Here is a 72,089-nt window from a genome sequence, read left to right on the forward strand (position 1 = left end):
AGAAAGTGATTGCCATGTGTTATTGTTCCTCCAGCAATCTGAAGTTTCATGGGAAGAATAAGGTTGATTACCACCCCACGGTCTCCACTGCCTTCTGTTGTTGCTTCCGCATTGACTCCGAACATTTTACAATCTTTGCCCATGTGGCCATACCAAGCTTCAATGGAGCATACCCCTTCCTCAACAACAAGATGGAAATTTTGCGAAAGATGAATCTGTCGAAGATGAGGTAAGCAGCGAAAAAGGAGAAAGTGAAGAAGACAGCGACGAAGAAATTCCATGAGCCCGGGACGGCATTGTGGCTCCAGAACAAATCCATGGGCGTGTATCTCTCATCTGCACTGTTACTTCTTCATCAAGCAGTTTCGAAAAGACACATCATACGTTGAAATTTGCACATCAGGTAAAACAAACTGAAATTCAAGCAGCAGAGATGCCCCTGACTAGCATCAGGTCAATCTTTTAGGGGAGCAGGAAAAAATCTTGTCTGATAAGGTAGCACTCCATTTAAGTGCTCTGAAGCGGTTGCCTGAGGAAGCTTCAAGACACTCCGAGAAGGAGAAATTAAGAGAGAAATGTAAGAGTTAAAAATGAAATCAAGGCAAAGAATAAACAAATAGCTTTGGTGGAGAAGAAAGTTGGAGAGTTCGTTTCACACAACAAAATGGGTCACCTGGAAGCATCCCAATTTATTGCTGAAGTGATGGAGCAATTGTATGAGAAGTCCTTCGAACTTGAGGTTAAAGCTGTTGATAATCGCATAATCCAAGAATAGCTAGAACAAAAAATCGAAGGCCACAAGGGAATGCCTAATTGGATATTTTGCCCAGTTTTATCAACGACAAAAGAACCGAAGAGGTAGACATGCCTCTTCCTTCAAAATCATTCCTGACAGCACAGGAGAGCAAACAAAGTTGCCATTTGTGATCAAGTGTTCTTCATGCTCAAATGTCTCTTATGCCTGCTATATCATCAATCTTCTGGAGAAGCTTATTGGAGTTGTAAGTTTCACAAACTTTGCTCAAATTTGTAAAACTTGGGGGCACTGTTTGCACCTAAATATACCCATTTTTACTTATTTGGGCAATTTGGGTAAAATATGGCATTTGGAGGATTAATGAGCAAGAAGACTAACTTGGAAGATATTTAGCTATCAAGTGGGATAGGTTGGCACTATAATATTGTTTCTCCCATTTGTTTTGGTGGTGGAGGTTTGCCAAGAGAGTGCATGCTTTTTCATGCAAGTGGATGAGACTGCATCATGAGAGCTTTCGGACAAGGAACATGTGAAAGAAGCCAACTTGCTTCTTTTAAATGTTAGTTTATTACATGTGATGAAAGCATGTAGTGGAGATGCAAGTTTCCCTTTTAATATTGTTTCTACATGCAAGTTGGCAAATGCAATGCAAGCTGCCCAAGCAATGAAATATAAGCTGCCCAAGCTTATTTCGGGCAAGTACAAAGATCTCAGCAAGGGGCTCTTCCAGACCTCTATATAAAGAAGCAGATGGAGAAGGATTATAGACACTCAAACAAACAAACAAATACAAGCACAAACTCTGCTCAAACTAGATTTGCCAAAAGCCTTCTTTTATCTAGTTTATTAGCTCTGCTGCTCACTTGCGGTATCAATCTCATTTGTAGGTTTTATGTACTCATTTCTAGTTATATAAATTACAAGCAATCTACAATACCAGTCATTTATGTCCCTCTGTTATTCACACTTCCAACAACCTTGTTATTTAGTTGTTGTTACATTTCTCTATATAAGTAAAGTTCTTATTTTTAAGGCAAAGAAAGAACCTTGATTTGAGCTACTCCCACTCAATGGCACAATCTCTTGGTTTGAAGTCAATCTCAGGCACAACCTCAATCATTCAAATGCCGTCTACTAGCGGAATCTAGTAGTGGCACACCCGCCCATGGCGGATTTAGGGAGCAAACAGAAGTAAAAGCTTTTGATGAGACTAAAGAAGGAGTTAAAGGCCTCGTTGATGCGAGCATAACTGAGGTTCCTAGAATTTTTCATTGACCACCAGAGTCGGATGATCACTACCACATCAACAATCCCAGCTCTGATTCAGAAGCCACCCAGTTTAGCATCCCAGTCATAGACCTTCAAGGCCTAGATCGACTTGATAGTCCAACTAAACGCAAGGAGATTGCTGCGAAAGTCGGAGAAGCGTCAGAGACTTGGGGCTTTTTTCAAATTATCAACCATGGAATACCTGTTGGTGTTCTGGAGGAGATAAAGGATGGGTTACGAGGGTTTTTCGAGCTAGACACTCAAGTGAAGAAGGAGCTTTATACTCGTGATCCCTGTAAACCTGTGATCTACAATAGCAACTTTGATCTTTACAGTGCACCGGTGACTAATTGGAGGGATACTTTTATGTGTGATGTGGCTCCTAATCCTACCAAGCCAGAAGACTTGCCACAAGTATGCAGGTATGTGACAAGATAGTTCATAATTCTCTGCAATCAGTGGTAAACTTTTAAATTATATCTTTGTCATGATTAATTGATTTGATGACTTGATCATGTATTTACTTTGGTGCTTATGGAGTTACATACTTTTACCAGTATAACATAGGCATGTGGTCCAATCTTTCGGCCAACACTGGAAATCCATTTTCTAAGGCAAAGGCCTAAATTTATTAGACATAAAGCAGGGTTGGAATTGGTTTTATTGAATACAACAAAACTTAGAATTTGAAAAGCAAAAAGATACATATATAAGCCGGTCAACTCACCATATTGGTTAAATTTCTATATTAATTTCAACTTGCAGAGACATACTAGTTGAATATTCGATGCAAGTAATGAAGTTGGGGAGGTTATTGTTCGAGTTGTTGTCGGAGGCTCTTGGCCTTAAGCCAAGTCACATGAATGACATAGATTGCAGTGAGGGGCTTGTGATTCGAGGCCATTACTATCCTCCTTGTCCACAGCCAGAGTTGACTATGAGCACAAGCAATCATGCTGACAATGACTTCCTCACAATCCTTCTGCAAGAACATATTGGAGGTCTTCAAGTTCTTCATCAGAGCAAGTGGGTTGATGTTCCCGTTGTGCCTGGTGCACTTGTGGTTGCATTGGAGATCTTCTACAGGCAAGTATAAAATAATCATATATATATATATATATATATGTATATATATATATATATTGTTATTGGATAAACAAGTCATCGTTGTATACATTTCGTAATTGAAGATGTTTATTTTCTAATCACCAATTAATAGAAAGTGCTAATGAAAATCTTAATTGTTATCAAAACCTTCGACTTGTTCACTTTGTACATAATTTACTAAATGATCTACAAAATAATCGGCACTATCACTACCATTTGGTGATATTTCTTTATATTTGTAAGTGAATGTCAAGTTTGATTCATTGTGTGGTTTAGCCCAAATACCCCAATCTCTAGAGTTGAGTAATAACACCATAACATTTCTTTTTCTATTATCATGTATGATATATTAGCGTGTCTTATTTGTTTATATTTATGCCATCTCTAAATTTTGTAATCTTTCTTGTGTCAAATTGTTCGAATTAGATTCCAATTGTGTTTTAAATTGATTTTTTTTTGGGGTTTCAGCTCATATCAAACGATAGATTCAAGAGCATACAACACAGGGTACTGGCAAACTGTGTAGGACCAAGGATATTTGTTGCGAGCTTCTTCTGCACAGGGATGTTACCGTTGACAAAACTCTATGGACCAATCAAGGAGTTATTATCGGAAGACAATCCTCCAAAATACAGGGAGACAACTGTGACGGACTACGTTGCTTACTTCAACAACAAAGGCCTTAGTAGCACCTCTGCCTTGTCTAATTTCAAGCTCTGAAGTTGGTCATAGATGATCAGAACTCATATGAACTTGAAAGTTTCTCTACTTATATTCTATAGCCTTACCACAAGGTTATTTATCTATCTTGTAAGGTGATTGTTGGAATATGCTATACTAAATGATAGAATAAAATACATATATTGTGTACATAACTCTCTAGGCTTACAGTGGAAATATCCATGATGATTGGAAAAATTATTGTTTTGACTTTATTTTAGCAGTCTCCATGTGGTGTTCCGTGCTTAATCTACTAAGTACTACGAGTGGGGTAATCAGTAATGTACTTAGTCCGTGACCTGATCTACCAATCATTTGTGCCTCCGACCTACTAGTCATTTGCCCCTATCGATAAGGTAGTGCGTGCACCAGATCATCAAGTTTTATATAGAGAAATGCTAAGGAGAGATTCTCAAGCATGACTCTCTCTGCTACTTCCAAAATTTAACGTCAATTCTTATATTAATATTATAAAATATTATGAAAAAAATCCCACTTTTGTTTTTATTTTTTTTTATTTATTTTTTTTATAGAAGAAAGCTTCATTAAAGCCTGAATGTTTTGGTGCTTGGGGCAAAAGCTCAAAAGTGTTTTTTTTTTTCTATACACGAACATATATTAAAAAGAAAGATTTAAAAATGACTATAACCTACTACTCAGTACTACGGTTTGATAGTATTCCTCTTCACTTGGAAGTGAGAGGTCTTAGGTTCGAATCTCGTGGATGGCGAATTCAATACCAAATTAGGCTTCCCACTGTGTGACCTAGCCAAACTCGCCCTCCCCTTAGTGTAAAAATATCGATGTTCTCAAAAAAAAAAAAAAAGACTATAACCCAAACGAGGGTGAAGGCTAGTGCAATGCACTTGTATGGGCCAATGCAGCCCCAATCCGAGTGCAATTTCCTTGATAAAGTTACAGTTGAGTACTCGGACTGTTTGGGTTAATATTTGAACATTGGATTTAGATGAAGGAAAGCCCTAGGATGCCAACTAAAAGGGGACTTGCCCGAAGCCCAACACCAAGCCAAAAGGCAAAGTGGAGCCTTCTAACCCAAGATGCTAGCGATGTGCTTACCACTAAAGTGACAAGTGATGAAGACTAACCTACTATCAGCCAAAGAACACTTTCCAGTGGTATTCCAAGTAAAAATCTGATGACTCACTACTCTCCAAGTGCTTTCGAGCAAGAACAAAGTTACAGTAGTCGGGCTAATTTGCCTATAAAAGGAGGAAGAGGCCACAGAGACAAAGACACTCAACCAATCAAACAAACAAACATACATACAAACTCTGCTCTCAAGCCAGATTTACATCCAAAGGCTGAAATCAACCTGGATTCAGTCCATTTGAGCGACAAGCTATCTCTTGTCCAGTTTAAAGCTCTGTTATCTCCCTTAGTGGCATAGTATCAATTCCCTTGTGTAAACTTGTTTACCATCCATCCCTTTTTAGCATATAAACCCCTATTAATTCAAAGAGAAGTGATTGCAAGAGGTTCAACCTTCATAAACAAGGTGAAATCTTGCCCGAAGCTCTTTGTTTGTTTTCTAAGCTAATAGATCTATTACTTAATGCACTCTCCAATACGTATTCAAGTTATTTCCATCGGTTTTCCTATCTTAAGAGTTCCATTTGCATTTGGATCTGGTTAGTTTAATAGATATTTTATCATTAAAAGCAATCTAGGACCAAACAAATGAGTTAAGGGGATTTGGACTCCCTTCATTGAAACATACAATGCAGGGAGTCCAAATCCACTTGCGACAAAGTCCTTGTTTGTTTCAAGGACCAAACAAAGTCCTTGTAAACAATCTAGGACCAAACAAAGTCCTTGTAAACAATCTAGGACCAAACAAAGTCCTTGTTTACAAGGCAAGAAAAAGAACTTAATGTAGACTTAACCCACCTGCGACAATCCTTTGATAACAAGAAGTCCGAGTAACTTGGGGCACAAGTAATCGACTTAAAACACTCTTGTTCTACATTTGCTATACTGAGATAGTAGTGGCACGCCTAGCACTTAGTTAATTTTGATTGCGAGCCTCAAGGCCTACACCTAAGGCCCCACAAAGGCACCTTTCAGAACTAACTTTGTCTTCTTCTTGTAGCACATCAACAAGCAAGAGCCCAACTACACATCCAAAGTGCCAATCCCTTAGGGAGCTGCGCTGAGGTCCGAGGATAATTTTCTAGAGAAATTTTCGCCGAACATAGTTTTGGCACACCTAGTGGGACCTCCATTTAGTCTTGTATGACAAGAAGGAGAAGGAAGGAGAAAACCTTCAGGTAGAACATAGAATACGGGCCACCCCAATGTCAACCAAGATCAAGCATGACAAATCATCTAGAGGATTTTCCTTCCCTACAAGGACCAACTATTCTAGAAAGCTTAACTTCATCTAAGAAGTCAGGAGGGAAGTTAACTAATAAAGATTTGCAAGCCACCATGGTGTAAGTGATGAAAAGTATGGAGAAGTTCACTCTGGAAACCAGAGGAGAAGTAAGCATACTCTGTTCTTTAACAGGGAATTTGCAAAGAAGATTAGATCTAAAGTACTCCACTCCAAAAAATGGTTATGCTAGGGAAGTGATGAGAGAGGCTAGTCCTGAGAAAGAACCAGTTATCCCTTTATTTCCTTTGCCTGAGGAAAATAGGGAAGGGATAAAGGAAAAAAACAAGGAAGGATCTGGAGCTAGTCAGCCAGTCTTGGATGAGGTCCTATAAGGGAAGTTACCCGACCCCCTATTATTTTCACTAAATAGTAGAGGGCAGAGTTGGCAAGAAAGAAAGAACTATGGGATGCCCCAACTAATAGGAGAATCCAGTGGAAAAGGCAAGCCTACCAAGGAAGACAAGCCATATCCTTATAGGCCCCCATCATTAGCCAGTAAGGGAGGGGATGCCAAGTAGAGACAGCCCAACCCAAAATAGGAAACTTTCTCAGGCAATGATCGCAGCCCAAAATTAGGAACCTCACATACCCTATACAACAATACAACTAACCAGCATCTCAGAGATGAGTTAGCTGAGTTAAGAATGATGGTAGCGCAGAATGCTCAACCCTCAGCTTGCCTGCTGTTCAAGATCACCTACTAGAAGCCTTACTTGGAGTATATTACTGAGCAAAATCCTTTTCCACTCAACTTCAAAATGCCCATGTTTCCCACTTACAGTGAGAATGATGGCAGTGTATCCTCTAGAGATCACATCTTCAAGTTCTCCAACCATTGCGTGGCATTCGAAGACAGTCCTAATTATAAGTTAAGGTTGTTTGGGAACTCATTGGTTCGCCTAGCATCTCAATGGTATTCTTTGTTGCCCCCCAATTCTGTTGCTAACTGGGGGCAAATGGAGATGGTTTTCCATAAGCAGTTCTATAGGATGTAGCCTGAGATGTCTACCAATAATTTAGTGGAGGTGAAGCAATATGAACATGAGTCTACAGAAGACTTCATGATGAGGTTCAAAAGGACAAGAATGAGCTGCCAATTCCCTATCAATCATGCCCAACTCATATCCATTGCTCAGAAGGCTTTGAGGCCACCTTTGAGGAAAAAGTTTTATGATGTACAGTTCAATGAGTTACAAGAGTTGGTAATTGTTGCCACAAAGTACGAAAAGCTATTACTGGAGGAACAACAAGTGAAGCACTCATCTAAGGTTCATTATTTTTACAAAATTAAAGCTACAATTCACCAAGTGGAGTTTGAAGGAGCTGAGCCATAATAAAATGATGGCCATGGAAGAGAAGGGATGGACATGTGTACAGCAGAGATGACTACCCCCTTCAAACCTGTAATAGTGAAGGGGTTCGTCCAAGTAGTCAAGGATCAGAAAGTGGTGATGAATGATTGTGGATTTGTCCCTATGAAACTCCCTAAATACTAGAGTTATTCTTTTGATTTAACCAAGGCCTCAGAGATCTACGAAGAGTTGGTGCAGGCAAGAGTGATCATGCCTGACAGCACCAAAAAGATGCCTAAGCTAGAAGAGCTAAGAGGAAAGAAGTATTACAAGTTGTACTATACCTTCAATCACTTCATAACCAACTGTGTCTAGTTTAGGGATTGGATACAAGACCTCATAGTGAAAAGAAAGTTGTTGTTGGGAAACCCATAAGCCAATATGATGATTAACATGGATCCCTTCCCAAAAACCCCAATAAAGATTATCAACTTAACTTGGGCAAAAAAAAGGAAAAGGAAATGGAAAGCTACTTAGGAAGTGAAAGTAAAAAGGAGGCAAGTTGACAAACCAACAGAAGGAACTTTCAAACTGCCTGAGAAACCCAAAGCAGCCATATTTAAAGGATTGATGTTGTGTAGTAAGCGCCAGGGTGAATGTGAGTTAGAAGTACCAGCATCAGGAGCCATTATTGATTAAGAATTGATCAGAAGAAAAGAGAAAGAGGAACAAGAAGCCCGCAGAAATATCATGCAAACAATTGAGAAAGAGACCTCTAGAAATATTTTCCATAGGTTGGGAGGAGATTCTTAACCAAAGGGTTTATCAGAGGTATTCAGCAATTATGAAGCCTTTGAAGAGGCGAAGGACAGAGAAGCCAAAATACCAAAATTGGTGGATGTAAGGCCTCCCTAACCAAGTTACAATAATATCAGAATGAAGGCAAGAACAAAAAGCATTACATCCCCATTCACCAAGAAAGATTCTGCTCAACTCGGGCGAAAATGGTACATAGTAGGAAAAGATGGGAAACCTATCAAAGAAATGGGAGCCTTTATGATTAGGAGAGTTCAGAGGCAACACAAAGCCCACATGAACTCATTAAAAGCCTTCACGACCTCGGAAACCTCTAAAAATGTGGAGTTTGAGAAAGTACCTCTTGGGGGAAGAAATCAACTTCATTGGAAAAGCAAAAAGGAGGTAGAAAAGGAAAATAGCAAGATTGAAGGGGGAAGGAGAATATGTACCACAGAGTCCTTATCCTGGGAAGTACAGAATCCTAAGGAGAGCTCAAGAGGACATGGTAATGATACCAACACCAAGATCGAGCCCGGAGCCAATATGTTTTGGAACTATCTCACTCACCATTGCTGGTTGACATTCTTTGTGAGAACCTAGTGCATGAACAAAACTTTGGCATAACTTGGGAAAAAAGGTTGCCTAAGCTGATGTTGCCAAAAGAAGCACAGGCTTGGTTAGATGAATTCTTGGACCACATTGGGGGCAAGAAGAAGGATTTACTTGGACCTAGCAACTTCCATTTAAACATGACAGTTGTTCTATCTGCCATGATTTATCCCAAGCATGATCAACCTGCCATAATGGAGGGTGATTACTTGGCAACAGACCTATGATAACACGTATTAGTGTTGAATGAGCAGGAAAATAGGAGTCGAGCAGAACAAGTTTGCCCGAGCTCACAAAGAAAGAGCGCGAGAGAGTATACTCAAACATAATGGTCTTCAGTTGCCCAAGTTTGGCTCTAGCTAACCATCTCAAGCTTATATATGTAACTGCTCATCTGGAGGGAGTACCCTTCAAGAGGGTTTTGATTGATGGAGAAGCTGGGACCAATGTGTTACAATATAAGCAGATGAAAAGGGTGTGTGGAAGTGAGGAAGATCTCATCCTTACAGATTTAACAGTTTCCTGTTTCTCTGGAGCCATCACTAGAACTCATGGGATATTGCCCTTGAAGGTTGACTTAGGCTCCAAGCAAATCATGCTAGCCTTCTTCGTTGTGGATAGTACTTCCATCTATGGAGCTTTACTAGGCCAAGATTGGATTCATCAAAGTCTCTCTGTGCCATCCACCCTGCATCAACAAGTAGCAATTTACCATGAGGAAGGAGCCATGAGACCAGGATTTTGGGAGATGGTTGAGGCTGAGTCACGACCATTCATCTCGCACTGCCAATGTGACAGAAGCCAACTTTTATAACCCTAGTATTGGGATTCTCCAGTGCTTAGAAGCTGATGAGAACGGTCGCCCAGCTAAGGTGACTACCCAAAAGCTTTTGGAGCCAAGATTGTTCCTCACCAGGGAAGAATGGGATAAACCCCATATTGTCCCAACTCCCCAACACCAGTAATGTTAGAACAAAGAAGAACTGACCAAGTGGTTGCAATCAGGTCCTTAATCAAGAGACCGTTGGTGTATGGGAAAGAAATAAAGCAAGAATTAAGATGAGTCAAGATAAAGAAGAAGTACATTTCATTTCATGTAAAAAGGGTTACAAGAGATCATAGCCTAACAACTTTGCATCCTCGGCCAGGGCAGCTAGTCTAGAAAAGTAAGTCTTCATAATAATAAAAATTATGCCTGGTTCTCCAAGATACTTGTTGCTATTAGCAAGTTGGCTTTTTGAGTCATCCATTTCTTAGGAGATCTTCTCCATGTCCTTTATTTTCTTGGAAAGATGATTGGTAAGGCTCATCTTCTCGGCCTTGAATGAAGAAAGTTGCTCTTCCAATCTTTGAATCTCGACGACAACCATTACGATCATATCTTCCATCATTGATTTTTCCTCCGCTAACTGTTGGAGTGTGGCTGATGTTTTCATGTGTTTTTCTTGGAAACATTTAACTCTATTAGATGTCCGCTTTGCCTTTTGATGCTGATCCCTCAAGGCCCACAGATTCTCAAAGAAACTGAGAAATGACTCGTATTGAGCCTTTGATACTAACTCAGCGCTGTAGAGTTCAGTGAGAGCCTTCTCAGTGTCATGAAGAATCTTAAGACTGAAGGAAGTAGCGAAGTCTCTCTTAATCTAATCCTTGAAGATTCGACGAGCATTTTGAAGAATAGGAAATTCGGATGAAGGTGATGGAGATGGAGATTGCAGCTTAGTCTTGATATGCCCGAACTTCTTAACCAGCTCGGGCAATGACGTTGGTGAAGAAGTAGATGGTAGAGGCATTTCTCCAACACCTTCATCAGTAGTAGAAGGGGCAACCTCAGTGCTCTGGAACATGAGCAGAAACGGAAGTGGTAATAGTAGTTTTGACCTTCTTTTTAGGCCTAGGGATTATGATCCATGTGACCCTAGAAGCTAGTGGAGGCTGAGGAAGTTCTAATTTGTGCACCAGGCATAAAGGAAATTGGCCGGAGTCCTCTCCAGGGCCCTGTTGCAAACCAAGAAAAACAAAGTTAGGAAAATGACTACAATTCAGAATAAAGGATGGTAAGATAAGGGAAGTAATATACTTGAATGGAGCCAGAGGCATTGGAAGGAGGGGTAGTGACTCCTGGTTGTTGGGGGGATCACTCCCACTGACTGGAGAATGAGGAATTGTGCCCGAGCCTTCACCAAAGGCTTATAAATATCAAAGATAAAGAGTAAATGTCAGTAACTAAGTTATGGAAAAGAAGATAGAAGTGAAGGTACTTTTATACCTGAGCAGGGACTTGAGTAAAAGGAGAAAGCTCCTTTGTAATGGTAGCTGGATGAGGAGAAGCCCGTGGGCTAATTACCTATGAGACCATGGGGATCTCAAGGACAATGGGCTCCCCAAAGGTTGTTGATGCTGGTTGGAACTCCTACGCGGGGGATGGCTAGAAGAAAAAAGACATAAAATAAGTATAAACAAAATAGGGTGGTTAAAACAGAAAAATTCAGACTATAAGTACTCACCAGATTACTGTCATTTTCCATAAAGTGCAACATCTCCCCAGTGGACGGGTCAAATTGAGAAGTAGGAGCCACCATTAAGGGAGGAAAGGTTGAAGGAATAAAAGAAGAATCGTGCCTGATCTAAGAAGCGGACTTTCCAACCTTAGCCTACAAAAGTGAAAGACAAGTGTTAAAGCTCCAAGATTGGTAAAGATACAAGTCTAAAGAATGAAAAAGAAATATACCTTTGAAGACTTAGCTCAAGAAGGAGAATTTTGTACTATTAGGGCTGGAGGTGAAAAAGCCTTAGGTGGAGAAATCCATCTTCCCTAATGGCCTATTTCAGGTGTTCAGGCAAAAAGTTAAGAAAAGGAAGAGGTTAAGGGAATAATCTTGAGAAGCAGGCCATACCTCTAGTGCTTCAAGGGTGGAATCTTGTAGATCCTTGGCTTTTTGATACATCTCAACCCCCAGTGGAGCCTTCCTTGAAACAACGGTAGGCTTCTTGGTTACTTAAGGCCCTAGATTTAAGGAGAATGAAGTTGCTAGCTCTTAAAAATAAAATGCAAGTAAAAAAGGAAGGTTGAAACAAAATTCACTTACTATAATCCTTCTGCTTGCCTTAGCTACAGAAGCAGAAGACTTGGAGGATTTTGAAACCTGTGCCCTTGTTCTTTTCTTGGTGGGGGTTACTCGAGGACTAAAGGTGGAGAGTTGAGCTCAAGATCGCTCTTCGGGCTCAAACTCAGAAGTTTCTACTACTATTGCCCGAGTCCGATGCGTTGCTTGAGGCTCTACTACAGGTTCTGCCTCGTCTTCAGAGTCTCCAAGTAACTCGGAGACGTCTTCACCTGCTCCAGCACCTTGTCTTTCTGCTTCAGTCATGGCTTTTTGAAGCACAAAGGCATCCCAGCCCTTTCATCTTACCCGACATCTATCTCGGTAGGGTTACCTTGAGCTGCAAGTGTAGGAAACCAAGAAAACTATAAGAAGAAGGCAGATTCATAAAATTACAAGTTAAAGAAGTAAAAGGTACCTATCAGAAAGAATTGGTTCTTCTGATTAATCATTTCCTTCCAACTTTCAAGCTCACTCGGCTTAGGATAAAACTTGATGGAGAAATGCTTGAAAAAGCGGTCATGTGCTTCGCATAAGTTTCCTCCATACTTTTTGGTCCACCTTGCTTTCCACCAAGAAGTAAAGCTTGAAGTGCATTCGAAATTGAAAGCCATAGGGTTTTTGGTAACCTTGCTCATGACCTCAAGGCTGCGTCTGGCAGCTTTGAAAGTGACTTCTGGAGGATAGTGAAGATGGTAGGAGGTGCCATATTGAAGAAATAGAGATAAGCGATTGTAGAGTGATTGGTTGGAGAACCTTTGACTAGAATTCGAGTAGGAGCAACACTCTCGGGGAATTCAAGGTTGGGAGCTCAAAGCTCGAGGAAATACCATTGAAGCCAAAGCTGAATCATCCAAGTAGGAGCATTAATGTTAGTTTCAAATGGTTCACCTTTAGTAATCTCATACAGAAGATGATGGAGATAAGCATGGAAGAAAAGGCCCGTTGCCATATCATCAAAATTATGCAGAGCTTCCACTAGAAGGATCCATTCGACTTTTACTCCCTTGAACTTGTTAGGGAAAACATGCTTGTTGAGCCAGTATAGTAGAAAATACATATGATCCTGATCTCTGTTGACATCGGAGGATGATGGGCCAAATTCCTTTTTCACAAACGGGATAAAACCCGTGAAAGAGGTCTCATAACTCTTGAAAGTCATAGAGTTATACTCCAATTAAATTATGGGACCAGAGCTGCCCAAGCTCTCAACAGTCAGGTAAGAAAGAGGTGCCTAGTCATGCGTCTATAACCCTGCCTGAAGGCCTAAGCCTGAAAACCTACATCATATCCAAGGGACATAGGGCCTATCCTAAAGTTGAAGGTATTGGTGCTCAAGTTCCAGAAGATGAGGGTTGTAGTGAGAAGCTCGGGCTTAAAGATCATAGCGGTCTTACAGAGCATTATCAGCTCATAGATGCTGTTGTTCATCCATTTTTGCTTGAAGTTTGGCTCGAGCCCATTTATCCATTGTGTCCATTAGTCATCCTTCATCAGAAGGAACCCACGATAATCGTTTGACCATTTGGATGAGGAGATGCCTGACTCAGCCAAAAATGGATTCAGGGTGAGTCATTTATCTTTAGGCATGTTGTTTTCAATGGTAATTGGGTTTAGAGAAGTCCATGCAGGCGCCAAGGAGTGTGCTTCTCCCTCCTTGAAGAAGAGTTCAGTGTGTAGGCCTACCTGAGGGTGATGCAGACCATTGAGTAAACAATGTATGGTGGAAATGCCCTCACCAAATTCCCAGGCAGATTGAGTTCGAGCAACTGTGGGTGCCATTAGATGATTTTGAGGAGAAGATGGGAAGAAAAGTTGGAATTAGAAGTAAAGACAGAGAAGGAATGAGAGAACATTCTAGAAAGTCTGAAGGCTCTAAGAATTCTGGGAAGTTTTAGGAATTCGAAGGTTTAAGTTGCTGAGGTATTTAGTCAAAGGGTCTAAATCAGAATTATATAGTGAGCAGTTAACTAATGATGGAATTCATAGGTTAGTGCAAAGGTTTAGTTCACAACAACTATTTTAAATGGTGCAAGTCTCGAGTGAAGGCGTGCGACGACTATTTAATCTTTATTAGCGTCTTGGGTTGTAGACTTAACAATGATTAAAGCGGGCACTGTTTTGGGTTCATATTTGAACATTGGACTTAAATGAAGGAAAGCCCAACGATGCCAACTAAAATGGGACTTGCCCGAAGCCCAGCACCAAGCCCAAAGGCAAAGTGAAGCCTTCTCAACCAAGATACAAGCCACGTGCTTACCACTGAAGTGACAAGTGATGAAGACTAACCTACTACAAGCCAAAGAACACTTTCTAGTGGCATTTCATGTAAAAAGATGATGATTCACTACCTTCCAAGTGCTTTTGGGCAAGAACAAAGTTACAATAGTCAGGCTAATTCGCCTATAACAAGAGGAAGAGACCCTAGAGATAAGAACACTCAACCAATCAAACAAACAAACATACAAACTCTTCTCTCAAGCTAGATTTGCATCCAAAAGCTAAAATCAACCTAGATTCAGTCTTTTTTAAACACAAGTTATCTATTGTCCAGTTTAAAGCTCTGCTATCTCCCTTAGTGGCGTAGTATCGATTCCTTTGTGTAAACTTGTTTACAATCCATTCATTTTAAGCATATAAACCCCTGTTAATTCAAAGAGAAGTGATTGCAAGAGGTTCAACCTTGACAGACAAGGTGAAATTTTGCCCCAAGCTCTTTGTTTGTTTTCTTAGTTAATAGATCTATTACTTAATGCACTCTCCAGTATGTATTCAAGTTATTTCCATCAGTTTTCGTATCTTAAGAGTTCCATTTGTATTTGGATCTGGTTAGTTTAATGGATATGTTATCAGTAAAAGCAATCTAGGACCAAACAAATGAGTTAAGGGGATTGAGACTCCCTTCATTCAAACATACAAGACTATAAACTAAAATTCCTTGTTTACAAGGAAAGACAAAGGAACTTTATGTAAACTTAACTCATTGATAACATAGTATTTATACATTTATATTGCCCATATTCCCTAAGTTTTATGCTATGCTTTCTTGTGAAAATGGTTGTTTGATGTGTTTAGTGCATATTTTGTAGATAATGGGCCGTAGAGAATACTTCAGAGTCTTTTGTTGATTTCAAGACTAAAAAGCATCAAAACTGAGAAGAACTGAAGTCAAGAAGCATTCCAATCATCATCAAATGTTAAATTGTTCAATCCATAATTTAATTGCTGATGTGTGAAAATTATAACTGGAGTTAAAAGGTGCTGCGCAGAACTGTCATTTTCATTGGGACATCAAAAATTCCTATGATTTTTGGAGATTTTCTAATTTAAGGTGTTTTCATTCTTTTTAATTTTCACAATATTTCCTATGATTTCAATTATGAATATGTGTAACTAATTTCTTTTGCTAGGGCGAAGCCTTGAGCCTTAGCATGAATATGTGATTTTTATTTAATTGCTTATGATTGATTGCATGCATACTTTGAATTATTAATCACCGGGAGTAAAACTATCTAATTGTCTTAATGCCTGATCACCATTAGGATCTTTAGAAAAGTAATTTGATGCAATTTTGGTCGGAAGGTTCTCTAAAATTGACGCTGGTTTCTTGTGATTAATAATTGTAATTTCACTTAGGATGAATACCACATCTTAAGGGTTGCATGGTTTTTCAAAGGGTTTTCATAAAGCATAATGAGTCTTTCATGTTCAGATTTGATCCAAACGTCTGAACAGGTTGCATGTTAAATATAAGTTCTACGTTGGAGGTTCCAAGTAGAATATGAATTAGGAAAATCTAACCTTCAAAGTGGCATGTGTAGAGCATAAGTAATTGGTAAAAGTTCTTAGGATTGCTAGGTGATGGTGGAACCCTAGTGCTTTCTTAATTTGATTTCTCCAAAACGGGTTCTTTTTCTTTCATCTTTAATATTGCAGATTAGTTTACTTTTATTAATTAAATTCGTTTTTAATTTAAGTAGATTATAAAATCAATCATCTCAATTTCTACTTTGCAATAATTAATTGGAATTTGGTTTGTTTCGAATTATTTAATAATCCATGTGGAGAACGACCTTGCAAGATCTGTTTATACTACAATAACCTTGTAATTCTTGCAAGTATTATAGGAGTTTTTAGCTCGTTCACGTGTGTAGCAAAATTCCTATCAGTAGTCATGAATAATGGATCGGCCCCTAGTGAGGTATGTGCAATATGTGGTATTTTTGGTCATGTCTCTAATGTTTGTCCGTCTAGAGAGGCTTTTCCAGAATATTTACAAGACCAAGCTAATATGATGAACACCTATAATCAGAAATCTAAATTTGATCCTTTTTCAAATACTTATAATACTGGTTGGAGGTTTCCTCCTAATCTTTCATGGATTAATAACCAAAATCAAAATCAAGCTAGCTCTTCTTTCCATCAAAGAAAGCCTTCATTAGAAGACACTTTGAATAATTTTATACAAGTATGCCAAAATAGTCAACAAAACAACGAACAAAAATTTCAACAACAAGAGGTCTCTTTAAGGAAGATGGAGGTACAAGTTGGACAGATTGCAGATGCTATGCGAAGCCATGTTCCTGAAAAATTTTCCAAGCCAAGGCGGTAACAATACTTTGAAGTGGTAAGGTAATTAATATTGAATTAAATTCTAAATCTGATAATGTTTTACTCAATGATGTAGGTGAAAAAGTTGAAGAAAAGGAGATGGAGGAGGAGCCATCAAAGAAACTCACGGGTAGCACAAAAGAAGACATGAATGGACCTATTTTCATTGTTGGGACAGCCCTTCAAGTAAATGAGTAGACACCTTTAGCTGCACCCAATCTTCACAAGGCATTCAAGCCTTATGTCCCACCTATTCCTTTTCCAAGCCGCTTAAATAAAAGCAAATGGGACAAGTCTTTTGCTGAAATTTACGATATATTATCTAAAGTTAATGTGAACTTACGTTTGCTTGATATGATTAGGAACATGCCGGCTTATGCAAAAAAATTCAAGGAACTTAATACTTATAAGAGTAAGTATGAACCACATGAAAAGGTAATGGTATCGGAAACAGTAAGTGCAGTTCTTCAAAGGAAATTGCCACCTGAATTGAAGGATCCTGGGAGTTTTAATATTAATAGTATTGTTGGTGATACAAAGCTTGAAAAAGCTATGCTAGATTTAGGGGCAAGCAAAAATTTAATGCCTTACTCAATATACATTCAATTGGGATTAGGGGAGTTGAAGCCTACAACAATGTCTTTACAACTTGCTGATAGTTCAGTTAAATATCCAAGAGGTATTACAGAGGATATTTTAGTGCAAGTTGATAAGCTAATCATTCCTGCAGATTTTGTTGTCTTAGATATGGAGGATGCACCAATTCATGATCGAGAATTGCCTATTTTGCTTGGACGTCCATTCATGGCAACCACCAAGACAATCATCGATGTTCAAAATGGCAAGCTAACCATGACAGTCCTTGATGAGACCATGGAATTTAAAGTGTTTGATTCTCTATGTTATCCTTCTAATTCGTATGATTGTTTCTCGATTGACTCTTTGGATTTGGTTGTTGCTTCTAATTTGATGCAGGATAGAATGAAAAGTAAATTGGAAGAAACTTTAACATTGGCAGAAGAAGACAGGAATTGTGATGAAGATATAGGGGAGTTCGTGGCACCGCAACCCCTTAATGTTAGGCCTACTTCCCCTCTCGAGCTTTCCGACTCAAAAGCGGTACCAAAAAAATATGGAATTGCAAGTGTCAATAATGACAATAATGAACTGGTGCCAAGGGTGACTACGGGTTGGAGGATTTGCATTGATTATAGAAAACTTAATGTTGCCACTAGAAAATAGCCTTTCCCATTACCTTTTATTGATCCAATCATATTTGAATCAGATCCTCCACCTGAGGCGCCTGAGGTGGTTGATTACCTTGACTTAATCAAGCCTTGGATCATGCATTCCGTCTTGCCTAGACGTTAACTAAAACGCTTGGTGGGAGGCAACCCACCTCGATTACATTGTTCTTTTATTTTTGTTTTTGTTTTTATATTTATGTGTGTTTCCATACTATCAAGACCTTCTCTACTCATTGCATAATTTTCTTGTCATAAACATTGAGGACAATGTTTAATTTAGGTTTGGGGGTGGAAAATGTTTGTTTTGTTGATTTTTGTTTTTGTTTTATTTTTAAGTTAGGGAACAAAGGAATATGCGTTTCAGTAGTATTGTTCCAGATGATTTTATTACCGATGAGAAGCTCACAAGATCGAAGAAAAAGAAAGAATGGTATTGCGGCCCTACTGGTTTGATGCCACATGTGTGTACTAGCTACAAAGTGATTGGAGCTATCATTCCTCCACATTGTGGAGCTACGACAGGTGTATCATTTTCCTTTGTATAATTGCTTTATTTTGTCTTCTTTTTATAGTCGTAGATGAGGAATTGCATAGGATGATGACCTAAAATTAAATTAATCATGGGTGGGGTTTAAAGAAAAGCACAAAAAAAAAATAAAAAATGAATTGGTCTAAAACATGAGAAGTTAGAGACTTTAATTTATTAATGGCAATGTATATGATGTGCTAAATCATTCTACCTTGACTAAAGGGTTGCCTAGGAGGTTTGTGCATCACACTTTTACTCATTCATTATGCCATATCTCAAGTGTTTTGGTGGATAAAGTGTCTATGTTCGGATGATGTGGAGAAATAGTGGAGACTACCCTTCTGAGATTTTGAGCCTATGCTTTTGTTGAGAGTGTTTTATTGTTTCTACTCTTAAACACTTTTTCAAATTCTTTCTTTGATTTTTATGATCTCATAGATACTAATTTGCATTGGATACCAAACAACTTTTCTCTATGTTGGGTATTTTTGCCATTGGGTTAGATGGAACTATAAAGATGAGTTAGGCTATGCATGTTTTCAACACTAAATGGCCTTATTCCCTCCCTTTTGTGTGCGTCAATATCCCATTTGAAGCCAAACACTTGGCCAATTTTTTTTTCTCATCACCCACAATATACTCTACCTATTTTGCACCATTGTAGCCATACCCTATAGCTTGGGAGATACCAAGATGACAAAAACGAAAGTAAGGGTTGAGCTCTACATCAAGGAAGTAGGGTGTACCATGTGTCGTATCATTATTTAGCAATTTCTAGCATTAAAAAAAAAACAAAAACAAAAAAACAAGAAAAAAAAGGAAAGAAGAAAGAGAAGAAAAAAAATCAAAGAAATTAGATAGACTATAAATTGTTCCTTTCTCATTACATGAGTCTTGGATGCCAATAATCATATATCAAGTTTCAATTGAGGGCTAGCCAAACTACATATGAAAAAATTTTGGTATATCTCAACTTCTAGTTTTTTCTTATCCCTTCTTTCATAGCCCTTACCCCTAGCCTTACATTACAACCATAGTAAAGACCTAATGGATTTATGGGGAAATCTTCCTTAATGGTTAAGATAAATACCTATGTTCTTAGTATTTGATTTTTTTTTCATGAGATCTATTTTCAGAAATTGCCATTCTTTTTAATATTACTCATACATGATTATATTTTGATTCCCCTTACATAACTTCATCACATGTGCTTGTTAAGAGTTAAAGCTTAGGTTCTGAGAGAAAATTGAGAGATATCCAAGTGAGAATTAGAGTCAAGGTGAATTTGTACACACACCGAGTGTGGATTCTTTAAGCTTGAGTGCTTGAGATGTCGGCTACATACTTTTCCATGTGGTGTACTGGCTTTTAAAGGCATAAATTTAGTTTTGGAAGTGTGATGGGCATTCATTGGTTTTCATTAATATATGGAAGTGATGTCTTTAACAACTTTGTTTTGTAGTAAAACATTTGTGGGTAACGTAACTAGTAAACCCTCAGGAGACACAACTCCTCCAACTTGGGACACCTAGGGGTTTAAAGGCTTGTGGCACATGCTGAGTGCCATCGTGATTCCCTATGAAAGTGGCCTAGAATAACTTTTTCTTTTTAACCTTTTTAGTTTTTAGTTGTGTCGTGTTTTAACTTTGCTTAAGGATTAGCAAAAGATAGGTTTAGGGGTATTTGATAACACAATATTTATACATTTATATTGCCTATATTTCCTAAGTTTTATGCTATGTTTTCTTGTGAAATTGGTTGTTTGATGTGTTTAGTGCATATTTTGTAGATAATGGGCTGTAGATGAGACTTTAGAGTCTTTTGGTGATTTTAAGACTAAAAAAGATCAAAACCGAGAAGAATTGAAGTCAAGAAGCATTCCAACCATCATCAAATGTTTAATTGTTCAATCCACAATTTAATGGTTGTTGTGTGAAAATTATAATTGGAGCTGGAAGGTGCTGCGCAGAACTGTCATTTTCATTGGGACGTCAAACATTCATCAGGATGAACTGGTGTTATGCATGGAAAACTCTGGATGTCTAGCTTCGGCAGAATTTTACAGATCATGATGTGGATGCTTCTAGAAGAAGCTATACTTGTGTTAGTGCGAGAAGGTCAGTTCAGGAATTCTACGTGGAAGTGGAGTCCAGTTTGGATTAGGAAACCGAAGTCTAATAATGTTGGGCTTCCTGTTTGGGCTGGGATTCAACAATTGCGGCAAAGAAAAGCCTAACCAAAACCTATCTATATATTCCTTAGATGTTTATTTAAGAGAGGAGGAACGTGAACAAAGGGCAGCAATGTGAAAAGGGGGAGGAATGCACTTCATCATACGGTTTTAGTGAATTGACCTAACGAAGACGCCAACGCCGAGGGGGTTCTCCATTGTTTTCTTTTACATCTTTTCGAACTTGGTGATCATGATTGTGATAATTATGTCTGATTATAATTTGATGGTCGTGATGAACTAATTCTTTTTTAGGTATCCGATGTAGCCTTCATGACAATTATATGTCTTACTTAACTTTATTCTTTTATCAATTCAGGGTTTCTAGTTTCATTCATTGTGCTTAAATCATTCTTTATGTTCATGTTATTGATTAGAATATGAATTTTTAGATGTATGAGACAAGGTTATAATAGACGCCATATGCTTAGCCTTGAGATAGCTCTCTTGGATGAATGAATTGTTGTTGATGTAGACGCCATGCTAAGACACTTTTTGGTTTTCTTTGTTCTTCTTCCACTTAATGGTTTTTTGATTATTGACTTAGACTAGACGCCATGGTTAAGTTGATGATTAAGAATACTTGGTTACGCCCGGACGCCTAACAGATAATCATAATAAAGAGAGAACGAACCCTAGAACTTGAATTGAATTGTTCTTACTAAGTTATCTAATGACATAGAATTGGATTGATATGGTGAAGTCGGATGCCTAGTGTGTCAACCATTGTTTTCAGAAATTATTTACATAAATTCTCTTTAATTTACTGCACTTAAGATTACTCGATCAACTTCTCTTTGGTTAATTATTTGAATTTCGTAGTTTAGTTGTTTTCGTTATTTTAATTCTAGTGGGTACTACAAAACTGGATTTAGTTAGGTGACTTTACAAATCCATGTGGGTACAACACTCGTATTTTCTTTCTATACTATCATATCGATTCATGCACTTGCGAGAAATATAATTTGTTCATCACCCATCTGCGACAATCCTTTGATAATAAGAAGTTCGAGTAACTTGGGGCGCAAGTAATCGACTTAAAACACTCTTGTTCTACATCTGCTATACTGAGATAGCAGTGGCATGCCTAGCACTCGGTTAGTTTTTATTGCGAGCCTCTGGGCCTACACCTAAGGCCCCACAAAAGCACCCTTTAGAACTAACTTTGTCCTCTTCTTGTAGCACATCAACAAGCAAGAGCCCGACTACACATCCAAATTGCCAATCCCTTGAGAAGCTGTGCTGAGGTCCAAGGATCCTTCTCCAAATAAATCTTCGCCCGAACACGGACTCCATTACTTTCCAATCCTAGGTTTAAAGATTTCTCAAGAATACTCGATCCCCCAGCAAAACACCAAACTAGCTTTTCTTATTTAACACACAATGTGAAAGTGATAATGCCGAAATGAAACAAACCCTGAATATGATATAATGTCAATTGACCTAAGTTTAAATGTGCAACAGAGTTACAAAGGTTGCATTAACTAAAAGAAGATAAATAAAAAGAGTATATAGACACCATTAAAACACGAAGAAGAAAAAACTCATCTACGCACTTATTCTTTCTAAAGGGTGTACCTATGGATCAGAAAGACTGTTTTCTACTTATATATTGATGCCAAATTTAGCACTATTTCAGATAAGATTGTTCGTCCACAGAATCGGAGGAGATGGGTGGTTTTGCACAATATGAGGAGAGGGATTTGGGCGTTTCGTCAGCGGTATTGCCGGATTGGGAGTCAAGATTCTTAAATCAGATGTGAGAAAAGGGATTTTGCAGATGCAGACTTGCAGTCAACACTAGGCGATCTGGTGTCGCGAAGAAGAAAGGCCCTTGGTTTAGAGTTTCTGCTCACATGACCGTGTCTAATATTATTTGTTTACATAAATATGTTGCATTCTTCCAACCTCAATATCTATGAAGTAATCTCTTTACAAAAATATACACCTGTCTAAAGATGAAATTAATCATATCGAATTTGGTAACCACTATACCAAGATGGTAGCCACCAGCACTCTAAAAGAAGTTCCTATTGAAAATTGATTCTTTGATAATTTGATGGTCTTTATAGACTCATACAAGAATTTCTTTTATACAAGAAAAGGGAAAACACAATCCCATATCTAAGCCTAGGAAAAAGCAAGTGTGTAGTTTACATTGCTACAAAAAGGAACTATAATGTGCACAATCAATTAAAGCATGATACAGAGAGAATAGGAGATCAAATCTTCAACTGACTTTACTCCTCTCAACAATCCCCCTCAAGTTGGAATGTATGTTAATGATTTGCAACTTGCCGAGTAAAGCCAAAAATTGAGCAGAACTCAAGGCTTTAGTAAAAGTATCAGCTAGCTGATCCAAAGTTGATACGTGTGATGTTTTGATCATGCCTTCTTGAGTCTTCTTTCAAACCAACTGACAATCAATTTCTATATGCTTTGTTTTCTCATGAAAAACTGAATATTAAGTAATGTGTAGGATACCTTGATTGTCACAATACAGTTTGATGGGATGTGTGAGCTTGATTCCGAAATTTGCCAAATGCATTTTAAGTTTTTAACCATGTAATTTCACAACATGTCATAGCCATGGACCGATATTTTGCTCCTATTGAAGATTGCAACATTATTGTTTGTTTCTTAGTGTCTCGGCACCTTGCCCAATTCCGATCACAAAAAGCATTCAACTGTAATAGGCTTGTCACCAAAAGAAATATACCTTGACCAGGAGCGTGTTTAATGTAATGCAAAATTCTTTGAGCTGTTTCCATATGTGGTATCCTTGGCTTGTCCATGAATTGGCTCAAGATATGCACAACATACGTTTGACGAATTTTCAAGCTTGACACGTGCACATCACAAATCGGGTGATGTATAGTACGCATGGCTGTTGGGCTTCACACATAGGACAACTGCTCTGATACCATGAAGAAGGTTGAGGGAGCACTTTTGCTCACCACCATAACTATGGTGTATGCTCACCATACACCTAATCATTTGCTATGTGTCCTTTCACTTAACTCTAATTCACTTTCACATTAAATAATTAGGTGTATGAAGAGCATACACCAAAGTTTAGGATGGTGAGCAAAAATGCTCCCAAAAATGAAGTTCCACTATAAAACCTATTGGCAATATAGGGAGTAGCCCAACCTCTTATAATTTTTTTCAAGGTTTCTTTTTTCTATCAATGTGAGACCTTCACATCTTCACTAGGCTTCTCCCTTGATTTAACGGTTCGGTTTTGGTTTGTTTTGGTTTTTTGAGTGGTTAGAGCAGAGCAAAATGGCTTGTGCAAGAGAAATTTGCAAGGGTAGGTAAACAATACTGAGCATCAGAAATTATGAAATGTTGTATGGCCAATTAGCTGATCCTTTTTGTAATTTTATCATACAATTGTAACTGGACATCACCTTCATATCCTTTTTATAACTGAAACGGCTTGTGCAAGAGAAATCTGCGTAGTTTTTATTATTGGCCATACTATTGCATATCCACACTATATGCATGAAGGTGATGTACCTGAACTCTGATCCTTTTAACATACAATTGCATCCTCTTAGGGTAAGGGATTATTCGGTTTGGTTCGGTTGGTTTCAGTTTTCAAACCACCGAAACCGATCCCACGCACTTCGACTTCCGTTTTGACTGCAAATTTGGTTTGGCATTAGAGATTACGAGAAAGAGTTGACCAATTTGTTTATGTGAAAGCTCAGCAAAATTTTCTATCAATTTCATCTCCAAATACATCCTAACATTTTGAACTCATAAGGATAGAGATGTTTTCAGTGATTGAAATATCTACTCGGGGTGTATCAAGTAGCATTTTGTGATTCGCTACAATGGTACCTACCACTATTTTATATAGCAAAATTTAATGGTTGGAAAGATTTACTAAAGGGTGACTTTGGATGATGTCCTTGTTTATCAACGTTCTTTCACTGAAACCTTGTTGGTTTTTAGTTTTTGATTGAAGTTTCTAAAATTAATGCAATAATGCATTTCAATGTAGGTTATTATACTTTTTAATTAAAATTTGTTGTGGCCTGTATTTAACTGACGGGTGCAGCATGGAGAGAAAGAGAGTGGAGAATGGACTTGAGGAATTCTGTGTTATTTCCTCAGTCCTTGTGCCTTTATTTATAGTAATAAGGAGGAGAGAAACTTGCTCTCCAAGTAATACAAAGTCTATTACGAAAGATCTTCTAGATCTCAAAGGATTCCTAATCTTTCTATACTTAGGATTTACACAATCACAATATGTATTAGAACATATGTCACCCTTGAGTGTGCAAATACTCAAGTAGATGGCACATCAGATCTTCAGGCAAATGTAGAAGCAGTTGATGAAGTCGTCTCATCTAGTAGGCTCAAGTAGCGAATGCGAGTCTCAAAACAAACGGAAGAATTCATGGGTGGTAAAACTCACAAAACCTTGCTATGGCAAAACCCAAAGTGAAACAAAAGCCCATAGTTAAAGGAGAAAAGTGAGAAGTTGCATTAAGTCAAAACTATACGTCTTAGGGACGCAAGTAGAATGTACACATAGGTATGACCAACCTAGGATGGGTGCCTTGTCAAAACATAGTCAGGTAGTAAAAACCCAGTAGGGAAAATGCTCCTAAGCGTAGGGAAAAAAGTACATTAAGGTCAAGTGAGTATACTTCTGGATACTCCCCTGAGTTTGACAGAACTTCCAAATGAAACTACAAGCATCGCAAATAAGAAAGTTACATATACCAATTCCTTGAATAAGCTTTTGGAACGTAGACTTCTGCAGTGACTTCGTGTAGAGGTCGGCAAGGTTGTCTAGGATCGAATAGCTTGACTTCAATCGTCTGATGCTTATGCTAATGTAGACACAATATGTATGGTGTTGGCTTGTTGGATGTATCATGATTTGGTCGACACGTACGATATTTTCTTCATGGATCGTTATTGTAACTTAATGATAGATGAAAATTGCAAGGAGTTGAATCCTTCGAACTAAGTGATCTGCCACGCTTCTGGCGTATGACAGATTGATTGGTTAGCTGCCAATGTATGAGGGTCAGCCACAATAGTGGCATTCTTGTTTTAGGGGATGAAGGTCCATCGTACATTTGGTACATTCTTCTTTGCAAGCACTTTTGTAGCTGGTATATGCAGTGTTCTAAAAATCGGCCTAAGCGCCCGACAATACCCAACTACCGCGATTTCCTCCTAATCAGTCACAAAATTGAAAATCATCTTAAACGGGACGCCTGGGCGAAGCTGCGCGGGGCTAAGCAGAACTAAGTAGGGCTAGACGAGAGCTGGGCAGGTGTATTTGAAGACGCTAGAATCTGAAGAAAAAAAAAATTGCTAAGATACCATCATTTTTTAATTGCATGCTTTTTGTAAGCTGGTCCCACCACTTCTAAACAATACGTTTTCTTTTTAGATAGTCCCACCATCTTCTTTTTACTAATTTTTCTATGTTATTTTAGTAGGAAAGAAAGCAAACATTTGACATAGCAAGCAGGAACATTGTAGCCATCTGGAATTGGATCTTCTCCGAGGCAAATCCTTGGGATCCTCTTGACCCAATAAAATGGGCCGTTGGATTTTGATCCAACGGCTACAAACAGGGGGCCCCTCTCAAGTTATAATAATTGTAGCCGTTGGATCAAAATCCAACGGTCCGTGTTTGTGGGTCAAGAGGATCTCCAGGCTTTGCCTTAAAGAGGATCCAATTTCGTAGCCAGCAGTAACACTTTAACCCATCATCATTTCTTGCTTTTTTATCTTTTTGGTAGTGCTTTATAATTCTCGTTTATTTCGACCCCAAAATGTTATAATATTATACCTATACAAAAAACGAACAAAAAAACATTTTTCAGTAACAATAAACGGACTAAAATACCCTTCAATTCCTTTGTTATCAGCCAAAGTTGCCTCCTTTATATGTCATAAAGCAGTGATGCAATTCTCACAAGGTATATTTAGAAGAAAAAAAATTATTGATTATACTAGTAATGTTAATATTTTTTTCTTGATTTTCTTATGAATTGAATTTTTGTGTTTTGACTAAAATTCTTGAATTTGTTCAGTAAATTTGTGTTTCTTTCTCGATTTTTTATGAAATTTCAATTTTAACTAATGGGGTTTATTTAAAATTTGGTATTCTCTATGAGTGATGCAAAGTGGTTGTGCTTCATGTTGTAGTAACCTTGGGTGGGTAATTGACTTGATCTTTCATTGTTCAGATATGTTATCTTTGATGTTTGAATTCTTAGGGTTCAATATTTAAGAGCCATTTATGAAATTTTTAGTTCCTGGACTGAATTAATATTCAATATTTTGCACTTCCCTACTAATTGTTGAATCTTTGGTGTTCTAATTCCAAGTGAACATTTAACATATTTATCAGGAGCAAGTCAACAAAATAATTTTGTTGAATGCCTTACATATATTGACTTTTGAAATGCTTGATATGTTGCTGGTATGGAATGCCTATAGTGAAGAGTGGCATTATACTGGGACTATAGCCAATTCAGTTGGACTGCTTTCCAGTTAGCTTCCTTGAGTATTTTCATTTCTTATACTGAAAGAGCTCTTAAGGTAATCTACCTGCATCTCTTCTTATTAAGGTACCTTTTACAACTCTATATTACTGATTATTTGTTGTTCTTTAAAATGTTTATTGCATATGAGGATGTTGACATTGTTAATTAATAGCAATTTTTGTTCTATTTGTGTCCATTGTCTTTGTCAACTTATGTTTTTTGGGCTACAATGGGAGTCAATTATTCGTTGGATACTTGAGTACTACTTCATTAATTTTCATGTATATTTACCATTGATTGTCATCATAACTTTGTGTCGAATGATCCTCATTCAGATTGTTCTTAGATGGTTGAATTTGTTCTCACTTATGCCTTTTTTTTTTCTTTTTTCTTTTTTCAAAATTTGGTGATCATAACAAAAAGGGTTGAGTTCATGTGCCTGTACACACGAAAATTATGTAATGAATGAAACGAGAACACGTGTACAAAGTAGATTTGTATTGATTTTGATTTGTAGGGTTACAATCTCTGTTTACAATTTTCCTCTAATTCAGTCTTCAAATTTGTTGTAGATGCATAGGTTTTTGATCCAAGGGTCACGATGACTTGATCTCGAACAAACGATTGAACGATTGCTTCAAGTTTTGAGCTTGAAACAATGCATGAATACTCTTCAACTCAGGTTTAGGATTTTGGCAAATGGAGTGTTGATGTAGAATTTCATTAATTCAAGGGTCTTGACGACTTGATCTTGAAACAAACGTCGTTACAAGTTTTGAGCTTGCAACAAAGTCTTGAAGGAATAACCACAAGTGCTTGTTGATTCTTCAAGGGAATGCTTCGACTTTGGTCGAAAGAAAGCTTCAACTTTGGTGTGATATAGTAGGAGAAGCCTCCATTTGATATGGTGGACATAGGTCCACATACATCTGTATGGATTAACGTCAGTATATCTTTGGCAAATTATATTTTCCTAGTGAATGGAGATTTAGACATCTTTCCTAGCAGACAAGGTTCACAAGTGCCCATGTAGTCATTACCTAATGGGCTAAGATATTCAAAGCATCTCTCGCTTATCAATTTAATATTCGTTTTGAGGGAGTAGTGTTGAGCTATATCAATTTCATTTTAATCTTATTAAAAGAACTTGAGCCTATCACAACCATTGGTCCAAGTTTATATGAATTAGTAGTATATAATACTCTCACTCCCACTATTTTGATGAAACAAGCTAGACTATATGGAACTTGCATCCTCATATGGACTATATAGTCATTTAGGTCTTAGGATGATTATGAACCGTTTGATTTGATCCAACACGAGCCTTGTGTTGGACCGTGGGTCTAAAGTAGGTAGTTTTTTTTATTTTAGTTACGTGTTTAATCTAATTAAACCATTATTTCCTATTGGGCATTGGACCCAACTATTCCAATTTGCATACAAATAAACAAAAAAGAATACATGAAATAAAGAGGAGGGCTTATGCCCTTTTAGAACACATTTGAAGGACCTATGCCCTTTTACAACACATTTGAACTAATCAAATTACATTCAAATCTAAACTACTTAACCCAAACATTCATAATGTAAAGCGGCCAATCACATAGCTCAATTATCGAGGCCTTTGGTTCATAATCACCCTTTTCTTAATCAATCACATTAACTAAGAAAACAACTTAAACAATTGGTTTTCGGATTCATAGAATTGATTTAAATGAAACTAAATGAAATGAAAATCAATTCTCATTAAAGAGACAAAACCATTTTGTTCTAATCATAATTTGGGCCAAAAAAAAAAGCAAGGACCACAACTATTGTGCCACAATGCAAGAGTTCACAACTTCATGTAATTACAACTAGAACCCAAAAATTTTCAACAATAACAAAAACTTCATTAAAGGAGCAAAACAATTTGTCCTTTAGTGATTTTGGGTCTTTACGTAAAAACGTAAACTTTTGGGTCAAAGTGCAAGTACACAAAAGTATCAAAACTTTATGTAATTGCATAAAAGCTCCAAAAGTACCCTACTTTATAGGGTGGCCGGTTTTGGAGTGATGTAAGGAATGTGTGGGTGGTTGAAGTGTAAGTTTTAAATTTGATAAAGTGATTGGTATGGTGGCGATGTATGAATAGTTTGATTGAATGGTGAAAAGTACATATCAACTTACATCACCAATCACAAACAAATTTCAGACAAATCTTTGAGAAAACTTTGAATCAAAAAATCCCAAACTTTATTCATGTTATGAACATGAAGAACATGACAAGAACATTGAAGAACATTCATGAAAAACCCATAAGAGCTCCATGAACATTTTTTCACTCAAACAAAACCCAAAAACTCTCAAATAAAAGGGAACAAAAATCTAGGATTCTTAGGGATTCCTTTTGTCACTTTAAATCCTATTTAACAAGACAACAAAGAACACATAAAACCCCTTTTGTAGTATAGGCCGAACCCACCCAAAACAATGGCACCAAATTTCTAGTTCCAATATTCATGCATATTTGAGCAACATCTACAACATTTGAGATGCTAAATTTTCAAGCAAAATTTATATTCAAAAAGCAAGAACAAGCTTGTAACATTTACAACATTTAAATCATAATTCATGATGAACAACACAAAACCAAAACAATTCACCATACACTAGACCTAGGCTGTGATACCACTTGAAGAAAAACTTTTGTCCTAGCTAAGAACATGTGATAACATTTGAACATATAAGCAAACTAGTAACACTTTAAAGTCGGCATGCATTCAAAAACAATTCTAAAACCCATGACTGTCAAAGGCTAGTGAATGGTGAACCATAAGACTCTTTAACAACATTAAGGAGAAGAAAGGATTTTTAGATTCATTACCCTTGAAGCTCATTCTTGTTTACACAAGGGATTCACCCAAGTGGAGGGCCTTCAAGTCACCTCCTAGCTCCTTAGATCTTCCTTGTGATTTTCTTCCTTTTGATACTCCTTTGCTCCTTGAGGATGTGAGGAAAGAATCTCCAAGAACACCCAAGGTTTAGTGTCTCTAAGTCTCCACACCAAGGATGTAGTGTGAAGAGAAGATGGATGACTTAGAGAGATTTTTTATGCTAGTAAATGTCTCCCTAAGTGGCAGGCCTTACGAGGTAATGGCTATAAAGTTGCCTTTATACCACCTGACAAGTGAGTGGCAAACTTGTAATAAGTTAATCAACTCACTCTCCCTAATGCGGCCGGTTTTAGCTTTGTTCTTGGGCTATTTTTCCATTTAGTTTTAGTTGTCACACAATATAAACTCAATGGGCCTTATGGACCAAAAACCCTTTTGGACCCCAAAACCTGAAACTTACTTAAAAGCCCAACACGAACCTTTCGTGCAATTAATTAACTAATTAATTAATTAATCTTGACCACTCTCAATTAAACCATTTAATCGCTTATCCATCTCTTTTATATCTTCATATTTATCCTTACTCAGTGTATGATCCATTAGGTTCCATTTAGTGAAACAGTGGGCGATTGTTACTCTTAACAATCGATTGTGAATTGAAACAACATTTCAATTCTCCCTTTGATAAAGATTAGTGTTAGCTAATCTTCAGGGCTTCCACAAACCATGAGTGACACCTAGCAGTATGTCATGGCTACCCAATCTAAGTATAAGTGGTTGGAGAACCTATCCAATTACAATTACAATGCAATATGGTCCTTCTCTAATACAATACTCTTAATCACATTGTTTGAGTGATACTTTGTTTCATGTCTACTATCTAATGTGATACTTCTCTATATGATTCATTTGAATATGATTTGGATCATTTGAATATGATTTGGAACAAACTTCCTAAGTCATATTCGTATGCTTTGGCCAAAGACTCCCGAATCATATCTCAGAGTATTCTCCCTCACACCATGGAAGGTTAGAGATCCCTTGTTGTGTATTCATATGCCTACATGACTAGATAGCTTGACCCTAACAATGTTGTGGACACTCTTAATAGAATGCCTCTGACATGATCAAAGATCAAGGACCTAACCATTAGACATCTATGATGCCTTAGGTCAAAGGACTACTTTTCATATTACAACTTACAAGTTCTTACATGACATGTATGTTCGAACTCCTTTTTTATCATTGTTCATTGTACTCAATTACCTTTCGAGCACCTTTGTGTTTGTCTCAGTGTCCAACACTAAATGATTTGAGTTAACATAACACATACTAACCTTAGCGGATTGTCAATGCCCAATTGGCAATCCTATGGCTAGGAACATTTTAGGAATGAACATAAGAGAAGGGTCTCGTTAATCTAACTTACTTAGATCACTTCTCTCTTGGATTAAATGCATTCCTTGGATTCCCTTATTGCTTAAACACATAATACAATAAATAGTGATTCACAATAAAATTTTCCCTTCATTAAACATATAATAGTTTAACACAATAAGTATTCCAAAAGCTATTACATCAAATGAGTGGCTTTATGGGCATACTTCCAACACTATTGTTATTATTCCTCAGCCCGCAAGAGGCCGCCAAGCAATTATAGAGGTACACGAAGGAATATTAGGAGCTTATCAACCCAGACACAAGATGCTTTGGCTGCTTCACAAACACGGCTATTTCTGGTTGAGTATGCTGAAAGATTCTATTGAGTACGCACGAGGATATATACAATGTCAAATTCATGGGCTATATAAAGAGTCCTGGCCGAATTACTTCATTTACTCACCAAACTATGGCCATTCAGAGGATAAGCTATGGACGTGATCGACAAAATTATGCTGTCTTTTGGGTCAATGAAGCATGCATGGATAGTCCTTGCGACAGACTACTTCACCAAGTGGGTCGAAGCAAAGTCATACGCCGAGTTAACGTCTAAAAAAGTTTTTAATTTTGTGGAAGAAAACATCGTGACCAGATTCGGCGTACTTGAAATAATCATAACAGACAACGGTACGATCTTTACATCTGATAGGTTCAAGGAATACATGGCGGGTTTGAAAATTTGGCTTGATCAATCTATGCCCTATTACCCACAAGCAAATGGACAGGTTGAAGCAAGTAATAAAGTTTTGATCTGTATTCTTGAAAAAATGATAAAAAAAAAAGCCTGTTATGTGGCATTTGAAGTTGAACGAAGCATTATGGCCATATTGGACTTCACTTCGATTAGCAACAGGGATGACCCCATATGCGTTAACCTATAGACACGATGCCATGTTACCAGTCGAGGTAAGCATAAATTCATTGTGGGTTATCGAACAAAGTAGTTTGTACAATACCGAGTATAGTCAGGCCATGAGGCAAGAGTTAAAGGACTTGGAGGAAATTCTAGTTTATGCCTATAATTTATTAGTAGCACATAAAAAGATTGCCAAACGAGCTTATAATTAACGAGTCAAACAAAAGATGTTCAACGAAGGAGAGTTAGTTTGGGAAACAGTGTTGCCAGCAGGAATTAAAGATCTTAGATTTAGAAAATGGTCGCCGAATTGGGAAAGACCATTCATCGTCCACAAGGTTCTCGGCAAGGAGGCATACCACCTCAAGGATGAAACTGGTTTAATTCATAAATTACCAATCTATGGGAAATTCTTAAAAAATATATTATCTAGTCACTTGGGAAATGCAAGAATAAAAGATGAATTTCATTAATTTTGCAAAAGGGCGTACAAGCAAATTTACAAAAAAAAAATTTAAAAAATAAAAATAAAAATCCAACAACTTACTACTAAAGACAAAGTCCTAAGGGGTCGAAGGAAGGAAGGCTTCAAGAGCGACTTTCAGCAACCACCTTACTTTGCCCATCGTGACTTCAACCTGCCTTGTTCTTTTATCAAGCTGTAGTTGCTATACCCACTTTGCGCCAGTCATGTAGTCCGTCAGTCGAGATCTATTTGACTCGAAGTTCTTCTCAAGATCCAAAGCAACGACCGACCTTTGACGTTGAAGTTCAGCGATTTGACAATCGAGGTAGGTCAGTAATTTCTTCTTTGCTTTTATTGCCTTGAGCTCTGGTTGAATAGCTTCATGAGCAACCATTGCAGCCTTAAGGTCGTCCTCTGCCTGGAGAACCCTTTCGTAAGTAGTGAAGTATTATCAGGTTCCCTCTAGGACATTAGACAAGTGAACAACACTTTCGGTGCTCAACAAGCCACTGGCTGCAAAGTCGTTCACGCATTCTCCTATGAAGTTGAGGCCTTTGCGTTAAAGAACTTGCGAGGCCAAAAAGGATAGAAGCCCTTGCAACTTGATGAAGGCATTAGACTCGGCCACAGTCGCAGAAGGCCCAATCGTGGTGGCAAAAGGCTCAGCCACTCCGGAAGTGCTGGAGAAAATGGCGTCAAGCTCGACCTCCCATGAAGGCTGCACAAAGGAGAGTTGTTAGGAAAAAGGATAAAAAAGAATGACAAATAAGGAAGTCGTGATAGACCTGCCAAAAAGAGACTTCAGCCATATCTGTTGGTTCATTGCTCGAATCTAAATAGCTTAATGGTCGAGCCCAGTGTTTAAGGCAGCCTTTTAATTCACACGGTTGATGAGGCTATATATATTTGATGGCCACTGAGGTGGCCAAGAGATGTAAATAACACCCTTCGACGCATAGAACTTTCGGTAAAATAAGCAATTGGGCACCTGGCAATTAATATTTTTCTTGGTTTAGAATTGTAATCATGGGAATTAACGAAAGCAAATGGTTGAGCTTTACAAAAGTCGAAGTGACTTCTTGAGGAGGAATGCCGAGATCTTGATCTTGCGGATGAACCGGTATGTCATCTGTTACCTCTGGTTCGACTAAAAACACAGCTTCAGGCCCAGAATCGACTTCGACCGAATGAGGTTCAACTTGACCAACTGCCTCGATTGCCGGCTGAGGATTGGAAGTTGGTATTTCAACTGGTTGAGGCCGCCTTACCAGTGAATAACCTTCACTTTCATTCTCCTAGACATAAAAGGAAATTGATCGTTAGTCAAGGAGGTCAAAATAGAAAAACTATATAAAAATTTTATACCTCTTTTTCCAAGATGACCATTGGAGCTTTCTTTGGATTAGGGGGAAGGTTCTTCTCGGCCATAGGGGCCGTCTTCTCCAAAGTGGAAATTGTTAGGACAACTTCAGCATGTGCAATGGTCGGTGGTGGAGATGCAAGCTCCTCAACAACCTGAGTGATGATCGGCTCAACCGAGATAACAACTTGTGTTGTGGGTTGGGCCATAGTTAACGGGCCTGTGGATAGGACCGCTAAGTCTCGCAGCACCGTTATTGAGACTTTGTCGGCAGAAGAAATGAGAGGGACACTAGGAGGGGTTGCTCTTGTGGTTTGGCTAGAAATAATATGAATCTCCTGTTCCCCCTTCTTCACCAATTTCTTGACACGTTGTTTGAGTCAGGGAACTTCACCAGCCGTTTCGGCATCCAGGTAAGGCTATTTGCTAGACGGGGTTAGCACAGCAACTGTAGCCTTCTTTAGAGGAGGGGCGAGTTTTTTCTTGGCCGCGACCATCGCTACTACATGGAAAAACTGAGCGCAAGTCAAACCGGAGTTTGAATTAATGAACAGAAGGAAATAATAGAAGCAGATGTATACCTTGGGTCGTTTCTTTGGATTTTGGAGTGGAAGTCTTATTGGGTCGATTGCCAAATTTTTTTGTTGAGATTTCCTCAGTAGAAGTACTAAAAAAATCCTTGGTGTAAGCATTCCACCAGTCAGCAAAGGTGCTGGCATATCAAGATTCTGGAGTACTCGGTCAAAGGCAGAATCTAGAGTATCGTTCCTTGAACTCCTTCTCGGCTACCTCGCATTCCTTTTCTGAGGACCTAGAGAGGCGCTCTTGACTCAAAAGTGAGATAGAAGTAAGGAACGGCATAGGGCATCCCTGGAGATAGCCCAGTTGACGAGCCAGGAAATTAGGATGGTAGACTTCCTAGCTTCCTCGTCGAGCTTCGCAACCATAGGGTAGGTCACAAATGATGATAAATGATCCCTAGGATTGTCGAATATCAGCTTTCTTGGCCTCTTCCGACGTCGATTGTGGAAGGATGATGGAAGATGGATATGACCAACGACCATAGATTTTGAATTCATCCTCTAACAAGTCCTCTAGGCCGAAGAAATATTTGAAAATTTCCTCGACCGAGTGAGTAAGGATGGGGCACGAAGCTAGCTCAAGACCTATTGCTTCGGATGATTTGAAGCTTGGGACTTCTGGCCATAGTGCTGAGAAATAAACTTGTAGGCTGAGCTGGAAGACCCAGAGCAAGCCGTTTTGATGGGGGTCAACTTTCCTTACGGTAGCTTTAGCCAAGCACCTGGTAAGTGGTGTCAAAATTACTTGACACACAAATTAAACCCTATTGATGACAATTGTAGCAAAGATGTAAGTAGGGATCGTTCTAAACTGGGGATTAACTAGGGTTGCTAATCTACTCAAATTAAACTCTAAAACACTGAACTAGACTTAAATACACAAGACTAGACTCTATAGACTCTAAACTGACCTAAGACACTCAAATCTGCAAAACTAAGTGAAATTGACTCAATTCTAAACCTAACAAGTGATTTGGATGAAATTAAAACTTACTTTGACTCAAAATATTAAAAGAAAACAGATTGTAACTTAACTAACTCAGAAAACACTTAAAAGACTCAAAACACTCTAAAGAACCTAATTAGGACAGATTCTGACCTAATAACATAAAACAGAAAAGGGGGTTTGATTTCTGACGAAATTGAATTAAAACTAAACAAATTGCAAATCAAAGTAAACTAAAACAAAATTAAGATGAATTCAAGGGTGAAAAGCTAGTTAGAGGATCCTTCTCCACACATGAACATATGCAACATAAGTCGATTTCCAGTATTGTTTCTTTAAACCATGAACGACAATGCCCCAAATTAATCGTGAATGCACAAATTAACTCTCAGATTTCCCTAAATTCATTGAATTGGATGAATGCATGCAACAACCCAAATTATTCTTCTCAAGTTCCCTATATGAACAGCATGATAGAGATTCATTCAAAGATCATTAAATTCCATGGAAATCATAAGCATTGACAAGGCAATTATAACTATGAACTGCATGATACTTTTGCCAAGAATCTACTTAACACGATTGTGACTAACAATCTCCACTACTTGTAATTATAAGTTCCTAACGATTAGGTGAAAGTCCCTTATAATTTAGCACCAGATTCAAGCATGCAAACTAAGTAGGCCTCCTTAATCAACACACAAGAATAAGTTATCAATCAAATAGATAAGTAAATCGCATTCATATTTTACGAAACAATAATTGAAAGGAATCAATTCATATTAACATATGTCCATGGCTTCAAATTCACCACTAACTAATAAGAGTTTAGTTCCACATGTTTATAGCAATTGAAAAGCAAATTAAAATAAACATCGAAACTGAAACGAGGGAAGAAAGAACTCTTAAAACTCCCAAGGATGCAGATGGCTTGCGCACAAGGCCCTCCTTCATCAATGGAATGCATGACAAGGCTCTCCTTCTTCTCCAAAAGGTGCGACAGAGATGTATATGGATGGAGGATGGTGTTTCGTGATGTAGAATGGTGATTAGGGTTGCGGCAAGGTGTTTCTGAATGGTGTGAAGGGTGGTGACGAATTTAGGCTTTAAAACATCTATTTATAGGCATGCCAAAGCTAGGGTTTTCACAAAATCTGATGGGACAAGGTTAGGGTTTTGGAGATAAAAGGCTTGGCCTATCCAAGGGAGAAAAGAATTAGGGTTTTATGCAGATTTTTAGGCTTCTAGAACACTAGGTGCGGCACAACCCTAGGGTAGATGGATTAGGGTTTAAACTTAGCAGAAAATAAAGGATTAGGGCCCTAGGGTGCGGCATGGGCTTAGAACAAAGCTGAAAAAGGATTATGAAACTTCCAATTCAAGAGTAGAAGCTTTCAAGAATGGAAACCTCCAAGAATAGCAACTTCCAACTTTAGAAACTTTGGTTTCCAATTCTGAACTCTTTGTTCTTCATGTTCATTTCTTCATTTCTTGCCTCCTTTGATCTTCAATTTCGTCCATCCATTTGACTCCAAGCATGTGATATCCATTTTATGCTCAAAACTGCTTCAAAAGGCTCCAAATTTCACCTTTTTGCATACTTTGTCATTTGGACCTACAAACACACGAAAATAGCTTAAAACACTATAATAACCACAAACTAACTATAAAAGTGCAAGAAAACAAGCTAACTAAGTTGCATAAATATGCTCCTATCAGTAAGGTTGGCAAGGATGGCCAGGCTAAAGGCTAAGACATCACCACTGGCCAAGGCTTCAGCGACAACATGTTCTCGGCCAGACCCTTATTCGACTTGGCTTAAAAGATGTACTTGTTATTCTAGTAGAATAAGAAAGCCCTCTGTTCCCCTTTCTTAAGATCTCCCCCTTCCTAACCGACAAAGTGGGTGATCAAGGTGTTGTAGTTGAAAAAGTTCTTGTGCAGTTTATGCACGTCCTTTTTGGCAACCTTTAGTTTTCTTTCATCAAGGCTTCAACGGTACGTTCCCCGAAGACTATCTTTAGGTCTAGGTCGAATTTATACCTGGAGAGCAAAGTGTCGCTTGGGAGGCCAGTTAGAGAGGTGCCAAGTATGGTTGTAATGACCAGCATCATTGAACCAAGAAGGCCAAGGGGAAACACCATCATGTTGGTGGCTGAGCACCAAAAGCTGAAGGCAGCCATCACAAGTTCTCGATCCAAATTCATTTGGATGGTTAAGAGTTTGATGGCATTAAAAATGCCGAAAGATCTTCACTCGTTGCCAAAGTATGGCCCCATTCGAGTGACCAAGGCAGCCCAAGTTGCAGTGGTTGAAGGCCAGACACCTTGGGGCCTGGCTGATTCCTATTTCGACCAATCATACCCTTGGAACAAAGGTTTCAGGCAGTGAACCTTCAGGATTTCGGTGATGGCTTATAGGACGTCATCCTTGAAAAGTGGGCCGAGGGTTTGGTGGGAAGCATTTGGTTCATCCTCGAATCAGATGGTTTTGATAGTATTCCGATCAGTGATATTGCAACACTTATCTCATTCCTCGACGAATATTGAAATTCAAGTATTGGCAGCCCTTCATGGAGATGAATGTTTTCTGGGTTTCAAAGTATGGTTTCTTTTCCAGGTTTCGGAGCAAATGGCAAGGGATTTGAAATATATGAAAGCGTGAAAATCTCAATGAAGGAGAGTTGGGTATTTATAAGCATTTAGGAAGGAGATCAACAATTTTATTTTAAAAGAATAAGGGGTAGATTTGACCACAATATTATGTAATCATGATGGATATTCAGAGAATTTAGATGAAGAGGCCGAAAAAAATTGCGAATTAAGGGTGCATGATTACATGACAGCGAGTTTTATGAAGAAGGGACGTTTTAGTGCTCGCTTGACTCAGGGATGCTGAAAACTCACTAATCAAGGATGTACGATTGTATATGACGGGGAGCTTATGGTGAAACGACGTTTCAGTGTCCGCACACCTCAATAGTCATTATTAAGGGACATACATGCTAAGAAGATGCCATGTGGCAGGGAGTCTGACATGATTGAGATTGTGCAATCGTGCTCCATATATGTGCCTGAATGGTTAGGGGATTTGAGGTTTCTTGGCGTTCGCTAGGACTATGTTAAGGATTTGATTTCGCTTCCTCGAGGTTGAAGTTCAGCCAAGACTTGTAGGTCGAAGACCTCAAAAGCAAGGGGGTAATGTTTGGGCCAAAATATTATTTTGGGCCGAACTAGGAGTTCTTCTCGGCCTAATAATCTTCTTCTAGAATTATCATGGGTCGTCCAGTCAGGATCGGTTGAATCATATTGTAGGATGGATTGGTTTAGATAAGGATGGAGTAGTCGAGACCTAGTGCAATGGGGAGTCTTAAGAGGCTAAGGATGTTAAGACTTAAGAGATGCATCTAGTTTGATGATTAGCTTGGTTCAAAGTCCTTTTTGATTTAGGATTGGCTAAAACCTAATCAAATTAGGTTGAGAAGTTCTAATCTGAGTATGATTTTAGCCCAGCTATGAAGGGTTTCTCTACTATAAATAGAGGAGGGAGCATACATTCAAGCTTTCTCCAATTCAACACACAAATTGCCTTGCGCATAGTCTCACTCTACGCGAAACCTCTCAACAACCTTGAGATTCTTATTTTCTTTTTTTCGCCAACACATCTTCAGTTTGGATAAACAGCATTGTGAAGGCAACCGATGACATCTTTAGTTTGGATAAATAAAACTGTTGCCGTAGAGTTAGCCGATCACGGAGCACCTTCATTTTGAATAAACAACACTGCTTTGGAGTCGACTGATTACCTATCCAAGTCTCGATCGACAAGGATTTACATGTTCTTGTTGATGGAGGTCATCTCGTCAGCCTTCTCGGCGAAGTGAGGTGTTACTAGGTTACTACTTTCAGCACATTAAAAGCCGAATCTGATATTGAAATTCGCAAAGTTAGAAGCCTTGTCTTCAAGCTCTAGAACCCGAAGGCCAAGATGTATTCCTTCCTCGGCCGCAATTGCAAAATCAAGAAGTCAGCAGTGCGCTCAACGCAACATCAACACATTTTACGCCCCGGCCAAGCTCGACCGTCGAGTTGGCACACCCCGAACATAACCAAAGGATGTAGTTAGCTCATTAGTTACTCGACTTGCGCGTTCTGTAGGCTTAGTAATTTTTAGAATCAACATCATGTTATAATTTTATTTTTTATTTAATATAACACAAATAAAATAATGTGGCAAAACATGACACAATCATACAAGAAACCTGAAAATGCGACATGGGAAATTAAAAGGTAGGACGGACACGTTTCACATTTCAGAATAAATGTTTAAAACAGTCATAATGTTTACACCAACATTTATATCTTGAAATGTAGTAAAGGCTGACATGTCCCTTTTGCTTTTTCTGAGGCGTGGTGCATCATATACTCTTTCAAATCGAGTTCCCGGTAGACTTGGGGATTTTCTTCTGTTACCAATTCCTTGATTGGTGCGTAAGCTTTTGATTTCCCTGCGACAACATACGGTCGAAAAAAGCTTGCCACCGAAATTCTTGGGCCTACACTCTTGGATATTACTCTGTGGGGGACACTCGTATACTTGTCGTTTGCCATGAGCTGCACAAAAACAAGAAAAATTATAAGGCAAGTGAATTAGGCCAGACCAGTCCATCTCTAGCTGCCTTCTTCGAATTTCTCTTTTCATAAATTAGACGAACACTTTTAAGATTTCAAATTATTTTCACAAACTCCTATTAAAATTTCATCTAAAATTATTTATGGCATAAAAAATGTTTCTTTAACTGACAAATTTTTCGTGAGAGATAATTACACAAACACCGCTGGGGTTTACCGTATTCTCACGTAACCCTAAGGTTTATTATTGTTTTTTCCACGTTCCTCCATACGGTTATAATATTTGCATAAAGACTCAACATGAGGTTTTATCAGCACTCAACACAAAATGACTTGACATTAGTTAAAAATAAGTTAACAAAATATAATTTCGTGAAGTTAAAACAATCTTCTAAGTTCGTCATGTCTTTATCTTACATGCTAATAAACGAGGTTAATTTCTTTTAAATTTCGTAATTGTCATAATGTTCTTCTTCCTTATAAAGGGTGGAATATAAAAAAGGTTTTTTTAACTTTAATCCTTTAAGAAGATTGAAATTTAAAATAAACCTGGTGTTAGATTACATATTGATTATAATCCCTTATTTGTCTTTAATTCAAAATAATTAATGTGCATTTTATTTAATGCGTCATGTCCCGGGCTCCACTCCGCCGTAGTACAATATTGTCTACTTTGGGCCCCGACCACGCCCTTACGGTTTTGTTTATGGGAACTCATGCGACCAAAATTTCCCAGTGGGTCACCCATCCTGGAAATGTTCTGGCCCCTTTCTCACTTAACTTCAGAGTTCCTACGGAACTTGAAGTCAGTGAGTTCCCAAAAAGCCTCGTGCTAATTGGAGGTGGGTATGTATATATAAGGAATAGAGGATCCACTCCCCTGGGCAATGTGGGATTTAACAATCCACCCTCATTGAGGGCCCGATGTCCTCGTTGGCACACTTCCGGCCAGGGATTGGCTCCGATACCAAATTGTCACATCCCGACCCAGGCTGCAACACATCCCAGGCTTGACACCACCGTAGCACGATATTGTCCACTTTGGGCCCCGACCATGCCCTCATGGTTTTATTTATAGGAACTCACACGAGAACTTCCTAGGGGGTCACCCATCCTAGGACCGCTCTCGCCCGAACTTGCTTAACTTCGAAGTTCCGATGGAACCCGAAACTAGTGAGTTCCCAAAAGACCTCATGCTAATTGGAGGTGGGTATGTACATATAAGGCATGATCCATTCCCTTGGGCGATGTGGGATCTAACAATCCACCCTCCTTTGGGGCCCGACGTCCTCGTCGACACACTTCCGACCAACGAATGGCTTTGATACCAAATTGTCACAGCCTAGCCCCGCCTCCGTCATAGCACGATATTGTCCGCTTTGGGCCCTGACCACACCCTCACGGTTTTGTTTCTAGGAACTCATATGAGCAAAACTTCCTAGTGGGTCACCCATCCTAGGATCACTCTTGCCCAAACTCGCTTGACTTTGGAGTTCTGATGGAACCCCAAGCCAGTGATTTTCCAAAAGGCCTAGTGCTAACTGGACGTGGGTATGTACATATAAGGCATAAATGATCCACTTCTCTGGGCAATGTGTAAATTACATGTTCTATTGATAAGAATTCTAAGACATGATTTAATAATTGTTCTAGGCGTCGATCGTTCGTGACACCATAATGTTTGTGCTAGGGAATTGTAGCGCAAACTCTAGGTGAGTGGGCTTTTGGTTTTCTATATATATGTATATATGCTTTATATTTTCCCAGAAACTGTTTTACACAAGTGTATTCTTTTAAATGCCATGTCATGCTTGCATTTCATTTTATTATATGCATTGGTATGTATATGCATATTATTGTATGGCGCTACAGAGGCCAAGTAAGTTTCAGGTGAGTACTATATGATGTTAGTGGTTACATTGGTTATGGTTATATGTAGAGACATGTAGAGCTTATTATCCTGCACCCCGGTGTTAGTGCTCCCGCCCGTGGTCAAGGCACAATCCTTCATGTGATGTTCACTTCCTGCACCACACGCTCACCTTGGATCCAAGTTTGGTGCACAACCCTGTTGTATAGACCACATTAGGTGTTTCTGACTCATAGGTGACTCGTAATTATTCGCACTACCTTTACATGATTGTAGCACTTGAGCGTACTTATCCATCCCTATCGTACAAACCACAATAGGTGGTTCCGACTCGTGTGCAAGAATTGGTTAATAAGCTATAGGTTTAACCATACAGGTCACGTTAGGTGAGTCTAGCTGGCATATCATATTACATTAATTTATTTCACCTGGCATACTTTTTTCATTGCTGAGATACTTGACATGGCACATACTTCGGTTTTCATTACTCTCAAGCATGATTTCTATATACGTATGTATTATTATTTTCTGGGAAATTATACGGGTTTTACGGCAAGGGGTTATAACGTTTTCAAAAGGTTTTTATTAAAAACTTTATTCTCAAGCCCACTCACCTTTGTTTTTGCGCCCTTCCAGATTTTAGCTGCTAAAAATCCGTATCGACAAGGATTCTTGGAAAATCTCAGTATAGGTGGCTACCTCCGAGGGTATGATCCTTACCTACACTACTGTACTTTATTTATGCTCTGACATGTTGCGTGTGAAATGGGCTCATTTTCGCTCACAGTGCACTCTTGTCTTTAGGCACTTTTAGGTTTAAATTTATTCACATTTTCCACATCATTATACTTTATAGCTTCGTCACCTTCCAGGTATCGGCCAACACAGCTCGATTCGGAGTCCTAGTGGACATTCTGAATCGGGGTGTGTCAATTTGGTATCAAAGCCAATCCCTGGCCGGAAGTGTGCCGACGAGAACTTCGGGTCCTTAAGGGGGGTGGATTGTTAGATCCCACATCGTCCAAGGGAGTGGATCCTCTATGCCTTATATGTACATACCCACCTCCAATTAGCACAAGGCCTTTTGGGAACTCACTAGCTTCGGGTTCCATCGGAACTCCAAAGTTAAGCAAGTTTGGACGAGAACGGTCCTAGGATGGGTGACCTCCTGACAAGTTCTCATGTAAGTTCCCAGAAACTAAATCGTGAGGGTGTGGTTGGGGCCCAAAGCGGACAATATTGTGCTATGGCGGAGTCAAGCCTGGGTTGTGGTGGAGCCCAGGTTGGGATGTGACATAATGTCTCCCATTAAATACTTAAATTTATTAATATACAAATTTTAATTTATTATTTGACCAAAAAAGAGTTTTTTAATTTATTAATTTTATTTAGCATCTTTAAACATGAAAGACTCAATTAATGTACCTAAATGTTAGTACCGAAATGTATTATATTAAACTAATGTATTTAAATGTTAGTGCCGAAATGTATGTACCGAAATATATGCACTGAAATGTATTATATTGAATTAATGTAACTAAATGTGTGTACCAAAATGTATGCACCGAAATGTTAGTACCGAAATGTATTATATTAAATTAATGAACCTAAATATTTGTATCGAAATGTATGTACCGAAATGTGTGTACCTATATGTATGTACCGAAATGTATTATAATGAATTTAATGTACCTAAATGAAGAAGACAAAGTATATCAAAATATATTGTATAACAAAAATTAATTTATGTAAGTGTTTACAACAAAATATATTACGATAATAAAATGAAAATGAAAATTATAATCAAATAAAATTAATACATTAAAAATTAGGAAGAACAAGAGAAATAATTAAAAAATCAAAATATAATTAATAAATGAGGTTGGGACTAAAATTAGATTTTGATCTTACTCATGGTTTTAATCTAAAAGTCATCTTTGTTAAGAATTAAAATGAAGTTTTCTATATATAAAATCTGAGGCTGAGAAGGTTATCTAAAAATATAAATAGACCTTAGGGGGTGTAGGGGTGTAGTTTGTTTATGTTACAGTCCTATTTAGAATAGGAATGTGATTGTGTAAATCCTAGGAAATATGGGAATGTATCTTATATTTCTATTAGGATTAGATTACCTATTAAATGTTGTAATCCTAAAGGGAAAGGTTTTACCCTTCCTACTACTATAAATAAAGGCACAATGGGGTGAGATAACACACACCCACAATTACACATCTCTCTATTCTTCTCTCTATTGCCGCACCCCCTCTCTTTCCTCCATAATTGTTCAGTAAATTATGCTTACAACACTTATCGGCACGCTCTTAACGCTACGCTAACAAGAGAGTTTGATCTTCAATTTGGGGAGTATTACATTTTAATCATTCTTTTCATGATTAATTTATTATTTTATTAAATTGATCTACATGCTATTGATTCAATTTAATTTTTCTGTGTTGAACGTAATACAACGCATTGGAGAATTCCGGCTTTGAAGAAGAATCTTCTACAAATTCAAAGGCTTTTGTTGTTTTCTGCTACTCAGGTATGCTTAAAATAAGGGAAGATATTTGAAACGACCCATGAAGCATGAAAACATTCCCCATGATGCATGAACCCCCTACATTTATATTTACCTTCCAATATATATATTGTATATGTTCATATATTGGTCAATATATATATTTGTTTCATACATTACGCAATAATTGGTATGTGGAATTTGTGAGTCAAAGAATCGAAAGAAACTAGAAGCATATTAGGGTTTTCCTAAACCCTAAAGGATTTGAAAAAAAAAATGGGGGAATCAGGACATGGTGCGGCACACCACCGCACCATCATTGTGCAAATAATCACCAGGCCTAGGCTTGGATTTTACCTCGGTAGGGCCTGCAGCCCTGAGCCTATGCATACTGGCCTTGGCCCGTAGCCATCCAACCTGCCCAATTGTCTGGGCTGTCCTCCCATACACACGCTGCAACCTTTTTGGTTGCTGGGTTTTGTTGCTCTGGCCCGCATACATATAGCCAACATATGCTGGGCTTGTCACTGCGCCATCCATACCCAAGCCCGTGACCTGCAGTCACTATGGGGTTGCTTTCACGCAACCAGCCTTCGCTGGGATCCCCATGACAACCCACAAGCCACCTTGCGCTAGACCTATCTGTGCACTCCTTTGTGGCCCAAAACACGACCCAGCTGCGGCTAGGGTCTCCCATTCCTCACCCGTGGCCTGCAGCCACCACTAAAGTAACATTTGGGCCTCGCCTTATGCTTAAGGCACCCAACCCGTGCCTCTTAACCCCAGGCACTAAGCCCAATTTTTTTTAGGGCTCTATTTTCGATCCAATAATATTATTTTAATATTATTTTGCTTCTACGATCGACCCCGAATGGTCCCGATCTATTGAATTAATTAAAAGTGACCTGCAGTCCATTAATCTGATAATGAATCCAAAATTATTGACCTGAAGATCACTTTTGGACATTAACGATTCAATAATTTATTTCTCTTCTTTAAACCGTCACATACTTTCGTAGTAACGAAGCTCTCACACTTGAGTTCCAGAAGACAACTCAAATCCACTACACTAAGTTAGTATATTGCATTCTGAGTTTCTTGCAGGAACCTCTCCTTTATGAACTAAACGTTCATAAACTAAATTGAACCTGTAGTTTCAAATTTAGTGCCTTTGAAACCCGAAGATTTCATAAAACAATACACCCATGAAAACCCAACATTTTTCATGAAAACCATGTCTTAGAACTCGAATGTTCTAACTTTGATGCTCATGGATGATTCATTTGAATGTTCTAACTTTGATGCTTATGGATGATTCATTCCCATAGCACCAATCCTAATCTTGTTCCCTCAAATTCAATGGATTGTCGAACCGTCACAAGTTTGATTTTTCTGATTTGGATGTTTTCTAATAGAAACCACTTTAGGTGGGGTACAAGACGTGAATCGCCACTTGACTATCAAGAAGCTGTGAAACCATTGATGCCAACAATGGCAAGGAAGAGCTGAATAAGCCTCCGCCATAATCTTTATTCGAAGACTTATGCTCAAAGCATTACAAATGGAAATACTCCCCGAACGAGGATTCCATGGCTCTTTGGCTCGCTTCTATAGACCGTCTAATCATGAAAGAAATTGCCTGCAGCAAACCATGATTACGTCCATGAATGAGTACAATTCTGAATTTTATAAATCCGATCGAATCTTTACTGGAGAATGCTTTTCTCGTCATTCCATGTTTCTAACTCGCTCCTAAAGCAGCAGTGTAGAAAGTGGAAATTTACCAAATTCTTGGATCTGATTACTACCACAAACGTGAGAGAAAGGTATGGACCCAGTTCGGTTGGAGTCTACCGAATGGCTCGACCCAGTTCGGTCAAAACCTAACCAAATGGTGATGCACTGCTGCGGCAAGGATACACTGAATGACATACTCTTTCACAATACAATTTCGAGTTTTTGTTCACAAACATATAGTATAATCAGGGCCTGCCAAGGTGTGGCATCATGCCCGAAGCATGATCCTTGGTACATAAGACCTAAAACTTCAAGAATACGGGATAATATTCCCAAACCTTAACCCTGCAGAATCTACTTCTGTCTTGATGGAATAGATCATTGGTTATGCACCTATTCGTGCCCCTACCAATGTTGTTGAGGCACCAATGTCTTGATGGAATAGATCATTGATTTTGCTCCACCGAACATCGTTGGCAGAGCAAAATTTCGACATGGATGGCCTTATTTCCCATGTTCTTGGATTCAAGTTTGGTGTATGTTTTACTTATGGATAATCTTATTGATATTGTCCTCGAATATGAGTTAATTGAATCATGTTTCTTAATACATGTGACCGATTCAATTAAACACGTGATTAGGTAGGAATGTGGGAAAGTTAGTTGTCTGGATGAATGCGTACTACGCACACTAACTTTACACCTAAATCACATTTCTAACAACGACTTCAGGTTTATCCAACCTGGTTAAGAGCATTGGCATGCTCCTCGTTGTATGAATGATACTGAATTATCATTTAAAGGACTTTAAATTCTTCCTGACGTTGAGTTTTTAAGGATATTCGAGATGACAATGATCATAAATGAAACCACTGAAGAAAATAGAGTGAAATATCTTTGCATCACCTCCAAAAATGAGCCTGAAGCTTTGATTTGGGGCCAATGGGTTGTCTCCCAACTGAGAATACACCACATGTGGCCGGCCTATAGCTTGGTAATTGAGCAGTTTACTTGCTTTTGCACAACTTTTGGGACACTTAGGTCGAACAATGATGCTACAACGCATCTCCTTATCTGAAGTAAGGATTTTGTGCCTACAAGCACACTTTGCCAATCCTGCTCATTAGGGAAATTGATTTTCTATATCATTTCTTGCAACGATATGACACGACTCCATTTTCGCAGTGGATTCAAGGGAATATATGTGGACTAATCCAACCAAAATGCGGACCATATAAATATTTATGGTTTTGGTTGATGAATCGACAAACTGTTCACATGTTTGTCCACACACATTGCTGCTAAACCTCCTGGCCGATTATGGGTTAACCACCCTACTTATCCCTTAAGGTCCCGGAGACTGGATAATGCCGGAGTGTTTAAATCGACGGTTTTCGATAAAGTATTGCATGTATTTTGGATTTCTAATTGAACATCGAATTCCCATGTTCACCCCAAATAGCCTCGCCTAGTGATCATAAAGCGCAATTTAAATGATCGCCCGAATTTTGGTAAACGTACCAAGTTTGCAGTTTCTGCCTAGGGCTATACAATCCTTGTACGCAGTTATGTTGGTCCGCCTTGAGGCCCATTGCCACCCAACCTATATGACGTTACAGTTGGTTACTGGGTACAAACCTGACGATTTTCGTATTTACGCATTTGGGTGTGCATTCCATGTGCCAAGTTGCGCCGCCGCAACATACCACCTTGGGTCCTCAAAAAAGGATGGGAATCTTTTGTCGATCATGATTCTCCTTCACACTAGCTCTATTCGAGCCCTTGCACGTGATCTCTTTACCGCTCATTTACGGGTTGTCACTTTAATGAGACCGTCTTCCTGCCATTAGGGGGAGATAAGGACGTCAACGTTCTTGTAGAACAGCGCGAATTTGCATGGACGTTGCCCACTATGTCTCATCTCGATCCCCATACCGCATAAGTGTGATAAGCAAGTGCGACGAATTCTAGATTTCAGAATGTTACTCCAGACGCATTCCTCTGATCTAGCTAAAATGACGAGATCATATACCAGCTGCAAACATGCCTGCAAGGATAGATGTACTTAACGGACGTCGAGTCAACATCCTTGGAGGGTGTCCCGCCCATGTTGGACGGTTTGGACGCCCCTGTTGGACGGTTCGGTACATCGGCGGATAGCCAATCAATATGTCTTGGCCTGGAGCACGACATATCATTCGGTTCGTAGGATTCACTTCCCTAGAAGAGGAAGACAGGCACAACAATGAATCTAAACTTGATCGCTGTCTCAAATCATTTCCATCTCATGAGATTAATCCGGATTACTCCCGAGACTTGAAGTTCTTGGTCCAGTATACTAGTTTGGATGAGAAAATGGAATTGAAATGAGATTATCATCGATGATGTTTTCACTTATATGGTAGCTACCAACATAAATGAAAAGCGACGATATCGAACCGTGTTCCGTTGATTAAGTGACAATGTAGAACTGATTGGACAACTAAAGTTACAATCGAGGTCAAATTCCTTACCAAAGTGTGTATTGGACCTATCGTTCCTACACTGCCCAAGGTAACCCTGTTGAGTCACAAGTGGGAAAGGAAACGTTATGAGATGAATGAAATAGTGCGATATGATGCACGCCTTACGGCGCAAGGTTTCTCTCAAAACGTCCTGTGATTGATAGCAGCATTATGAAATGTGGTTAGTATTTCTCCATGGGGATATAAATACGGAGATTTACGTGTAAGTTCCCGAAAAATTACATGGACTGGTTCAAATAGTTCCAAACCACGGAACACCCTCTTAACTCGTTTTGAGGCGTTCACTTATGGATTGAAAAATTCGACGGATGTGGTATACCCGTCTAAGTGATTATTTGATCAGTCAAGGATATGAATTATGCTTTTGCGTGTTAAACTATGAAGTCTTATTCCAAATTGCTAGAGTTACAGTTTATGTCGTTAAACACGAATCTCACTAAGCCTCTAGAAGAGCTTGAGAAAACTGACTAGCACTTGAAGATGGAATTTGAGATGAATGATCTTGGTAAAACTCACTTATGCCTTGACCTGAAGTTAAAGCATTGTTCTGACGGTATTTTGGTCTACCAGTCGAACTACACCCCCGAATGTGTCACCTTTGAGTATACCTTTGATCGTCCACACAGTATATGAAATGAGACCCTTGAAGAGGTTATGGAATCCGAAATTCCATATCTAAAAGTTCAACTTTGCGCTTCATTGTACTTAGCTCATTGTATTTAGACAGGACATCTTATTCGCTGTTAATCTTGGTAAAGATGCAGCACCGCGCCTATACACAACCACTTAATTGGTATTAAAGACGTACCCTGAAGGTATTACGTGGGCAAATCCCAACGCATCTTGAGCGGATCTAACCCCCTGATCCTCGAAATGATGCTTGCCTTGTTTGTTATGCTGACGCTGGTTACTTATCAAACCCGCACAAGGCAAAATCCCCAAATGGTTATGTCTTTACCGTTAGGGATATTACAATATCTTGAAGGTCCACGATATGACCCTAGTTACGAAATCTTCGAATCGTTCCAAGACTCACCTTACTTCACTATGCCACAAGTAAGACATGGTTAGGAGTTCTTGTTGAGCATATCCGAAGTAATTGCTATTTTTCATCTATCGTTGAGTCCCAACAACGATCCATGAAGATTATGCCACATGTATCAACCCGACCAAACCATGATACATCAACGAAGTCAATGCCAAGACATATTGAGTCTACATCTACATCAGCAAAGCATCAGGAGATTGAAGTCATGCAAACCGATCCCAGACAACCTTGCTGACCTCTACACGATGTCACTGCCGAAGTCAACCTTCCAGAAGCTTGTCCGAGGAATTGGTATGCTTAACTACTCATATGCAATGCTTGTAGTTCTCATTTGGAAGTTATGTTAAACTCAGGGGGAGTATCCAGAAGTATACTCACTTGATCTTAATGTACTCTTTTTCCCTACGATTAGGAGCATTTTTCCCACTGGGTTTTTGCTACCTAACTAGGTTTTAACGAGGCACCCATCCTGGGCTGATCATACCCTTGAGAGCTCTTCTACTTGCATCCAAAAGATGTATAGTTTTGACTTAATGCAACTTCTCACTTTTCTCCTTAGACTATGGGTTTTTCTCCCATCTTGGGTTTTACCATAGCGAGGTTTTGTGAGTTTTACTTTTTATGCATTCTTCCGTTGATTTAAGACTCGCATTTGCCCATTGTGCCAACGACTTCATCAACTGTACTTACTTCATCAATGAAGACTTGATGCGCCATTTACTTGAGTATTTACACACTCGGGGGAGTGTTTCAGTCCTATTTAGAATAGGAATGTGATTGTGTAAATCCTAGGAAATATGGGAATGTATCTTATATTCCTATTAGGATTAGATTACCTATTAAATGTTGTAATCCTAAAGGGAAAGGTTTTACCCTTCCTACTACAATAAATAAAGGCACAATGAGATGAGATAACACACAATTACACATCTCTCTATTCTTCTCTCTATTGCCGCACCCCCTCTCTCTCTAAGCTCTCCATAATTGTTCAGTAAATTATGCTTACAACAGTTTAAAGATTTTTTATACCATCAATTTTTAGATGAAAATTTTAACGGAAGGGTTTCTGTGAAAACAATTTGAAACCTAGATATAATTCCAAAACCTCAAGGGGATTATGTGAAAAATCGAAACACCTTTGAGTGTGTTGATTTTTTTTTAGTTGTTGTTTGGATATTTGTTTGAACTTCACTATTCATTAATGGTAAAGTAATAGAAAAGTAAGAATTGAAGATAATTTTGGTATAACAACTTGCCTGCAGAAAGTCCCCAATGTTGACAAGTAGAGCACCGTCCTTGGGAGGAACATTAACCCATCGATTATCGTATAAAACTTCGAGGCCACCAGTTTGGTCCTGTAAAAGTATGGTGATGAAGGTGCCATCAGTATGCTTGCCAGTGCCCAATGTCAAGTCTGGTTCAGGGCATGCTGGGTAGTAGTGACACAGTTGAATAAGCCCCTCAGCGCAATCCATGTTTTTAAGATGGTTTGAGTTGAGCCCAAGAGCCTCGGATAGTAACTCAAACAAAATAAATCCCAAATCCATCACTTGCTTTGAGTAATCATTCACAATTTCTCTGCACAACTCCAACATATATATCAAGTTCACTCATGATTCAAGTTATGAAAGTAAATATGATCTTAAAAGACTAAAATTGCATTTAATAGTTAAAAGTACCAATATAATATAGGTTCGTTTCTCACTAGTGTCATCAACAAAAACGTATAATTGTAGCAAATATTTGCACATTTATATCATATACATTAGTACGATGTGATAAGTTTTGTATAATAATGTCGACGAATCCACCCCATCACAATAGGTGGATAGCAAATCACAACCCGTTTAATCAAAATATGAACGAGTTCTATAACTAACATTTTGTTATAGGAAATTCCTCTTACAAAGTAAATTATAGATGCAATGATGCATGATCAATTAAATCAAGTAGATGATCTCAATATATCACTTAATTGTATAAAACTAAAAGGACAAGAATTATACCTGCACACTGAGGGTAATTCTTCTGGTTTGGGTGGATCCGGAGCCACATAACACACAAGTGTATCCTTCCAGTTAGCTTCCAGAGAATGGTACATATCACGATTGGACATAAAAAACACCTTCCTCGCAAAGTCCCTTGAATAAAACTCTTTCTTAAGCTCAATATCCAGCTCATGGAACTCACGTACTCCGTCAATCATCTGATTCAAAACTTCAACAGGAATCCCATGATTTACAACCTGAAAGAAACCCCATTTCTCACTCGCAAATCTGACTTCGTCGATGACTCGAGGACGCGAAGCGGGATCGTTTTGGTGTATGCCTTGGAGATCAATGACTGGAATACTGAGCATGGCTTGCTCCCCAGCGGCCTCCGTCTCATGATCATGCCGTGATGGACAGTAGAAAATACGGGGAATTTTCGTGAAGCCTGCATCGAGCAGTCCCTTGACACCAGCTTTTGTATCATCAAATGCTTTCAGCTCACTTCTGCGGTCACCGTAATTATCCCCCATTGCAGTAGACCTAACTCCAAGTTCATCTCCAACTGCGCTTATTGTGGCCGCCATGTCCTTCAATATTTTTCCAAAGTACAACGCAAGGAAAAAGATCTAGGTCTTAGAGAAAAGCTTTATTGCTTGTTCTGTCTGGACAACCAAAGTGGGTATTTATCATGCAATAATTTATTTATTTTATTAACATTGATTTTATCGGATCATCGGATGTCCCCGGGGGGACATTGTTTTAACATTGATTAAATTACTTGCCTGCAATTTAACATGGATTAAATTACTTGCTTCAAATTATATTTTGCCACTTCAATTTTGGATTATATCATACTCATACCTTATTTTTTCAGTATTGTAATTTTTACATCAGCTCACAAATTTATTACAGTAACAAACCACTGTTACATAATTTGTTAATTAACAAATTAAGTGATTGCATGGCACATATAAAACTCATATTTATTATAATGAAGCGGATGCAACTTTCCAGTTTGTAAATTAAAAAATAAAAATACTTTAAATATAAAACAAAAATTTAAAGTATCCGACGGAGCCCATATCACTTCGCCACATTTTAAATTCAAAACTCTACTCTTTCTAGAGAACTCACACCCTCAGCGCCCATAAACAGCCACACCACACCGCCCAAACCCACACCCGGAACCTTTTCTTTATCGAAATGGCCGTTCATATTCTTGTCTGTCCTATCCGACATTCGAAATGATTAAATTCATATTCATGTCTGTCCTATTTGATATGTGAAATGATTAATCAAATCATATTTCATAATACTGCTTTTTCATTGGTTATATATACAATGGCCGGTTCTTTGTTTTCTTTAATCTTGTCAACTCTAATAGTTGTACTTTTGTCTAGTCTATTCCCCTTTCGGAAGCTTCTACAATTAAGGTATCTAGTAAGGCATGGTACAACCATAGGGCGTTAAGCTAAAATATCCAAATACAAGTTGGACCTTTTGTAACATAGTAAAGCATACACACAGGATTTCTGTTAGGATTTGAAATAACAATTTGGGGCGAGAAGGTCGACCCGAGAACTACGAACCTTAGTTCAATACCCATTCTTCAGCCCAATGGGCTTTTAGCCCGTAAATAGGATTTGAAAGAACACACACAGATAAATTATTGGAAATTAATTTGTAGGTAGGTAAATTAATTTGTTCCAATTCTATAAAAAATATATATATACTACACCTAGATTATATATATATATGTATATATTTTTTTTTTTTTTTGAGAAAACCTAGATTATATTTTTTGAATCAAATAACATTTTTGTACACATGGTAGGTAAATTATTTTTCATGTATTATTACATATATTAGCCTACTACGGACATTTTTTTGGTAAAAATATATAAAGTAATATGTATATGATTTTTTGTAGGTAAAAAGATAAAAGCAAAAGCATGATCCAATTCCTAAGTTTATGCAATATTTTGTTGTTGGTATACAATATTTTGCATCATTGGTATACAATAAAAAGATAAAGTAATGAGCATTTCAAATAGTAGGTAGGTAAATTAATATGGTCTAATTATATAACTACACACACAGATATACACACACACACACATTTTGAATCAAATAATATTTTTGTACATGGTAGGTAAATTACTTTTTTTATATGTATTATTACATATATTAGGTTTTTTTATTTTTTATTTTTTATTTGTAAAAAAAAAAATATATATATATATATATATATATATATATGAACTCATAATGCCAAATACATAGAATTAAGCCAACAATTCTCATATTTGATATTAATATGCAATGAATTTTTTAACATTAAGGTCTTATTTTTTTAACATTGTATGGGACGTGCAGGCTTAGGATATATATATAACCTAAGCTTGCACGTCCCATACAATGCTTATACCACTTGGCTCTGAATACATTAGAATATGAGAGTTAACTTCCGTTCATCCCTTGAACCCAATTTTTGTAATTAAATTCTCGATTTCACTTTGTTATATAGGCACTTCCCTCGACGCCTAACATATACAAGATTTCATTAATTTATATTCAAGGCATTCTCTAGCCCTTGGATATCTTCACAACTGATGCGTAAAATAAGTTAACACACAAAATTAAACCCTCTTTTTATCAAATGTAGTAAAGTATGTAAGTAGGGATCGTTCTAGGCCGGGGATTAGGAGGGATTGCTAAACACTTGAAAACTGACTTAAAAACATAAAAACAAAATTTAAAACACTAAACTAGACTCAAAGAATGCAAAACTATACTTTAAAATACTTAAACAAACATAAAACTCAAAACAGCAACCTAATGACTCAAAACTGCCTAAAAACCACTTTCTGGGTAGTTTTGAGAACCTAACAAGAACTTGGACGAAGTTGGATGAAAACTTGAATCAAAACACTTAGAAACACAAATCAAAACACTTTCTAACTAATCTAAGACTTCAAAATAAAGGGGGATTTGTTTTGGACGAAAATTGAAAACAAAACAGAAACTTTAAAACAAAACAGATTGTAAAACGTTTTTGGATGAAAAGGATGGATAAAAGGCTAGTTAGGAGGTTCTTCTCCACACATGACACACTTGCAAACAAAATGATTTTCAGTTGTTCTTTCAATAAATTATGAAACTCAACACCCCAAGTTAATTAGATACGCTTAAATTAACCTTCAAGTTCTCCTTAAGTTAATGAATTGGATGGAAAAGCGCATACAACAATTCAAAGCATTCCTCAAAGGTTCCTTACGTGATGAGCACAATAAAGATACAATCAAGAATCATGAAGCACAATGAGAACTATAAGTGTTGACGAGGCATTCGTTACTATGATGAGCATGAAACTAGTGCCAAGAATTCATTCAACGCGATCGTTTTCAAGCGACCTTCACTACTTGTAATTATAAGATTGTAACTATTAGGTGAAACTCCCTCATAATCTAGCATCATATTCATGCATGAAAACTAAGCGTGCACTCTCAATCAATATACACAAATAAGTTATCAATCAAGTAGATGAACGAATTGAATCCGCAACTTATGAAATAACAACTGAATGTAATCAAATCATATTGCAAGCATGTACATGGTTTCGAATCACCCCCCAACTAAGGGGGTTTAGTTCCTCATTCTTGCAATACAAAGATACATAAAATTAGACATTAAAATCAAAGGTAAGAAAACACCTAAAATGCTCCAACTTGGAAAGCAAGTGCATCAATGGATCTCCCTTCCTCCTTGTTGCGGCATGAAGCTTGTGGACAGATTTTTGGGTGGATTTATGGTGTAGAATGGATGGGGAATGATATGGAGGGGTTTAGGGTGAGTGTGGAAGAGTGTTTGATGGTTGGAAGGTGGTGGAGAACTAGGCAAAGAGGGTGGAAGAAGGTGGAGTGGCGATTATGTTTTCTAGGCACTAGAATGGTGTTTTTGAGGTGTTTTGCTTCCTAGGGTGTGTATGGACGAATTTCTGTGATAAAATGATGAATATGGGGGATTGTTCTTTGGCCAAGGGGTGTAAACATGTATTTATAGGCCCCAAAAAACCTTAGAAAATCAGGTTAGGTTAAGGATGAAATGCATGGTAATTTGTGTGTGTGGTGTGCAATGGTCCAAGGGTGAAAATGAAGTGGTGATGCAAAGTGTGAAGGGTAAAATGGAGTGGTCTTGAAGCTAGGGAGCATGAATGATTGTGTACATTGCATAGAGATGGAAAGGGAGGTGAAAATGTGTCAATAAATGGGTCAAAGGTGCAGCAACATGTGGTACACAAGGCATGGGATTCCAAATGTGAATGATGAAGCATCAATTGGTGCATGTAATGGATGTAAATGTTGTCTAAAATCTAATGAGTGAAGGGAACAAGAGGTATCAAGCAATTGAGTGTAATAATTAAATGAATTGAAGCATGAAATTAGAAATTATGTAGGGGACAAGAGTGATCAAGCATGGCATGGAATCCAAAGGGAATTCTATATGGTTTGCATGGCAAGGAATGCAAGTTGGGGTGACAGATTTTTGGGCTGTTTTCTTCATCTTTTGGACCATAATTCTTCATATTCTTGGCCTCTTTAGTTCTCAAATTCGTCCATCCACTTGGCCCATGCATTTGCTATCCATTCCAAGCCCGAAACATGCTCCAAAGGCCTCCAAAATGCATCTTCTTGCATACTTTGTACTTAGAGTCTGAAAACACACGAAAATGACTTTAAACATTAAAATAACTAAGGAAACACGACATAAATGCACAAGAACAAGCCAACTAAGTCGCATAAATATGCTCCTATCAACAACTCAAACACAACTGAGCACTTGAACACTACACTGTTTTTCTTGCTTTCCAATGTTATGCAATATAGGTATCAATAATCACCTTTTCTCTAACAAGTCTGCAAGGCTCAACATAAAACAAATTAATTAGTAACAAGAGTAATATAATCATAAATTAACAACAAACCAACATAGATGATAAACAATACGTTACCATTTCCTCCTTTTTATTGTTTTCCATTTCATTTCCTCCCTCTTGTTCTCTTTCTTCCTTCGTCACTTCCCCTTTTTCTTCTTTGAAGTAGCTGAAATTCTACATATGAAATAGGAGTCGAATTGCTGAAAACTTCCACGAAAGTGAGTGAAAGAAATTGGAGATGTTGGCCTTGCAAGAGGTTCGCCGAGAAGGCTAGCTCAACCATACATCAGCCTCTCAAATTGATCTACAAGTTAGTATGCAGATTGGATTGTTGTGGTGTTTGGACGTGTTATAGAAGATATGATAAGGAACAAATTTTCTAAGGGAAATATTTCGATCTGAACGAAAAATAGGGTTTTGGTACTCATAACACGGCTGTCTAGTTTTCTGAGGAATTGAAGACTGGTTGGTATTTCAAACATATGGGATGATCGCACTGTTGGAGCTTTCTGAAATTTTGATATGTTGTAGGTATTGGACAATGAACAACTTTGATGAAGGAAGTATATTTATTTGGGCTACGGATGAGGGTGTTTTTGGGTAGTAAAATTATTTGGTAAGCTTTGGTACATTTCATGGATGTTGCTTGTGGTTTCTTTTTCAAGACTCTCAAAGAAAAGTAGAGGAAGATTTTCGATGGTTTTTGTGGGAGTACTTCTCAATGGGAATGACATCCAAATGTAAATGTATAAACAACACAAGATTTAAGTGGTTCGTCAAATTGACTACATCTGCTGGGGTTTGCTTTCATTTGTATTTCACTATATATGAAAGACTTACAAATACAATGAAAGATGGCTTAAAGCCTTTACTTTACATAAGGTAAAATAAATGGATGGTGAAGGAGGAGCAGAATGTGAAAGAAAAGACTCCTCCTTGCTGGTGTGTTGTTGTTGGTTGTGTGTTTTTCCTCTCTTGACTCTTCTTCATTTATGTAGAATGAAATGAAGTCTTCAATTACCTTCAATGACACGCTTCATACCTTGTGCTACACTATCTATCATTGGAAGCATTGGTAATTAATCATGCCTGTAATCATTATCATGCATGTGGACAAATACCCAAAGGTCACATCCATACCCTATGAGATATAGAATCACATCTCAACCTATTTAGAGTAGTGACTAACCCGTCCTCTTTATTCTCTAATGGTTGCCAAAATGCCACTTAGCCCTTGTGAGAAAAAAAATAAAGCCAAACTCATAAATCACCCTTTTTCCAATTTAAACTAAAACCATCTCTAATTACATATGAACAAGAAATAATACTAGCTAGTTTTTGAAATAATTTTGTAGCAAAAATGATTTTACATTGAGACTATTTTACATTATCGAAATAGGTTCTTGTATTCCAAAAGAAAAAAAGTAGGTTCTTGTATTAAAGAAATCTAATAAAATCATTACGTAAAAATAATTACCAACGCACACACATATATATAATATATAATCATTTTTTTAAATACGGGGTATTACAAAGAGTCATTCGGGGAAGGAGACTTGGTATAGCAAACAGTTTTTCCCATTAAAATTAGAGAACTTTAACGAAAAGTATCCGGTACTGTTCACTTTAACGAAAAACCACATTTTTACACTAAAAAGTCAATCCTGGTACTATTCACTTTACCCTTTATTTTGTCCTTATCATTAAAACTCAAAGTTTTCAAGCCATTTTCATTAGTTTTCCTTTAAAATTAAGGATCCAAGATATGGGAAATGGTCCCTAAATGGGAAAGGCCTTTTGTTATTCGTACAGTTCCCGGCGAGGGGGCATATAAATTCACAGACAGTACTGGTTTATTGCATAAAACGCCAACTAAAAGAAAGTACTAAAAAAATTTATTATCCAATTACATTAATTACAAAAAAATTCGGCCCTTTTCACAACTCGGTGCCAAGAAAGTTACAGTAAAAAAAAAAAAAAGGGTTCATTAGATATTGGTCCTAAAAATCATGATTTCTAAACATAAACCCACATATAATTAAACATCCAACAAAAACCCAAAAGTCAAATAAACTGCTACATAAGAATATAAGTAACCTATTAATACAAATTATTTACAATTTTTGCCACAACCCACACTTGAAAATTAGCTTCAATCAAGGGCCTTAAAATCTAATTAATCATCCTGATGTTTTTTCTATTTATTTATTTTTAATTTCTACAACAATCTAGTGCATTACTTTAAACAATGACTACAATATTATTCGGTGTAATTATTCTCCTTATATATAATAGTTAAACGTCGCTACTTTACCTATATAAATAATATTTCCCTATAGTCTGTAATTTACCTACAATATAAAAACAAAATATTCTCATATTTCTTTTGGCAATTTACCTATGATATATGCAATTAATATTCTCTTGTTTTGTTGGCATTTTCCCTAAATTATGCAAGTAGGTAAATTTCAATAATAGTAGGTAAATTATGCACACGTAATTTACCTACATTTTTTATGTAAATCAAATATCTAGACTGTATATGTAAATAATTAACCTATAGTTGGTTCTTTTCTTTTTCTCTGTTCTAAAATTAATTTACCTGCAAGTTTTTATCTCCTTTAATTTATATATTTTTACTTAGACAACAATTTTTTTTTATATATTTTAAAGTACAATAATTTACCTATATATAAAATGGACACGTTGTAATGGTAAATTGTTTTTGTAAAATCATTAATTTTCCCTTACAATTTGCATAGAATTATTGTGTACATTAAACATTCAATAAGGGTGTTTTAGGCATCCGAAAACTTTTAAATGGGTAAAGTCAAACATAATTAATGAATTTGCTTATGTGGAGTCTAGTCAATCAGTTTTATTTGAGCAAAAAATTTACTTCGGGTTTTACGTCGAGAAAATTAAGTTCCAGGGGCTAAAGTCATATTTTTAGGAAAAAAAAAAAAAAAAAGGAGATGTTGAGGAATTTTCAGCTAAACTCATTGGAGTTTCTCTTATTGCGAACTATGTATGCGGAGCATGAGGCCAAGTGTTAAGTCGTTAAGCCTTCGCCGGCTACAACATCCAGAAAGAACTGACCCCGTACTTGTGCTAAAAAAATACCGGTTTTGCTAATAGTAGGAAAACCAGACCTGTATCAAGCCCAAGAAGATCAAGCACAAGAACAAGAAGGTGAAATTCTGCATTCCTTGAAAATGCGGCGGTCCCAACATAGGCTGAATGGCCGAAGGGCAAGGGCGTTTAAACAGAGAACAGCGCTGATGCGGTCTTGTGCGACCGTCTCGATAGAAATGGTTGTATGTGTTTAGACTCTGACTACACCATAAGTGCCCAGCCAATTCTCATAATTGACAAAAAGTGATAACAGAAGTATTTCACAGAAACCATAGCTACAAAAGGAAGGTTCAAAGGAAATGCAAAACAGGAATTACAGAGAGAATAGAGAAGTTTGAGAAATAAGAAGAAAAGTGCTGATTGTATTGAAATGAATCTGTAAAGCGTGATTACAAAGCTTTATAGAGTAACATTTCTTAAGGACTAAAATACCCTTCCTTATCTAGACAGTAGATCCTAACCATCAGATTCTAACCACCTACAACCAACTACAACTACCTCAACCACATTGGTTGACATGGCAGCAACCATTTCCAACCATATAAGCTGACATGGCAGCAGCCACTGATCTACTGCCATGTGTCTTCATCCATCATCCCCCCTAAATCTTGGCTGGGGAACCAAGGCGAAGATTGCAATAGTGTTTAAAAAACATTGGACTGTGTAATCCTTTGGTCAGAATATCAGCTATTTACTCCTCTGTGGGGACATATTGAACAAGCATATCCTTCTTCTGAACTTTTTCCCGAATGAAATGAAAATCTGTGTCGAGATGTTTAATTCGTGTGTGAAAGACAGGATTGGAACACAAAGCCAAAGCAGACAAGTTATCACAATGGATGAGAGGAGGTTCCATTAAGACCTGATGCAAATCGCGTAACAAATTCCTAATCCATGTAATATCTACAGCACAATGGGCAAGAGACTTGTACTCAGCTTCAGTGGAGTTCCTAGAAACTGAAGATTGCTTCTTAGATTGCCAGGAAACTGGATTGTGGCCGAGATACACCACAAAACCTGTGACGGATCTCCTAGTATTAGGATTAGCCGCCCAATCGGAATCAGAGAAAGCAACAAGTGAACTGTCTGATGAAGATGAATAAGTGAGGCCATATGAAATTGTACCCTGCACATATCGGAGGATTCTTTTAACTAGATCATAATGCACCTTAGTGGGAGTGTTCATATATTGGCATGCAACATTGACAGCATATGCCAAGTCAAGTCTTGTAAATGTGATATATTGTAAGGCACCAACCAAAATGCGATACAATGTAGGATTTGCCAAACGAGTTCCATCAGAATCAAGAAACTGAGTATGAGGTCTACATGGTGTAGTTACAGATTTGCAGTTATCCATCCCTGCCTTTTGTAACAAGTCTTTAGCATATTTCGACTGACTTAGAAAAATATCCCCATTCGACTTATACTAAATCTGCAGTCCCAAGAAATATGACAGTTTACCCATATCCTTAAGATCAAAGACATCCCCCAATTCTTGAACGACTGCTTGGACCTTTGTAGAATTAGATCCAGTGAGAATGATGTCATCCACATAGAGTAATAATGCAATAACATCCACTCCATCATGCTTCACAAATAGACTAGTGTCGGATTGAGACATTATGAATCCCATTGCAGGTAAATAACCAGTGAACTTCGCATTCCATGCTTGAGGTGCTTGTTTAAGACCATACAGAGATTTGACTAACTTGCATACATGATTTGGATGCTGAGAATCAACAAACCCTCTTGGTTGTGTCATATAAACCTACTCTTCTAATTCACCATGCAAAAATGCATTTTTCACATCAAGTTGTCTGAATTCCCATTTGTGTTGTGCTGCAAGTGAAATAATGAGTCTGACTGTGGTGTGTCGAACAACCGGACTAAAAGTCTCAAAATAATCCAGACCATGTTCTTGAGAATAGCCTTGAGCAACCAATCGGGCCTTATATCTTGAAATGGAACCATCTGGATTCTTCTTCAGTTTGTAGACCCATTTACTTCCAATAACTGCTCTATGAGTAGGTGGGGGAACTAAAATCCAAGTACCTTGACTCCTTAATGCATCATACTCCTCTTGCATTGCATCCTGCCAATGTTTATTTGATGCAGCACTTCAAAAGGATTGTGGTTCAGCAATATCATTACTATGAGCTAGAAAAGAAAATCCACCTTGACCAGTAGCTATATCATCCAATTTCAAAGTAGATAATTCGGGCAAAGAGGCAATATAACTAGAGTAATCTTTTCTAGAAATAGTACCAGTTTGTAACCTGGTTTGCATCATGTGAGTGTAAGGAGCACTATGTGAATCATGAGCAATATCAGATGTATCAAGAGGGAGAAGTACCTCCAATTGTGCAGGATGAATGACAGGTAACACAGAGGCTGGATTTGGAGAGGGGAGAGTTGGTTCAGATTGTTGAGATGATGGAGAGCTTGAGACTTGAACTTGTGACTGTAATACTGAAGATGCAGACTCAGAAATTGAATTAGGCACTGCATTACTAGAAAATGAATTCACTGTATCTGATACTGAACTAGCAGCTCTAGGATGCAAGGGAAGAACAAATGTTGCAGATGACCTGTTATCTGTAGCTTCATGAGAATTAGACAGATGCTTAGATTGATCTCTTGAAACTGTATAACTACTCTTACAGGGAAACATATCTTCATTGTGAACAACATGTCTAGAAATAATGAATTTTCGAGTCTTTGGATGATAACATATGACACCTTTATATCCATGTGCATACCCAAGGAAAATACATTGTACAGCTCTTGGTTGCAACTTATTTGCATTATATGGCTTAATATATGGATAGACTGCACTACCAAACACTTTCAGCTCTTGTAATCGAGGAATAAGCCCAAACAACAACTGATAAGGGGATTTGAAATCCAAAAGCTTACATGGCATTCTATTAATCAAAAAAGCAGAATGAGCACATGCATGAAACCACAACTCCTAAGATAAACCAGCTGCAGTCATAAGGGTTATAGCTGTCTCCACAATGTGGCGATGTTTCCTCTCAGCAATTCCATTTTGCTGAGGGGTATATGGACAGGAAACTCTATGAATTATACCCTTATGTGCTAAGAAATTATGAAATCTGTTGCTTATATATTCACCACCTCTATCTGTTTGAATGCACTTAATACCAACTTTAAATTGAGTAGAGACAAAACTGTAGAACTTGAGAAAAACATCAAATACTTCTGATTTATTTACCAATGGAAATATCCAAACATATCTAGAAAATTCATCTACAAAGCTGACATAATATCTGAATCCTTCAACTGATTTAGTAGGTGAGGGACCCCAAAGATCCGAATGAACCTTTTGAAAAAGAAATACAGATTTGTCTTTCTTATCTAGAAAAGGTAACCTAGTCATTTTTCCAGAAATACAATTTGAACACATATAGTGTGTGTCATCAACAATACTATGTATCTGAGATTGCTTCAAGATTGTAGATAGAACTTCATTACTGGGATGCCCACATCTCTGATGCCAAACTAAATGCTTCACTTTCTGACCAAGTAAACCTGTTGACCTGTGCTTAGACTTCACTGCTGTGCTTGTAAGTAACTTGGTAGGAATCTTGAACAACTCTCCCTCATGGCTCCTTCCTTGGTAAATCACAGCCTTGGTTACCTTGTCCTACACAAAGAAATTATTCTCATCACATATGAACCAACAGAAGTTGTCTTTACACAGTTGTTTAACAGACAACAAACTAACTGCAATAGTAGGAACATGCAACACATTTCTCAAAATTAAAGTTCGAGGTAATGTGTATAATTTTGCAGATCCAATGTGATGAATTGGCAAACCTTCTCCATTGCCAATTGTAATTCGATCAGTACCATCATATGTATTAACTTGCTGAAGAGCATTCACATCGGCAGTCATGTGATGTGACGCCCCTGTATCCATAATCCAGGAATCATTTGGTAAGAAATTAGGCTGAGCTTCAGCTTGCATTGCAGTTAACACTGGTGATGGTGCAGTACCCTGATAGGCAAAATTATTCCTGTGATAGCAGTCTAATGCACTGTGTCCCTTCTTCCCACAGATCTGACACTCAACTACCGAGCCACTAGAACTTGCATTGTTAGATCTTTTCCAGCAATTTGGAGCAGTATGACCCCGTTTAAAACAAATCTGACATTTTGGAACAATGTTTGATCTGGTGTCAGTGTTACCGGACCATGAATTCCAACTTCCAGTATTCTGTCTGTTACCCGAAGATTGACCTCTGCCATTGTTTGTAGTATTTCCTCCTTGTGAAGACCTGAAACCACCATTTCCATTCATGTTGTTATTAGGCCTGAAAGATCTAGAACCATTATTTGGATTTGAGTAAGGCCTTGGAGCACCGGCATTTCCCACAAAACCGTAGGCATTTGAGAACTCAGAATATTGTGGAAATGGATATGGAAAGGCACCATATGGATTTCTAGGAAGCAGAGGATAAGGCACTAGCATAGTAGGAGAAACTGGCATTGGCAACAGTGGAAATGACGCAGAACCACCATTTGAGGGAGTGCCCTGTGATAGACCAGATGATTGCATTCCGAAAGATGATGTTCCTTTTGGCACTTGAGTAAGGACACCACCAGTGGTATATGAAACCCCTTGTGAATTACTAGTAGATCCCTGAGATGAGCCTTGTGATGACCCTTGCATATACAATCCTAAAAAACTCTGAGACACATTATTTAAGACAGATTCAACTTCCCGTTCAGCACATAACAACTGTTCACGAAATTCTCTCAATGTGAGAGGAGTATCTCTAGTAAGAATTACTATCCTTATCGTAGAATACTCTCGAGGTAACCCAGATAAAGCAGCCAAGATAAAATCATTATCCGAGATAGTCTCACCAGCATTAAGCAATTGTTCTTTGATATCCTTAAGTTTGGACAAGAACTGATCTATTGAATCTCCCCATTTCTGCAAGATTTGGAATTCAGTTTTTAGAGTATTAACTCTAGCCTTGGACACTAAGGCATACCTATCCTGTAAACTGGACCAAGCTTCATGTGCCGTTCTACATCCAAGAACATGCTCAATGGCCTCATCAGACAAAGTAGCAAGAAACAGACTCAACAAAGCCATATTAACAGATTCCTACTCCAAGAAAGCTTCAGAAACTTGTATGGTAACCCCATTTTCTGGATGAATAATATACCTTGAAGGACACACAGCAGATCCATCAAAATGATCAAACAACTTGTACCCTTTCACAACTGACTTGAATTGAAAAACCCACTTAGAGAAATTCCTATCATTCAGTTTAATCATCAACATCCCCAAAAGACCTTCAATTTTCACACCAGGAACCGTCATTTTCCTCAAATCCAAGAATTGTAGAAACACAGAGAATTTGCAAGAATGGTTTCGTGCCGCAGAAATCAACAAATCAGCAGGAAAAATGGCTTCGTGCCTTAACAAATTCACAAATTCGCAAGAAAAATGGCTCCGTGCCTCAACGAACAAATTAACAGAGAAATGGCTTCGTGCCTCAACAAATTCACAAATCAACAGAAAATGGCTTCGTGCCTCAACAAATTCACAAGATAAATGGCTTTGTGCCTCAACGAATCAACAAGAAATGACTTCGTGCCTCGACAAACATAGCAAAAGAAAGAAACACCTCCAAACAGAAACTTATCACCTGAGAACCGTAGATACCAGAAGCTTAATCGACCGCTACAACTTCAGCCGAAGAGACCCAGAATTGCAGAACCCATGAACATTCGCCTACCCACAACGGATCGATGGCTCTTGATACCATGATAACAGAAGTATTTCACAGAAACCATAGCTACAAAAGGAAGGTTCAAAGGAAATGCAAAACAGGAATTACAGAGAGAATAGAGAAGTTTGAGAAATAAGAAGAAAAGTGCTGATTGTATTGAAATGAATTTGTAAAGCGTGATTACAAAGCTTTATAGAGTAACATTTCTTAAGGATTAAAATACCCTTCCTTATCTAGACAATAGATCCTAACCATCAGATTCTAACCACCTACAACCAACTACAACTACCTCAACCACATTGGTTGAGATGGCAGCAACCATTTCCAACCATATAAGCTGACATGGCAGCAGCCACTGATCTATTGCCATGTGTCTTCATCCATCAAAAAGGACTCTCGTTTGTTAGGTTCGTGAAACCTATATTGTCGGCAGGAAAGGCCAAGCACTTTTGGAATTGAGGATTGCACAGCTTGCCTAAACACTTGTCTTGAAGGGCAGATAAAAAAGATATGCTCCCATTCGTGTTTTTGGTAGGAGTTGGGATGGAGTGTGAAGTACAAATCAGAATGGAAGTAACTTTTGAAAAGTGATCAAGGGTGTTGATCAGGGTCTATGGTGAAGGTGTAGAGATCTCTGGGGTGTTTGCTTACACTAGTTGGAAGAACATGTTAAAATTTCATAATCTAAAGGTAGGGAGTTTTGTTTAGCTATAACAAGATGTGAGATAGAGGGAGAGCCTTCAAGGTTTTTTTTAAACAAGTTAGTAAGGAGCTTAAGGGTTTCTGTCTGGCAAAATCGAGGAGTAACCTTGAGATATGCTTTGTGATAATTAAGATTGTAAGAATCGAATAGCTCAGACCGATGTTCGCATTGCGCAATCGTTGCTTTCTAAAGGTGGTGGTTTTATTTATGAAAGGCAGATTGTCTACCCTCCTGTTTGGGTGCCCTTCCTATCCCCTCTTATTTTATGCGGTCATGATTAAGTCACTTCAATATTTTATATTAATTTCTTTTATAGAGATAATAAGACAAAAAACAATAAGAATATAAAATCTTGACATGACTTAACCATGACCGCACAAATAGGAGGGGATGGGAAGGGCACCCAATTAGGAGGGTAGACAATTTGCCTTCTTATTTATAAGGAAGGCCTATTAAAGGAAAATGCCTTTTGATGGGTCTGTCTAGGAGCTTGACTCATGGCAGAAAAAAAGGAAAGGTGTGTTAGTGGAGGCAAAGTTGGCGTGTAAACTAGGATCGAGGCATTTAATGCAAAATAGTGGACGAATTACATAATATTCGCTTCTTAAAAACCTTTAGGCCAAGTGTCCATGGTCAAAGGTTCTAGAAGTGAGAAGGCAATGTTTGGACTTGAAATAACAATTTGGGTCGAAATGGTCGACCCAAGAACCCCGAACCTCAACCCAGTATGCATCCTTAAGACAAATGGGCTTTTAGCCCAAAAATAGGATCAGTTCGACCGAAATCTCATGAAAAAGGCAGAGACTAGATGAAGATGAAGTTTTGGCGACAGAAAGATAAATGGAATATCCAAGCAGATGTCGAGCAAATATAGTCCCAGGACTCTGCCTCGAAAAGCTTGTTTATCATAGATGCCTTACCTAAAAAAGAGAAAGTTGTGCAATAGAAGATACCCTTCAACTTAACAAACAACTCAAAATACTCTACATGAAAATGCTCGCTCTACACAAAACCCTTTTCACATCTCTGAGAAAAACACTAATTGTCACACCCCAATCAAGACATACATCCAAGATCGACATGTGATGTCATCACAACCCTGTTTATCTATCATGTCTCACCTCTGAGACGAGACAATACCAAACCTTTATGTTAAACTGCCTATGTACCCTAAATAGGGATCAAGCCATTTGTAGTTCACCTTTTGTTAAACTCTTAAACTGCCTATGTACCCTAATATGGTAAATCTAATTTATAATCACAATGTCTACTGTGACTAATTCTCATTCACTAGAATCTTGGGTTCCGGACTAACTTTATGGAAATAAGCAAGAGTAGGGATTTCAGACCACTCAACGGAATCCAACAAAAATATGGTCGCCTATCGAAATGTACCAAGTACAACTAATCCTTATAACCTTAGGTAGGCAGTGATCACATCACGAATATACCAAGCATGATCACCCTTAGAATATGTATGGTCCTCCACTGCAGATATCCTGAGCAGAACTGTAGGCATAGTCTAATAACATAGGCAGTGATCACCCATCACGGATATATCAAGCAAGACTTATCTTATAGCTCTAGGTAGTGATCACCCTTCACAGATATACCAAGCATAATCACTTCTAGAATGCGTATGTTCCCCTATTGCGAATAAACCAAGCAGAACCATAAGCATAGTCTAATCATGCAGGCAGTGATCACCCATCGTGGATATACCAAGCATGATCACCCTTGAAATACATATGGTCCCTTATCGCTAATATACCAAGCATGACCATCCATGTACAATTACTACATGGTGCAATCACATAATCACCCAACCTACCTTCTATATCGATACTTATGATTTACCATATGAGCACATAAACTAACAATTCCACATGACAACTAAATATCATGGCATACACACAAATTTTTCATAACACTTCTAATAAGGTCTAGGCTCGCATTTCTATGTTAGCAATTGTACATTTCACTCGTATCACCTATAAGTTCAATGAACATGTATATCACAATAAGATACCACTTGCACATAAACCGAGGTGCACATCACCTGACTTAACTCACTAACTGAGATAGGCCCGCAAGGCTCCATTGAGTCTCTACTGATACTAATTTAGAACTTAAGAATGGTTACAAATATTTTGATCAAAGTCAACCCTTGTAATTCAATCAGGAAGATCCGCCCGCCGAATTTCATCGAATGAATGTCAAATATGAATCGAATTTCACCTAGAAAGACAAAGTTGGCCAACTGGCCACGCGTTACTACATGCAGCAATTTGGCGAACGGAAACTCAGTATTTCAACCAACTCTAAAAATTACCAAATTTCACCGGCATGTAGATTTTAGTATAAGGAACAATTTTCATACCTGAGTAGAAGTCCATTTCGGCCGAGAAATGGCCTTAAACAAGGGTGGTGGCGACGGTAGTTCTTTCAGAAAATGGCAGAATGACCACCTGGAAGTTGAGAAGCCTAACTTCGTTCTTCACAAAACGAGGACCAAAATCACTCAGGCTTGGGTGGAAATTGGAAAAGGAAAGCCTGTGTGAAGTTTTCAGGTGGTGGACGGCTGTGAATAGTCAGAAAATCGATGAAATCTTGTTGAAAAATACCTTTAGAACTGGTTCAGGGAGCCAAGTCGTAATGGTCAAAAAGGGTCGAATAGGGGTTTGGCATGCTGGGCTATCTCTTCTCTCATTTTCGTCATTTCTTCCCATCTGATTAGTCCATCTCCCTCCTCATTTTCTCCGTTTCTCCCACTGCCATCTGGCAGCTTCTTTTTTTTTTTAAATTTTTTTAAATGCCTCTAATTTCTTCGTTTCAACTTTGATTCATAAACGGTTTTCAATTACACGCTCGTAAGATCGAGTTGTGTCCAATTGTACTTAGTATGACCTCATAAGGTCTACGAATTTTTAACGATTGCTGACCAAAATTCAAACCTCGTAATTATTTTAATTAAAATCTAAATTTAATAAAGATCATATAAATTCCCGAAAATAATATAAAATCTCGCTAATACATAATATGTAATTTACAGTAGTGAAATCCAGGAGCAGGATTTCACACTAATTGTCCTAACCATCATGCTAACACATCTTCAACTCAGATAAGTGAACAACACTGTGTTCGCAACCAATGACAACTTCAATTTAGATAAGTGAACTAGGGATGGGTTAAAAAAACTGAAAACCGAAAAAAAGGGACCGAACATCGAATCGAAATAAAAAAATCGAAAATCGAAAAAAACCGAACCGAAAAAGAAAAAACCGAACAGAAAAAACAAACAAGGTTCGGTTTCGGTTTTGGAGGTTTGGAAACCGAGCCGAACCAAATCCCTTTACATTTTATTAATGTATGCACATGATGTTTCTTTTGTGAAATTTTGTTGCCAAGTTTGAAACTAAGGCTAGGGCTTTTTTTAAGGAGCATACTTGGTTCAATTGGGGAGGATATTTCATTGGTTATAGAGGAAAGATTTGGAAGAACTTCTTTATTTGTTTGCTTTTTGAATGTATACGGTGATCATTTTTTTTTTTTTAGCAATTGAGGTTGTTGATAAAAAATGGTTGGTTTATATGAACTTGTATACGTACAACTACCTTCCAATTTTCTCACTTTCTTCATTTTCTTATTACTAGTCTACCAATGCAAGCCTCTTTTCTAAATTCCATATTAAAGAAAGATCAAGTTTTATAAAATAAATAAACCGAAACAGTACCAAAATCGTACCGAAAACAACTGAACCGAAATTCGGTTTGGTTCGATTTCGGTTTTGGCAAAAAACCGAAATGAATGAAATCGAACCCACCCCTAAAGTGAACAACATAGGAGCTGTAAAACCAAGCGATTTATGAGCACCTTCAGTTTGGATCAGTGAACAACACTGCTTCTGGTTGGTTGGTTATGTATCCAAGTCTCAGCTGGTGGAGAGTTTTTAACTTTTTCACTGATAGAGGTCACTTTTTCTATGATTGGTTACTCGCATGTGCATTTAGCAGTGCGACATACAAACAACCAAACCATGTTCACCATAAAAATGCTCATGTCCTTTGAGTACCTATGTCCCTACAGCCTGATGCCAATTCAGTGCACATATATTCTCACAAATATGGTCCAAGCAGTCGAACTTGGTGTAGGAGATCTTGAACTTCGCAATGATTTAGGCACCCTTGTCTTCAAGTTCTAGAACTCAAGACCGAAACATGTTCCTTTCTTGGTCATACTTGCTCGAGTACAGAAATCAGTAACACATTCGACACCATCATCACCACATCCATTCTACTCACCCGACCGAGCTCAATTAAGAGTTGACATGCTCGCATTCACTAAAAAGACGTAGTTAGCTTATAATTATTCAGTTTGCCCGCCATGTAAAAATATTGAAAATATTGAAGATTTGCATGTAAATGAAGAGAAGTAACAGTTGATTCTTCCGTAAAATGAGTCTTGAGAAAGAACCAGAACTTTGGCCTTTGTTTTGATTCCGGATGAGAGATGAATTCTCTCTAATTTATTACAAACCTCACGACTTCCCTCTCTACCTTTTCAAAAACCAGATAGCTTTTGGTTTTAAGTCATATTGACTTTCAACCACATAGACTTCATCTAAGATCTGCGTGGCCTTCTTAATCCACAACATTACTAGCCATGCAAATTACATTTAAAAGGACATTAGTTGTTATAATTACAACTAAACTTTAATCATTATTTAACAATAACGCCGGAATCAAAAGAACTCTAAAACTTCCAAATAAACACCAAGAATTTGCATTCTATTTTTTTTCTTTTCGAAAGATAGAAATTTATTGAGATTAAATTCGAACGGTTACATTTGCATCCTCTACTAAAATATTGAATAGAAACTCTGGACCTAACAAATCCCAATCAAATCTCCTGCCATGCTTAATAGCGTGCGCCGCCACCGAATGAGTTGCACGATTGCATTGCCGAGGGGTGAAGCAAAACCTCACCAACTGGAACAAATCTGCCATCCTCCAAATGTCTTGGAGATAAATATCAAGAACCATATCAGCCGTGACCTCCTGATTAATCATTTGAATTAAAACTTTTGAGTCCGATTCAACCACCAAACTACCCCCAGATTCCAAAAACCCACTACTAAGAACCATCTCTAATCCCTGCCTGACTGCCTCCGCCTCAGCCATTATTACAGCTGCAAACCTTTGCCCACCCACCCTGCAGACAAGCTTATGAAGGCCCACAAAATCGCGAAGAACCCACCCCACCCCACCCCACCCACCTTTGACTCCTTCCACCAAGCCGCATCACAATTTAATTTCAATACTTCAAAACTAGGTTTTGTCCACTGAAACTAGTCGCCCCCAACCCCATCTGCACCCACTTCTCCCACCCTTAACTTCCTCCCAGTCCAATGTTCCCCCCCCATCCACTACCGTAGACTCCCTAAACTTACCCACCTGCTTCCGCCACAACTCCAAATTCGCCAAAACCCAAACACCACCTGCT

At 38.1% G+C, this 72,089-nt stretch overlaps 1 protein-coding gene and 1 pseudogene across 1 annotated transcript; one reads left to right on the top strand and one right to left on the bottom strand.

Annotated features, from left to right (window-relative positions):
• Positions 1-1,946: 1,946 nt before the first annotated feature.
• Positions 1,947-4,008, top strand: LOC103436441 (1-aminocyclopropane-1-carboxylate oxidase homolog 1-like; annotated as a pseudogene).
• A 35,896-nt stretch (positions 4,009-39,904) lies between these two features.
• Positions 39,905-52,762, bottom strand: LOC103436415 (1-aminocyclopropane-1-carboxylate oxidase homolog 1-like). The gene is made up of 3 exons (XM_029096530.2): positions 52,055-52,762; positions 51,305-51,626; positions 39,905-40,333 (listed from the first exon to the last, which is right to left on the bottom strand). Exons 1-3 carry the CDS (start codon positions 52,621-52,623, stop codon positions 40,076-40,078), a joined length of 1,149 nt encoding a protein of 382 aa, XP_028952363.2. The 5' UTR covers positions 52,624-52,762; the 3' UTR covers positions 39,905-40,075.
• Positions 52,763-72,089: the final 19,327 nt, after the last annotated feature.

This window comes from Malus domestica, chromosome 16, assembly GCF_042453785.1.
Source record: "Malus domestica chromosome 16, GDT2T_hap1".
Taxonomy (NCBI): domain Eukaryota; kingdom Viridiplantae; phylum Streptophyta; class Magnoliopsida; order Rosales; family Rosaceae; genus Malus; species Malus domestica.

Excerpts from the sequence above, each read along its gene's own strand:
- LOC103436415 (XM_029096530.2), bottom strand. The coding sequence starts at position 52,623 with ATGGCGGCCACAATAAGCGCAGTTGGAGATGAACTTGGAGTTAGGTCT. Across the intron at positions 51,627-52,054 it reads GAATTACCCTCAGTGTGCAG|AGAAATTGTGAATGATTACT; the intron begins GTATAATTCTTG and ends GGAGTTGTGCAG. Across the intron at positions 40,334-51,304 it reads ACATTGGGGACTTTCTGCAG|CTCATGGCAAACGACAAGTA; the intron begins GCAAGTTGTTAT and ends GTTTTTGTGCAG.